The sequence below is a fragment of the Lycium barbarum genome, chromosome 11, assembly GCF_019175385.1.
Source record: "Lycium barbarum isolate Lr01 chromosome 11, ASM1917538v2, whole genome shotgun sequence".
Classification (NCBI taxonomy): Eukaryota; Viridiplantae; Streptophyta; class Magnoliopsida; order Solanales; family Solanaceae; genus Lycium; species Lycium barbarum.
This window is the reverse complement of record NC_083347.1, coordinates 100467048-100529400: the sequence shown is the minus strand read 5'-3', so window position 1 is coordinate 100529400 and position 62353 is coordinate 100467048. Positions and strand designations below refer to the sequence as shown.

At 36.5% G+C, this 62353-nt stretch overlaps 2 protein-coding genes, 1 long non-coding RNA gene and 1 pseudogene across 4 annotated transcripts; 1 reads left to right on the top strand and 3 right to left on the bottom strand.

Moving 5' to 3' along the window:
- Positions 1-4445: 4445 nt before the first annotated feature.
- LOC132620010 (uncharacterized) lies at positions 4446-6219 on the bottom strand. The gene is made up of 2 exons (XM_060334749.1): positions 4825-6219; positions 4446-4626 (listed from the first exon to the last, which is right to left on the bottom strand). The coding sequence occupies exon 1, from the start codon at positions 6217-6219 to the stop codon at positions 4828-4830; it is 1392 nt and encodes a 463-aa protein (XP_060190732.1). The 3' UTR covers positions 4446-4626; positions 4825-4827.
- A 2417-nt stretch (positions 6220-8636) lies between these two features.
- On the bottom strand, positions 8637-13743 carry LOC132617324 (flavonoid 3',5'-methyltransferase-like). Of its 2 annotated transcripts, XM_060332304.1 has the most exons (5): positions 13588-13743; positions 12380-12465; positions 11642-11786; positions 9991-10122; positions 8637-9138 (listed from the first exon to the last, which is right to left on the bottom strand). In XM_060332304.1, exons 1-5 carry the CDS (start codon positions 13639-13641, stop codon positions 8848-8850), a joined length of 708 nt encoding a protein of 235 aa, XP_060188287.1. In that variant the 5' UTR covers positions 13642-13743; the 3' UTR covers positions 8637-8847. The 2 variants fall into 2 exon arrangements, with proteins under 2 accessions (XP_060188287.1, XP_060188288.1); XM_060332305.1 differs by lacking the exons at positions 11642-11786; positions 12380-12465 and having other exon boundaries at positions 13588-13736.
- Positions 13744-14353: 610 nt separating this feature from the next.
- Positions 14354-22853, top strand: LOC132619025 (uncharacterized). Its single transcript, XR_009574466.1, has 2 exons — positions 14354-14481; positions 19181-22853. It is a non-coding gene; the product is annotated as an uncharacterized LOC132619025 (long non-coding RNA).
- Positions 22854-37690: 14837 nt separating this feature from the next.
- LOC132617325 (flavonoid 3',5'-methyltransferase-like) lies at positions 37691-39805 on the bottom strand (annotated as a pseudogene).
- Between the last annotated feature and the right edge of the window lie 22548 nt (positions 39806-62353).

Sequence of the window (62353 nt, the reverse complement as noted above, 5' to 3'; positions counted from 1 at the left end):
ATCATAAGTCTTATTAAATAAGTATGTAAGCTCCAATTATAATTTTAAAAAACAGGAAATTGTATCTATTTAATAACAATAATCTTTTACCAATTACATAATTAGCTATCATAAATTAAATTAAGAATCTAAAAAAATGATAATTTAATATGATTTTTATAATGAATACTCTTGTATTTATTGTGACTATTATTTGATAGTTTATAACACTTTTTCAATGTTATTAAAATTTATTTCAAAAATGTAAATAATTTAACATGGTTAATATATGAGCGTATAAGAAAACTAACTAGTATATCATAATTCATATTAAATAAAATATTGTTTGTAAGTTTCAAATACAATTTGGTCAAACTTATAATTATATTTAATTAAATCTGAATATTTGATTATAAAAGAGACTTAAACAACTATGTGGATGTATTTGTCTACATTAATCGGTAATTATATTGATTTTAAATTAGTATAAAAGTTATCCATGCTATGATCTAATGTTGTTTTAATAATTGTCATCAATTTAACTAAACAACATAAAATAAGAATTCAATAAAATTAAAATAAGGGAGTATATAACAAAATCAACAATACAGAGGATGAAAAAAGCTATAAAGGAATTCATATTTTAGAATAATACGGTTGATATATAAACAATAGTAAAACTAATAATATTATAAGTCTTATTAATTAAGTATTAGTTGTAAGCTCCACTTTGGAAAATAATAAATTATATCTAATTCGTAACAATAATCTGTTACCAATTACACTATGATGGTCATCGTTCTTATTAATTATCATAAATTAAATTATACAGTGAATCTAACAAATGAAAACTTAATATAATTTTTGTAATGAATAATCTTTTATTTTGACAAACAAAAAAAAGAATAATCTTTTTTTTTATTGTGACAATTATTTGGTAGTTTATACTAACACTTTTTAAATATTTTAAGATTTATTTTTAAAAAATAAATATTTAATATGGTTAATATATGAGTGTATAAGAAATCTAATTAGTATGTCATAATTAATATTAAATAAAATATTGTTTGTAATTTTCAAATACAATTATATAACTTGTAGTTATATTTAATTAAATCTGAATATCTGACTATAAAACAACTATATAACTTGTAGTTATATTTAATTAAATCTGAATATCTGACTATAAAACAGACTTAAACAACTATGTGCATGTATTTATCTACGTAGATTGGTAATTATATTCATTTTAAATTAGTATAAAAGTTATTCATGATTGATCTAATGCTATCTTAAAAATTATCAGAAATTTAACTAAACACTATAAATTAAGAATTTAATAAAATTAAAATAGGAAAATATATAACAAAATCAACAACTTCATAGAGGATGAAAAAAGCTATAAAGGAATTCAAAATTTAGAATAATATTTATGTCATGCGTATAGTCGACTTTTTCTATTTACTTAGAGTAAAGTCTATAATATTTATCATTATTTCCACTTGGTAATTTTCTTTGTTATATAAGTTAGTTTTATTATAGAATTTGTATATAAAGAAGTAATTAAAGAAAGATAAAAAAAATATACATATAATAATATGTGAAGAAAACACAAATTAATAATTTAATATGGTTGATATCTAAGTCCATAGGAAAATTAATTATAATATAATTCTTATTAAATAAGTATTAGATGAAAGTTCCAATTAATTTTTACAAAGATAATAAAATTATATCTAATTAATAACAACTAGAGTCGTTTACCAATTACATTGTGATGGTCATGTATTATCTTATTAATTTCATAAATGAAATTATATATTGAATCTAACAAAGTTATAACACTTTTTTGATATTATTATGATTTACTTTTAAAAAAGTAAATAATTTAATATGATTAATATATGAGCGTTTAAGAAAACTAACTAGTATATCGTAATTTATATGAAATAGTTGTTTTAAATTTCAAATACAATTTACATAAAATTGTAAAATATTTAATTAAATTTGAATATCGGACTAAAAAATAATTTTAAAAGAAATCAAATATCAATTATTATTACTTTGCATTAGGTAATTTTCTATGTTATATACTTCCGTTACTTTATAGTAGTAGCAGCAGCGCAAATTAAAGGCCAATTGGCCGAATAGAAAACTCAAACCTAAATCCCTCCATAGCCGCATACCCTTTCCCACTTTCCCATACCCTTCTTCAACAATTGGCTTCTCTTTTCACTTGATAAAAGCATATCAATCGAAGCCCTAGATCCCAATGGCCGCTAGTTCGTGAGAATTTATGGGTTTAAGTCCCGAAAAGTGAACAATGAAAAGGATAAAAATGGAGCAAGAGAGAATCCATCGCTTTTATATTCAAAGTATGCTCATATTTTTATATTTTAAGATTTTTGGATATCAATTTACACCTATTTAACTTGAGTTTTTGAGTTCTGACTTATTCCAACAATTTTGTTAATATTGTGCCTTATTTTTTATTAGTAGTGAGTGAGATTTTGAAGATTTTAAAGTTGTAATAATGCTGGAAGGAGCCATAGCTTGTCGATTGCAACAACAAAGCGACATTATGGGAAGAAGATCTTTTTAAGAAGTTTAAAAAGTCTACAGGTTTGTTTACTTTTTTTGTTGCTTTACATTTTTTCTCTGTTAAATTTGTTAGTAATAGATTTATCTAAGACTTGTTTTGCGCTTGAATTCTATGTCCACACAAATATAATTAGTTGTTTATGTTTTTTAGTGCTAAAATAATTTATCATTATTAACAGGTAGATCTGTGGAATGAGAGCATATAAGTGACAAACTAAGACAAATGTTGATCAAGCTAAGGTGCAGTTGAAGACCGTGGAAGGAGAGAAAGGGGAAGATTATACAGCTCTGGACTCAAACAAGATGGTGTCATACAAAAATTATGTATTATGACTATTTTGAAATTGAAAAATATAATTATCAGTAACTTTTTTTTAGATCAAGTACAATTATCTGTAAGTTGAGACGTGTTTTGGAATAAAAAAATGAATTTGTTTATAAAATTCTTGTTACCAACAATGCTTGTGGAAAATTTAATTTGTAATCAAGGAATTGTTGAACATGTAGCTGGATATATATAATTGCCCTATAAAATTATTTCACTTTCCGTAGCAAATGAAGAACCATTTTAGCCATAATTTTATATATTTCATGGCTAAGAATATAGATTCTTAGCTATAATATAAAAATATTTGTGGCAAATACTTCAAATCATAGCTATGAATTTCTTGATTCGTAACTAAATATGAGTACTATTGCCACGAGACTAGACTGTACAAATAGCCACAAATTTTGCATTTACGTGGCAAATAAATTAAATATTTTGCTACAATGCAATACCTTGCGGCTACAATATGAAGATAGCTACAAATTTTATTTGTCGTGGCAAAAGAATAAAATCACTTGCTATAAGTATATTTTTTTGTGGCAGAAGCTCTTTACCGTTACAGCTACAACACAAAAAAAAATCCATAGCAATAAGTAATAGTCCTTAGCCACGGACCATGTAAAGTTTGTAGCTAATTTTTAGCTACGCTACATTTTGCTACGAATGCTACGGAACAAAAAATTGTGGCTAGAGTGTTTAGCCACGAAAATTTTTATAATTAGCTACAATGTACTTCGTAGCTATAGATACACAATGTTGTAGTGTGTTATCTTCTTGTATTTTCAGTTTTCTAAGGTTTGTTGCAGATTCTCAATTTTGTTAGTTTTTTTTTCTTTTTTTGTGCTTAATATGTTTGGCATGTGCTTTTTAATGTGGTCCCGAAATGGGTGGATATGGTTAAATAAGGTTTGCTTTTGGAGTTATGTTTTAGTGGTTTTGGGATTGGTTTCTGCTTTTGTAGGCCTGGGGTTGGTGGTCATCACTAAGCTTCGTCCATTATCTGCTACTATTGCAATATTCTTGTATTTTCAGTTTTTCTAAGGTTTGTTGCGGATTGTTAGGTCTGAATTGTTGCACGTTTATTGTTTTGAAAATCTGGGGTTTTGCACAAAGTTAATCTATGTTGAATTTTGTGTAGTTATCTCAGTTACTCTAATCCCAACTTCTACCTTTTTGCGATTTTCAGTGAATTTAAGCCTTACAATGTCCGAACTTAGTTGTAATTCAACGAAGAATTGTCACTGTGGTGAAATTGCTCGTTGCTTCACTTCGAAAACAACTTCAAATCCTGGTAGGATATTCTATAAGTGTCCTAAACCTAAGGTAAGTGTTATTATTGAATTATTTGTCCAGTCTCAGTTTGTTGTTTCATTAAAGCTTTTATCATTTTTTCATATTTTTATTGGCTTGAACAGGGTGAAACTTGTGGTTTTTGGGAGTGGAAAGATAATTTTCCGGACAATGCTTTGTTGGAAATAATTGATTTGAAAGGTAAATTGGAAGTGGTTACGGTGAACATGGACAATTTAATGAAACAACTGCTTCATCCGTTCAAGTTGGTCTCCAAATTCCTCAGCATAGGAGGACCATGCACCCCACCACAGAAGCTTCTTCAACTCACCTTTACTCCACCTTTTGCACTAATTTGCCTCAATGTGCTTTACACAAAATCTCCGATGTGCTTCAGGCAGTACATTCTTTACTGCATCAAGCAGTCCCTACGTATAAGAAACAAACAATGCTCAATATTTACACAGATTTAAAAAAAAAAACAGATTTAAAAAATAGATAAAAAACAGATTGAAAAACAGATTTAAAAAACATATTTAAAAAAAAAACAGATTTAAAAAACGTATTTACAAAACAGATTTTAAAAATAGATTTACAAAACAGATTTAAAAAATAGTGTAGTTTACCTTCTACATGTCTGATATGAAGGTTATTCCTTTGCCATTATGGAGTTCAAGTGAGTGTTGCAACTGCTGTAAGAACCAGCTCCAAGTCCTCTTGGTCTCTTTATCAACCACTGCCCATGCTAGAGGGTAAAATTGGTTCATACTATCTTGACCAATAGCAACCAGTACTTGACCCTTGGCTTTTCCTTTAAGGAATGTACCATCTAACCCAATAAATGGTCTTAACCCTTCCTTAAAACCCATTTTCAATGCCTTGAAACAAATATACATTCTTAGAAATTTCCTTTTACCTTGAGCTAGTGCCTCCTTGGACAAATTAATCACAACATCACTTCCTGGATTTGATTCTCTCAATTCATTTGCATAGGCCTCCAGTTTTTTGTAATTATCTGTAAAACTACCTTCCAGAGTTTCCAGGACCTCTCTTTTGGCTCTTTTACATTTTCCTTCACTTACATTTAAATCAAAAACTCTATGTAAGTCAGCCCTCATATCTTTTATCTTGTATTTTGGGTCATCTTGTAACTTTCCCTTGAAATATTGAGCTATGATACTAGAGTTGATCAGTGGGTTATCATACACTACACCACAATTACTATGAGGAATTAAAGTCTTAACAGTCACCCCAACACTAGTATCATCATCAGATATGTGGCATATAAATGGGCATCCTACAGCATCACATGAATATCTAACCCTATGCGTATCACTTTTTCCAACGACTAACTCTTTCTTGTTTGCTAGTGCGTAAAGTCTACAAAAATTCCTTGCTTCTGGTATGTCCTTGAAGGTCATACCCTTAACTAACTCCCTAAAATCATTCAAATTTTCAGTGATAGCCCTTCTCTTGTGGGTAGCAAGTCTCTCTAATTCCTCACTATCATATTCTGGACAATCAAATGCCATACCATTATCATCCTCAGTGTCACTACAATCTGTCCCAACTTCAGTAACAAAATTAGGTACTAAGAAAAGTGAGTCATCATTTTGTAGAACATTTGGAACATGAGCATCTGTCCCAGCTTCATTAACAAAATTAGGTACTAAGAAAAATGATTTATCACTTTGTAGAATATTTGGAACATGCACAACTATTTCACATTCATCAGTAGCAAAGAAATGAATGACATGGTATTCTTCGGAGACAAATGATAATAATTTCCTAATACCTTCGTCACCTTCTAATTCAAAGTACTTTTCAGATGGTCTAGCAACAATTAATTGTTGGACACCTACAAATCCTAACTGGAAAGTGTACTCATTTACAATGTCAATATAAGATAAGAGATCAAGATCATACTCTCTCCAATAGTGAACCCATTTCTTTTCATACAATACATGTGGTTCTCGAATCCAATCACCACCATGATGGAAGAATAAGTTGACTTTTATCATCTTAATAAGCTGCAATTAATTAGTAAGTAAAAGTTAATGTAAATGAGTAGACAAAATACCATTTAGCAAAACAGAAAAGTAAATTAGTAATTTAGTTAAAATAAGGGACCACAAACTGAAACCAAGACACAATAGTATAAAAATGAAAAAAAGATTTCAACTACTTCGAGGACCACATATCTAAGATCTAACAATAGGGGACCCTTCATAAATGTAAAACTAATTACCAAAACAGAAAAGCAAACACTAAATGAGTTAAAATAAGGGAAAACTAGCTAATAGGGGACCCCTCAATAAATGTAGAACCATGTAGCTAGTTAATATAAATAAATGAACCTTCCATAAATGTTAAACAATAAAAAATATTAAGAGACAATAAGACTACAAGACACCACACAACCAAACATATATCAAATGAAATTGTTTATCACACTAACCAGTATAAAATTCTGGAGAAAGTATAAAAAACATGAAATTGTTTATCCCAAAACACACATGGCATTGTTTATTGACTATATTCCCCAATATTGACAGAATTTTGTTTTTCATAAATCAGCCCATAAACTAATAAACAACAGAACCAAACGAAGCAATACAAAATTCTACAAACCAAACCCTAAAGAATATTTTAAAAAAAATAAAAATCCTAAAACAGTACCACCTTTCATTATACCACCAACCCCACATTAATATCAAGACCAGACAAGAACCCTAAAACCACTAAAAACAAAACCCCAAAAGAAAACAATAATTATAACATGTGAGTCCACCAGAGAGGCATAAAGTAACTATGTGAGTCCACCATTTTCACTAAAAAGCAAGTAAGACCAAACTTTATGTTTGTAATAACTGTCAGGACACCTTTCCAGAACAAAATAAAGCTAAAAAAAACATAGGAACTCTAACCCAACATAGAAGAACTATGCTTATAAGATTCTATTGCACTTTCCGTATAACCCAACAAAGGGAAACACCTGGAAACACATCAAAGACAAAAAAATAACTAAGACAAAAAGGAATCTAACGAAAAAGTTGAAATCGGAATATATTAATCAACAAAAAATCCAAGAAATGGACCCGAATTTAAAATGGAAAAGGAAACAATAACAATAGCATCAGTTGAACGCATATATGTACAATCACTACCTTTTTGAGCCTTTAAATGGACTAAATTCGGAACATGAAAAACCTAGGGTTTCTAATAGAGAAGTCAGGGGTTGAAGACGATAGAGATAGAGAGAGGTGGTGGGTTTTTTTTTTAGAGAGAGAGAGAGCAGCGTTACATATGTTATACGGGTTTGGTTTAGGCTTATTTGGTAGGATATGTTATTAACGGATGGGTTAATAAATTAATTGGGTCGGGTGTTGTGTTTGTTTTGATCCGGATGAAAAAAAAAGATGGAAAATAAGTTAGCCACTGAAAGAGTGACACGTGACACGCGACACGCCGTTATACTAAGGGCATATTTGGCCCAAAGTATAACGGTAAGGGTATAATTGGCCCTAAAGTATAACGAAGGGCATGGATGAAATATTTTTCAAAGTTCAAGCGTAATTTTGGCCCTTTTCCGTTTTATATATTGCAAACGCGCACATGATATGGCAGGTCTTTCAGCTAGTGGACAAAAGTAAAGTAAGAAATGCTTTTGAGCATTTATGGGAATTGAAGAAACGAAAATTAGAAACTTATCAAAAAATTAGAAGGAGCCCCCTACAACGAAATAGGTACAAGGAAAAAGCAATAGACCGGACCAGTCTATAAAAACGAAACAATCCCTTTATAACCGTATAACCGGTCATTTATAATATCAAATAAATCATTTTCATGGGGGCACTGCTTGTTGAGACGTCTGCAAAGGTTAAGGCGACACCAATTGAAAGCTGTGCTAATTCAACGTGAGGTAGCTAAAATAGGACGGACATGAGAAAGGCAAGAATCTTCAAATGCTTCCAAACAAGATCGAAATAAAATATTATATATTGCAAGCGCATGCGTGATATAGCTGGTCTTGTAGCTAATAGACTTAATTAAAGCAAGCAATGCTCTTGAGCATTTATCGGAATTAAAGAAACGAAAATTACAAACATATTAAAAAATCAGAGGGAGGCCCCCAACAATGAAAAGACACATGCAAAGAGCAATAGATCGGGCCAACCTAAAAGAACGAAACGATTCCTCTATAACCAGTCATCAATAGCATCAAATAAATCATTTTTATGGGGGAGCTAGACGCGCCTGCAAGGGGTAAGTCCATCACCAATTGAAAGCTAAGCTAATTCAACACGAGGATCGATAGCTAAAAACGTTTAGCTACCGACTAGGAAGGGGATCGGAATATTAAAAATGTTTCGTAGCCTGGTACAATAAACTGTGAGGGACGAGGAAAACAAGAAATTTCAACTGCTTACAAACAAGATAGAAATAAATTTTTATAAATTGCAAACACGCGCATGATACAGGTCTTTCAGCTAATAGACGAAATTAAAGCAAGCAATGCTTTTGAGCATTTATGGGAATTGAAGAAACTGAAATTAAAAACTTAACAAGAAATTAGAGGGAGGTCCGTAATCCCCCTATGACCAGTCATCCATAATATCAAATAAATCATTTTTCACAGCAGAGAGCTGCTAGTAGAGACGCCTGCAAAGGGTAAGGCCATCGCCAATTGAAAGCTGAGCTATTTCAACGCGAGGATCGGTAGGTAAAAAGCTGTTGACCTTCATAATAAATTCCCTTAATGCTCTTAGACCTTCCGGCATGGGATCATCCTCTGAAAGTGCAACTGTCCCATGCCATAGTGTGTTGTCATACCCTATCACTCCTCCAATTTTCACCAATTTTAACACTTTTTCATGGTACTTTAGATAATTCTCCTTATCAGCATCGATGAACACGAAATCAAACGTCCCTTCTTTTTCCTGTGTTCAATCAAATAATACTTATTCACTACTAAAAAAAAAATAAGAATTAGTGACGGACAAACTTCGTTGTTAAACAACAAAATTCGTCGCTAATCCTATTTAGTGATAGATTAGCAACGGATTATCATAAAATTCTATTAGCCTCGAGCAATTTGACGAAGTTCATAGCTAATTTCAGTTTTTTTTTTTTTTTTTTTTTTTTTTGTAGTCAACATTAATATAAATTAACACAAAAAAATATTCAAAGTAGGGAATATTTTGTATTTAGAGAGGTGGAATTTAGTGGCCAGTTTGTCGCAATTATTAGTTAGTAATTTGTTGCTTGTAGTTTCTTTGTAACTACTCCTACCGCTTTGTTGTTTATGGCGGTATTTGATTGAGTCTGAAATATTTTGACGGAAAGAAGAAAAGATTTATGACACATATAATAAATTACTCTTACAAAACTTGTGTGATCTTGAAATTGATCATGATATTTTTATGGTTATAGGAGCATGCCATTGAGGGAAAAAATGAAAAGTTAATTTATTATTATCGAGTTTCTAAATATGGAAAAGTTTCATTCTATGTGGAAGAGACTAAACAAGAAAGACTGTCATATAAAGCGACAAATGATAATATTAATTACTTTATGAGTTTAAGGTATTCAATTGTAGCAAGTAAGTCTGTCTTTTTTACAAGGTTACAAATTACACGTTTAAAAGAGATTTACCTATTTATATCTTCTGAATGACCTAATAGTATAATATTTTTTTACACTGATGGTATACACAACTTAAACTCTATCTCTTTCCGCTCCCAATATCAAGGGAAAAAAAAAGGACTAATTAAGGGGAATGAAAACCATACCTCAGAGAGAAGTTTCTCAAGAAAGGGCAAGGCCTCTGATTGAATAAAATCAATCTTATGTTCTACACCAGCCTTCTTAATGAATGGTAATCCAACCTCATATGCTTCTCTGTCCGGGTCAATTGCTATTATCTGTAATTGATGGATCAATATAATAAAACAACAACATTAACGTGGAGGCAGGGGCGGATCCACCCTTTAGGCTGGGGTGGCATGACACCCCCTCGATTAATAATTTTTTTATATACTTATGTTGTAATTCGCTTAAATTAGATTAAATATTTGATCCTGCCACCCCCAGTCGTAAATTAGACAAAGGTGCCACGGCTGGTAAACATAAGTTTGAATCAATCTTGAATATTTTCCGACTCCCGTTTTTCTTTGGGCTTTTTAGTTCCTTTGTACCAATAATTTCCTTTTCGGCCCTCCCAATTTTCTATTTATCTTTTTATTATTTATATTGTCTTTTCTCTTTTCTATTATTTTATCTATGATCTCTAGCAAGAACACACAAATAAAAACATCAAAGTTCCTTAAATTAAGCATTTCTCTTAATCTCAAATCTATAAGTATTTAAATCGAAAAACTTGGGTCTCAATGGGAATTTTGGATTAAGATCAAAATTCATTTTTTTTTTTTTATAGTTTCTTTTGTTTATTACTCCCTCCTCCATGTTTACTTGTCTATATTTGACTTGGGACACTCTTAATAAACAATAAATAAAATGAGAAATGAATTGCAGTACTTAGTAATAAGGGTAAAATAGGTATAAAATGGTAAATTATGTCTTGGTTTTCAAACTATGTACGTAACTTATAAGTAAAAGTGGACATGTATTTTTAGTATAATGGACAAATAAAAATGGACGGAGGGAGTGTATTATAAAGATTTATGCTATTCTATAATTGTTAAATTCAATTTAAATCACTTTACTACTTAAATTGTGATGGAAATTTCGTAAGCATTGCTTAGAAAAAACATGAAATTTATGATATATTTTTGAGAAATTGTAGTTTATCTAATTCTACATTTACTTATGGGGTGTATTTACCTATTGAAGAGTTTTTCTATTATTTTTCTTATTTTGATTGGTGTAATGTTATTTTACTTGTGCAAATTCATTTTTTAATATACATAAGAGATGCAAGTCCCTTGGTGAAAATGTTGATTTTACTTCTGTTGTTAATGGGTGTTAATGAGTGTGATTCCTTGTTTAAGATGCTAATTATGTTCGTTTCTTGATTATTGAGATGTAATTTTCATATTTGCTAATAAAAAAAAAGAGCCTATTAAGTTGACCTGAATAAACTAAGAAGAGATGGACCCGATCCAAATATACGTTCCTAACAAGATGTACATTGAAAAAAATTGTGACACCCGCCACCTTCAAATCCTAGATCCGCCTCTGGTGGAGGGACTAAATATTAATTACTTAGATGGTGATGTATATATGATGGTGGTATTTATTTTTGGACCGACAACAAATGTATATGTGCTGTATACTAAGTATAATTATACATATAATGTAAATATTATATACACAAAATATACAATTAATATACATATTCATATATAATCACTGTATATTTTAGCTAGCACCCGTAATTAACTTTGACCGACGGGCCAAAAAAAAATAAAAAAAAATACTTACTTTGCCATCTTCTGGCAAAGCAAGAGCAGTAGCCAGTAGAGAGTAGCCAGTGAAAACTCCAATCTCTATTGTCTTCTTTGCATTCATGATCTTTAGGAACATCGACAGGAATTGGGCTTCATCTTGTGGAAGACCCATAAAGCTCCTGCATTTATTTATATATAAAATAAGTTGTGTTTCTCCACAAAATGCAAATTAATATATTCTTATTAAAGGAGTATGAAATAGTACTAAACTATTTATATCTTAACACAGGAATAATTTGAAGACGTACCAGATTTTGATTTTCAATCACGGAGTATGATTCATGCAATTTAAGCTATTTTATGCAGGAGTTAGTATTTTTATTGCTTGTCTTTTCTTTTTTATTCATTTTATCTGTTTTTAAAAGTAAAAATTATAAATTCACACTTTTCCTATGCATGCATATCAAGCATTTCATCCTACTCAGTAAAATAAATGCCACATAAGCTTAGTCAACGGTCAGAGGGGCTTAAAATATTACTAATTTTGAATGAGCTTAGGTGCATGGATTAAATCCCGCAAAGTAAGGAAGACAAAATGTTAAAACAGAATAAGTACAATGTTTAAATATCAATTAGGCTATTCGGCTTATGGAATAATACTAAACATTTAATATCTTAACACAAAAGTAATTTGATGTTTCATATTTTGAGTTTCAATTATCATTCATGCAATTTAAGCTTTTATACTTGTCGAATGGGTATAGCGACTTACGCTACTTTATACTTGTCGAATGAGGCCTTCGAAAGTTCTTTGAGTAACTCATGTTCTCTTGGATAAACTGTGGTTTCTAAAATGTACTGCAATAAAATATAAGAGAATTAGTCACAGTGTAAAAGTTAAATTTTTTATTTAAAACGTTAAAAGGTCATTTAAAAAGTAATTAAAGGTAAATTACCGATGAGAGCAGCATTTGTAATTTGAACTATAGCAGGTTAAATTGCAAGGATAATAGTGTAAAATTTTCATCACACTCTTAGTGGATATAAGTTAAAAACTTGATATATAATCTTTGTGCAAAAAATTAAATCCTTGATTATGTATTTATATAACTCGCAGTTCGTTACGGCATTACGGCCTGCCTAGCTAATGAAATAAATAACGATCAAATTTATATTCAAATGAAATAAAGAGTAGAGAGTTCACATTTAATGTTCAAGGAATAAGTAAGTAATAGTTCTTTGTTACACATGCATTCTGCTGTTAGGCTTTGGCACAGAGTACATATATACATCAATTAAGTTATAAGACAATATTGATGTTGACAAATACGATGGTTTAAATTGCAATCTCTAGCCGTAACGATGTAGTTGAAGAACAAACCTGAAAGAAAAAGACGGAGGAGATTCATTATACTTTTTGGCAGATTATTTGTTGAGCAATAGTAGGGCGAGAGTTAATGAAGATAGATGCATGAAGTAGTGGCGGAGCTACGAGTAGCTTTTGCGAGTGAATAACTTAATGGTCATTCAATTATAGCAAATTCTTCTCTAAAGTCACTAATGTTTCTTTTGTATCAATGAAGTCATTCAAATTATGTTAGTTTATCCACAAAGTCAAAAAAAAAAAAAATTAAAAAAAAAAATTAAAGGGATAATAACATAACCTCCCCTCTAGTTTAACTTTATAGCATTTACTTTCTATGCGGTTATACTCACCTCTTTTATTCCATTTTTAAATAATTCATTAACCTGATTAATATTAATATAAAAATATGTTATTTAACTGATTCATCCTTTTTGTATAGATACGTATAAATATTAAATTTCAAATTCAATAACTAAAATGACCATTAAATATGTATAAATATTATTACAAATTCAATAACTAAAATGAGCTATTGATTCAATGACAAATTCAGAACCCATAAATTTCAAATTTTAAATTTGTGTTTGGTATGAAGCAAGCATGAAAATAGTTACCTTCTTGAGGGCTTCACTTCGAAGAATGGTGGCATGGGGGGTTTTGCCTGTCATAGCTTTAGCAATTAAGGAAAAGTATCTTAGCCTTCTTTTTTTGAAAGTGAAAAAATAAACTTAGTGTTAGGAGGTTGGTCTATACATGGGTTGCAGATTGACCGTATTTATAGGGACGTGTAATTCCCGTTGGTTGAGCTAACTATGCAAAGAGTATATATGATACCTCACGAGCCAACCCACAGTCCAAATTAAAGTGATACAAACCATACCAACCAGTCAACCACACCATAAGGGACCTATTACTATACTCTTTTTGTCCCTACAAGTACCATTCACATTTTGAAAGTCAAACTTTTAATTTAATTATGAATTCAGATTAAATATTTATAGAACTTTTTACATGATTTTTTAAATATGTAAATTTTATTTTTTTAAAAATAAATATTCTATGTCCGAATTCATGAAAAGGGTTGCCTGGTGCATAAGCGGGTTCGAGCTGTGAAAGTCGCCATTAATACTTTGGTAGATAGTCTATATCATACCCCTTGGAGTGCAGTCCTTCTCTGGACCCTACTTTGTGTACCGGACTGCCCTGTTCATGAATTCAGACATAGAACATTTATTTATTTTTGAAATAAAATTTACATATCTGAAAAATCATGTAAAAAGTACTTCTTTTTTTTAAAAAAAATAATTGACCACCTGAAATGGTGGCTTTATTTATTAATAGAATAAGCTGTACAGAAGACCAAAAGAAAATGCAAAAAGAAAATTAAGAAAAACAAAAGCCCAGATCTAGACACGTCACTCCCCGAACTAAGTAAACAAATCCCGACGAACAAATCTTGTCCGACCAAGCTCCGATGACTTGAAGGGCATCGAGATTTCTTAGCTCTGGTAAGATCTTCTTTCTCTCCGATAGTAGATCTGTCTTTATTCTTTATGAGTCTTGCCATTAGAAGCTGAAAAGTTTCTATATCGCCTCCATGATTTTATCTCCAATCTAGTTGCCTTTATGTGTTGGTTGTTGATTTCCACAGTACGATCTAGCTTAACACTGATTAGATCTCGTAGGCTTTTGAGTAAGTATTACTCAAGATCATGATTGATGTCAATTATATGCCCTTCAAAGCTCTCACCAGAGACTTGGCTAACTAATCAATAGGAGTATACTCCAAACTCAAGATGAATAAATATCACAAAAAACTTACTGATTTCTAACTTTATAGAAGCTTTAGGATGATATACACATAGGTCTTCAACTCACATTAATCTTCAGTAGACCATAACTAGGATAACAATTAATCTGTTTCTCTGGTATTGATAGATCTTCAACAGAATGAGCTGAGCTAATTCCACACATTGCTGAAATGTCAATACCAAAGTCACATTTAAATTATTGCACTTCGTAATATCTCACTTCCTTGCATCTCTAATTCTCAGATTGGGAGTTTGATGTTTGTCCAAGTTGAGTATTTTCCTTCCTGCACTAGACAGTTCAGAAAATACATGAAACTTTAAGGTACCTGCAAAATCAAAAGTCATATTAGTTATAAAATCGACAAATGTGTTACCCTCTCTGTACACATATTGAATCACCACATTAAATCCCTCCATCATTCTCCTTATTCCCTCAACCTGTGAGACAATACACCAAGGCAACACCCACACCCCTCCAATCACATTTTTAAGTAATAGAGAGTCAGTCTCCAAAATTAGAGGATGTAACTTCTTATCAATGCAGTACTTCAACCCCTCCATGATAGCCCTTGCTTCTGCTACAACATTAGTAGTTTCCCCAATTTCCTCACTCTGAGCATAGATGAGATTACCTTCCCAATCTCTAATAAAAAAACCATAAGAACTAGCACCAGGGTTACCTCTTGATGCCCTATCAGTGCTACACTTAAACCACCTATCAGGAGGTAATTTCCAATACACCACCTTGGTCATAATCCTAGGATTATAATTTTCTAGAAAAGCAGCTAGTTCAGACTATAGGAAAGGAACATTATTCAACCAAAGATATCTCATCTTTGTAAGAGAGAATAAATGGTTATTCACTTCATGCACAACTCTTTTAAAACTGACTCTGCCTCTATGTTTAATAGTATTTCTTCTCTTCCATAATTCCCAAGTGACCATAGCAGGAATTGCTTGAACAATTGGTTTTAGCTTTTCACCACACTTAGCCTTTCAACACCGTTTGATTACTTGTTGCATTTGAACCATGTTCATCTGTAAGCCTGCTGCCTGTAGGAAGACTTTCCAAACTCCTAGTGCAAAATTGCTACTCAAAAACAAATGCTGCATTGTTTCTATGTGAGGAGTGTCACAACAATAGCATCTAGAAACAATAAGGATCCTAATCCTTCTTAGATTATCATCAGTAGGAATTATATGCTTCCATAACCTCTAAATGAAAAAAGAAATCTTAAAAGGAACTCTCTTGAGCCACAGATACTCATAATCTTCATGTACTTCTCCTCTATGTCTCAACATATCCCAAGCACTGTTAACAATAAACTTGTCTGTACTATTTGGCATCCACCATGGTTTGTCCAATGTCCATTGTAAATTTTCTATATGTATCTCTTCTCTAATGTGCTCAACTATCTCAGATGGAAATGTTTGTTGCAATACCTGGCACTTCCAATTCCCATCCTCTACTAATTCAGCAACCTCTATCAGATTCTCATTGATACACCAATTGGAAGGAACCACATGATATAAGGCCCCCAACTTTGTCCAATTTTCATGCCACACATTTGTGGTCCCTGCTTTAACTATCCACCATATTTCATTTTCAACCTCATCTCTAACTTCCAGCATCTTTTTCCAAACTTGAGACCCTTCTTTCCACTGTACCAAATAGACATCTCTTTCTTACAATATTATTCCACATATAATTAGCCCACAGTGTATTTGTAGTTCTAAACCTCCACCAAAATTTTGCATTTAATGCATTTGAAACATCAAAAAGAGATTTACAACTCAGTCCACCTTCTTGGATTGGAAGACACACTTCCTTCTATGCAATCCAGTGTCTACTCCTTCCCTCAGGTTTGTTACTCCAAAAATATCTGGTAAAAATCTTATGGAGTTCATTGAATACGCATTTAGGGGGCACCAGTACTGATAATAAGCGTACTGGCATGGTTTGTAATACACTTCTTATCAGGACTGCTTTACCACCAAAAGAAAGAATTTTGTCTTTCCATGAGTGCAGTTTATCTTTAACTTTCTTAATCAAATCTGAGTAGTACTCCTTTCTTTTCCTAGCATGGAAAATAGGACATCCAAGATAAGTTAAAGGAAATTGGCCCCTTGAGAAACTTGTAATTTCTCCCACTGACTGAATGATCTTATTGCCCACCTTAGCTTACATGTAATAGGAACTCTTCTCTTTGTTTATGAGCTAGCCAGAAGTTACCTCATAATTCCTCAACACTGTCATGATTTTATGAAGTGATTCTGGATGAGCTGATGCAAAGATAATTGTATCATCAGCATATGCCAAATGGTTGAGAGGACTGGACTATTTTGGCATACCATACCCAATATACCCGTGGTCCTCAAATAACAAATTAAGAGCTCTAGACAAAACCTCAGCTGCAATTAAGAATAAAGTTGGAGATAAAGGATCCCCCTGCTTAACCCCTCTAGAGGACTTAAAGAATCCAGATGCTTGCCCATTTAGTAATATGGAGTACCAATTATTGGAGATTAATCCCCAGATGAGATTAATAAAATGTTCTGCAAACTCCATTCTCCTGAGAACATGTAACAAATATTTCCAAGACACTCTATCATAGGCCTTAGCCATATCCAACTTTATACCATATTAGCAGGTTTCCCCCTAATTCTGTTATCCGAGACAAATCTCTTGAGTAAGAAGAATGCTTTCAAAAATACTTTTACCTTTCACAAACCTAGATTGATTAGGAGAGATCAAACTGTGAACCATTTTTCCATTCTTCCATGAACTACTCTTGAGATTACCTTATTTATGAAATTTGATAGACTGAAAGGCCTCATATCTGAGAATGTTTGAATAGGATATTTTTTAGGAATAAGCACCAAATTAGTATGAGTGACTGATTTAGGGAGTTCTGTACCACCAAAAAATGATAGTATCACCTCATGAACATTATCACCAATAATCTCCTAGCATTGCTGATAAAACAATCCTGTAAAACCATCAAACCCACTAGCACTATCCCCACTAAGTGCAAAAACAACTTGTTTGACTTCCTCCTTAGAAGGATATGAACACAACTCCAAGTTTTGATCACGGGAAATCATAGAAGGGACATACTTTAGCATATCAAAATCAGTTTGGACATCCTCTTGAGTAAATTGATTTTGAAAAAACCTTATAGCTTCAACTGATATCTGCTCCATGTTATCCAACCAGTTCCTACTGCCATCATTAATCCCTTTGATCATTAAATTCCTTCTTTTTCCATTAACGTAGTTATGGAAAAAAGCAGTGTTTCTGTCTCCTTCAGTGTACCATGAAAATCCAGCCTTCTGTTTCCAATATTGTTCCTTTATATTTAGATACTGTTTCATTTCAGCTTGAGCCCTTTGAAGAATAATTCTATTCACAATACTAGGATCCTCTTCAAAAAGAGCTCCTTTCACCTTCACTACCTCCTCTCTTATTGCTAGCTATTGAAAAAAGTAGTATAAATCACAATAATTGATAATTCAAATACTTGTAAGGCATATGATAAACTCACGATCAAAGAAAAACTTGTTTGACTCTCGAATCCGAAAAGTGGCCCATTAATTGGACGAAGAAAATTGTACTATTGGTGGTCATCCTGGAATGAAATTGCATCCTCGACACTAGCACTAAATATTATGGGAGGAGGAGTAAGAAATAACATGGTGTTAGGCTTAAATTAATATAAAGAGTTAATTTCATAGAATCCTCACCGGTTTCACTTCTTAGCACTAAATTTTCTAATCATGATTTATGATATTTATATGTTTATTCTCTTATTTTATAATGCTCCTTATGCCGAGGGCTACCGGAAACAGTCTCTTTACCTCCCAAAAGTAGAGGTAAGGTCTGCGTACGCTCTACCCTCCCCACCCCACTACGTGAGATTTCACTGGATATGTTGTTGTACTCTTTTATTTTAATAATTTTTAATATATTTCTTTTAGATCATTTATCATTAATATAAAATTTGTACTTTGGTACTAAACCTTATTAATGTTGAACTTTTCTAATAATTTAATTTTATGAATATTTTAGTAAACAATCTTTTTAAGAATAAAAAAGCTTCCATTGGGGGAAAAAGTCCTTCACAACAACAATTTCAACCCGCCCTACGTAACAATTTTTTCAGTTTTCAACCAGCTAAATTTTCCTTTTATTTTTCCCCCAATTTGAAACTTTTAATTGTTTTTGTTTTTAAGTTTTATTTATAGTTGTCATTGCTAATTTAAGTTTTTCTGAGGTCTATCCTTGTACTTCGATTATCGTATTATCTTTTAAATCTTTATTCCGATCCCGTTAACCCCCAAATGTTGACTTTAAGTTTTCAATTTACTAGTTTTTGTTTTCTTCTCTGAAACCCAGCTGGTTTTCTTGGGAGTTGAGACCCGTGCCATTCTTCTCCACAAGTCATAATCACATGATGAACCTACGGGAAGTGTTATTTAGGAAAAAAAAGGTTCTAATTAATACTCGAAACGACCGGACAAGTCATTTACAATATATTAAATATAGGTAACGAATTTGTATATTGTAAAGAAAATATTATTTATTTTGCATACCTGCTTCTTAGTGATGAATTTTATCTAAATATTTACTATTCATTATTTTTTTTTACGGAAAAGGGCCAAATATACCCTTGTACAATAGTACAAGGGCCAAATATACCCCTCGTTATACTTTGGGTTAAAATATACCCCTACCGTTATACTATGGGTTCAAATATATCCCTCCGCCGTTAAAGTTGTCCAAGGTGGACAACTAGTCTTACATAGCACATACATCCACGTGGCATGCCACTTCATCACTCCTAGCCCATTTTATTCCTCCTCTCTTCCATCACTAAAATTACCTTCCCCTCCATCACCATTGTCGCCACCAATAATCAATTCAAACATTTTGTTCTTAAGTCTTGCGCTAGTTAGAATACGTTGCTATGCTGGGATGAAGGGAGTATCTTCGTAAAACATGGATCATTGCAAGTATTGCTCTCCTTTTGCAAGAACTCTTGTATGCACAGACAGAGTTCTGGAGAAGTCCATTGTTAGCTTAGGTGGCAAAATCATTTTTTACCAAAATAAATAAAATACAAAATACATAAATTAAACGGAAAGGCTCAAATATGTCATCGAACTATCAGAGAAGACTCATTCATGCTACTCGTTAATAGTTGGGCTCAAAAATGCCACCGCCTTTACTGTTTTGGGTCATATATGCCATTACTCATTAACAGACCTCTACTACTATCAGATTTTGCCACGTGGCACTATCTAAACCTTTCATTTTATGAGTGACATATATGAGTCATTTCGTAGTTCAGCAGCATATTTGAGTCCAATTCCTATATAAACCTCAATATTTTCTCAAATATGCCACTGAACTACGAATGACTCATATATGTCATTCATAAAATGAAGGGTTTAGATAATGCTACGTGGCAAAATCTGATAGTAGTAGAGTTCTGTTAGTGAGTAATGACATATATCACCCAAAATGGTAATGACGATGGTATTTTTGAGCCCAACTATTAACGAGTGGCATGAATGAGCCTTTTCTGATAGGTCGATGACATATTTGAGCCTTTTCCGTAAATTAAAAGCTATTTGCATCTCTCTGTCTGTGTCCCACTATCTAATCTTACTTCCTTTGAATTGTCAAATTTTTCCCAGATAAGGGCTTCGATTTTATTTGTTTTTGCATTTTGCTTTCTTCGATTCAATTGCATTTAATCAATACACCTCCAACGCCGGCCCAAGGGTGAAGCGCCTAAAGCAATTGCTTTAGGCCTCCCCTAATTGAGGTCCCCAATTTTCTGTTACTGTTAGTATTTCATTAGTATTGTACTCATATAAAATTTTAAATTATTGTTATTGAAAAGATATTAAATTTATGCTTATTTTTAGAAAATGTGATAGATATTGTTTAGATAAATACTTGAATTTCATAATAAACATATAATATGTGGGGAAAAAATTGATGATGATACTGATATAAAAAAAAAAAATTAAGTCTCTTGTAGTATTTTATGGAGTTGATTATTTCTTATGAAGAGTGAATCGAGTCATTTCTTTCAATTCAAAATAAACTTGAACTATTTTAATTGCATGAAATTATTTTAACATTATTTCGTAGTACAAAAATTTTCAGACCCCACTTGTGAGATTACACTGAGTATGTAGTTGTTGTAGCATAGTATGAAATTGGGACTATTAGATAATTAGAATAAACAGAAAAAATTACTTTAACTATGGATACTTTTTATAAAGACGTGAAGCCTCGGTGATTAGAGTTACTAAATATCTTTGTCTTTGGGATCTAACAGGTAACTAAGTGAATGGTCGACCTACCCACAAGATGATAAGTACACCATTGTTACAAAACAAAAGAAAAAAAATGATTAAATAAATATATACTAATTTTTATTTAATTATATTTAAGGCCTCTTTTTCAAGATTTGGCTTTAGGCATAGGTTCCGTTGAGCCGCCACTGTACACCTCCCAAATTACATAAAGGAGGAGCATAATTAAGTATGGGCAGCGGAGATGCTAGTGCTACAGCAAGAGACGCCGGCGATTTAAACAAGGAGAATAACAATCGGCGTCGGTGCGGCAGAGGTGTTACGACTTATGATCAATGCCCGATGTTTGAGCGGCTCGAAATTCTCTGTGCAGGTTAGCCTCGATTCGTCCGTCGGATCCTTCAAGTCTATTCTTGCACAGCATGCCAACATTATTGGCGGTAATGGTGGCATCAATGGGGGTGAAGGGGAAGGAAATTTTAGCGGAGGAAGAGGTGAGGAGTAAAATGAGTTAGGGGTGATGAGGTGGCATGCCACGTGGCATCCACCTCATAATATGTCAGTGCATTGGTTGTCCACCTTAAACAACTTTAACGGTGGAAGGATATATTTAAACCCATAGTATAACGGCAGGAGTATATTAAAATATAACGAGGGGTATACCAAAGGGGTGAACACTCCTTATGGTGTTAGTTTGTGGAGATCCACAAAAGTATTATGGCCTTTCTTGAAGAATCATACAACAGTAAAGGTAAACAATGGAGATAAAACATCCCTTTGGGAGGATAAATGGTTGGGCAATAGAAGTTTGAAGGAAATTTTTCCTAACATTTATGGGCTGGCTGCACATCAACAAAAGACTGTAGCTGAAACATGGACTCCTCAAGGATGGAACACTCAGTTTAGGAGGAATTTTAATGATTGGGAAATTGACACACTGACTGAATTCTTTGGAAAGATGGAAGAGTTCAAAGGCACTGTGGATGGAGTAGATAAATTATGGTGGAAAGAAGACAGTAAAGGCAGATTTAAAGTGAATTCAACACAAATTTTTGAAACAAGCTAATCAACAGGTGCAACATTGGCCTTGGAAGCATATATGGAAAGTGAAAATACCATACAAAGTAGCATGTTTCGCTTGGTTATTGGCAAGGAAAGCTGTTTGGACTCAGGAAAACCTTAAAAAGAGGAAGTTCTCTCTTTGTTCCAGATGCTATCTATGTGGTGAAAAGGCTGAAACAGTCAGCCATCTATTTTTACAATGCAAAATAATAGACCAGCTTTGGAGAATTTTTGTTAACCATAGGGGCTTGGCTTGGGTAATGCCAAACAAGATTACTCAAGTACTATATAGCTGGGAGGAGGCAGGAGTAGAAGCTGCAGACAGAGATAGATGGAGGATTGTTCCTGCCTGTATCTGGTGGACAATTTGAAAAGAAAGGAATTCAAGGTGTTTTGAGGATAGCAGCAATGAAGCTAAGTTCAAAAGATCAAACTTAATTGCATTAGACTTTTTTGTTTCTGAAGTTCAAAGCTGCATACAGATATAGATGGAGAATTGTTTCTGCCTGTATCTGGTGGACAATTTGGAAATAAAAGAATTCAAGGTGTTTTGAGGACAGCAGCAATGAAGTTCAAAAGATTAAACTTAATTGCATTAGACTTTTTTGTTTCTAGTGTAAGCAGATTTATCCAGAAGATATTGAATCCACTGTAGATATTCTAGGATCTTGTTAGAATGTTGGATCAGTGTTTTCCTTTTGCCTGATGTAAATATGGTTTTCAGCACAACCCATGTGCTGGTTTAGTCTATACTTACAACTGTTACCTTCTCAAAAAAAAATATATATATATATAATAAAAATAAAAATAAAAATATATATATATATATATATATATATATATTTCAATAGTACCTGGGTATATTTGGCCCTTTTCCGTTTGATTTATAGCCATGTGTGAATCCTTACATATAAAATTAGTAGTGAAAAATAAAAATTGTTACATATTCGAAGCGAACAAACGTCAACAGATGTGTGATGCACTTTACAAAAACAAATCAGCGAACGGTGCTTAACTTGAGATGTTTGGAAAATTCAAAATTAATTATTTAAGAACTAACTAACAATTACTCCCTCCGTCCCATGATAAGTGTTACTTTAGCTAAAAACACACATATTAAGAAACTAATAATGCAATGTGAAGTTTACTAAATTATCCCTATATAATAAAAATAATTTACTTTTCCTCTAGATTAGAGCATGCACAAGTAGTGAACCTTTTGATATTGGTAATCCAACAATACCAAGTTACTATGTGGCTTTTCTAATCATCATTTAGATGTTACTTTAACTTGTCTTTTTGTCTAAGGGTAAAATTGAAAAAAAAACTAATCAATTTATGTCTTGGTTTCCTAAGGTGACACTTATTATGGGATAATTTTTTTGGCTAAGGTGACATTTATTATGGGCGGAGGGAGTAACTAATTAGATAAACAACAACAACAACATATTCAATGTAGTCCCAAATTAACTAACTAGACAATTAACTATAAACTAATAAAAATGTATGAATTAACCCAAAAAAAAAAAAAACGGAAAATAAAAGAAAATGAAAAAAAAATCGGCAGTTTGAGAAGCGCAGGTTAAAACATTTTTAAAAACTAAAGGATGGTTAACCGTTGGGGCCATTTTGGCAAAGTCCCTCATATAGCGTATATAATTTAGGGAAAAGGACACAAATGGCCGTTGGGCCATAAATAATTCCATGCGCTGGTCCATCTATTACCAAATTAAAAAATTAGCCCATAAACTATTTTCATCCGGTAGCCAAAATCTGTTGCAAGACTTTTGTGGCGACTTTTGATTTAAAAAGTCGCCACTAAAGGCTGGCCGATCCAACAGCCCAAGTGCTTTTTTAAAAAAAGTCAGATTTTTTGTGGCGACTAAAAGTCGGCCACTAAAGGCCTCCTATAGGAAAATCCGGCTTTTTAGTGGCAATTTAAAAAGTCTCCACTAAAGGATAAATATCCCAAACATGTATAATATGTGTATATTTAGTAAGAAATATCCCAAAAAACTCTGAGGCGATTTTTGTATATAATATGTACATTTGTGTATAAAAATATGTATCAGTACCTATCTGTAATGTATAAAAACTGTATAAAATATGAATCACTAAGGTATGTGTCACGACCCAACCCCGTGGGCCGCGACTGGTACCCTAACTGGGTACCCGTACATACCTACCTGGCCGAATCTCATATCATACAGATTTTTTTTTTCTTTTTAAACAGATGTTACAGAAGTAGGCCGATACAGATACGACACGCGCGCAACATATATATATGTATATACCTGAACATGCAGACATTTACAGATAAGCCGATAAGGCTAACATACAGACAAAACCCGTAACCCACACATCTATCTACAGGCCTCTACAGACATACAGAATCATATGACGGGACAGGGCCCCGCCGTACCCAGAATTTCCATACATACAGAACATACGGAAGAACAGAAGATATATACCAAAAGTATATGCTCCGGATCGAAGGAGCTCTTCAAACAGCAGAGTCAGAAACCTACGCTGGCGGCGTATCACCTGGTGCGTCTGTACCTGCGGGCATGTAGCGCAGCCCCCGAAGAACCGAGGGTCAGTACAAAAATGTACCGAGTATGTAAAGCAGAAATATATCAAACAAAATCATGATCTGGACCGGAAACACAAAAATATAATAGACAGGCTCATAAGCCGGACAGACAGAGTCATAGTCCCGACAGACGGACAGAATCATGGTCCAGACAGACAAAATCAGAATCCCTACGGACATACAGAATCGGAATCCATACGGACATACGGAATCATAACCAGTCGGACAGATAATCCGGACGGACAGACAGAATCATAACCAGTCGGACAGATGGTCCGGACGGACAGACAGAATCATAACCAGTCGGACAGATGATCCGGACGGACAGACAGAATCGTAACCCGTCGGACAGATGGTCCGGACGGACAGACAGAATCATAACCAGTCGGACAGATGATCCGGACGGACAGACAAAATCGTAACCCGTCGGTCAGATAATCCAGACGGACAGACAGAAGCGTAAATCATACAGACAGACAGAATCACACATAGGGTACAGGAACGTGGTCGCCACTCCTGCCATTGGCACCACAATACGTCAGATATCAGAAATTCTTCTCCGATCTCCGTCACACATCATAACATAACCACGGTACCCGGGGGCGGACAGATAACACAGCACCCCGAGCCCGGACACATCATACTTCGTAATATATCCTCGGTAATCGGGGACGGACATATACCACAGTACCCCGAAACCGGACACATCATACTTTGGAATTCACATATGGGGCTCGGCGGCCCATCCGCACGGTATACATACCGGCCCGGGATCCGGTGAAAGGAATCATAGCACATGCACGAACTGATTAATGAAAAACTACATACGTACAGATCGTCGTACAGATTCAACGGAACAGAAATAGGCCAACTGGCAGATCGAATCAAAGTATTCAGATAGTTTTCAAACTACGCACCTACACGTCACTTGGGGAGGCACGACAGATCATAACCCGAACTAGATTTTCAGATATCAAAACCATATTGTGAGATTTACATAAAAACAGTCATATTATGTTCAAAATGATAGTTCAGATGTTGCCTGTGAAAAACGGACGGAAATGAGGCAATTTAGATCATTCACGGGGTATCGGGGCTCCGTGGGCCCACCTCGGACCAACTCGAGGCAAGATACATAAATTACTGATAAAAGACCTTATGAGGTCATCCATAATCATTCGAAAGTATTCCGACTCCGTTTAGGAAGGTTTCGTACAAAAGCATACTTTAAAGATATTTTATAAGGACATAGTTTCAATCTTACTGAAGGAATTGGAGCAGATTTCCATATCGAATTCCGAGGAACGGAGTCGTATTTAAGGCTCGCGGCCGAGCCTATTATGTTCAGAACATGCCTAAGAATGAAGGGAAATACTTTACATACCTTAGCTGCGTCTTACGCTTGTCCAAATTCAATTCCCGTTTCGCTCAAAATCTACAAATGGTCACATTTACCAATTGTCAATAGTAAGACTTTTAGCATTCTTTAATTCACTATTTGTCTACAGAAATTTGGGCAGCATCTCCCCTGCTCATATGCCTAGCCCGAATTTTTAATTCAGCAGTCAACAACACAACAACAATACCAACATCAATAATATCCTTTTTTCATATCAACATATTCCATAAAACAGCCCACACGCTGTTTTCCAACTTTTATAAGTAATTAACTCAGTATACAATTATTTAATCGCGTCTTCTTCGTAAATAAACTAGTATTAACACAAATAGGAAGAGATTCATACCTTTCTCCTTTTAATATTGTTGTATCTTCCCTTTTTCACCTTATTTTTATGCCACAACACACCGCCATACGATTCTGCAGTGAAAATTATACGCTATCCGGACTGAAATTGGGAAATTATACCTGGTTTGGGCTAAAATTTGGTGGTGGAAAGTTGGAGAGTTTTCTGGGATTTTTGGGGTGGTGTTCGTGGTTTTAGACTGAAAATGAGGGGGTCTCCCCCTCTTTATAATTGTTTTGGAAGCTGCCAGAAGCAGCTAGAAAAGTGCTCATCGCGATCGCGCTGCCTTCTGGCGCGATCGCGTAGAGTTAAAATTTTTGACTGGATGTTCGTTCAGTAAAACGGTCATAACTCTTGATCCCGATATCGTATGAGGGCCCACGACCTATGGATGGAAAGATAATTCAATTATCTACAACTTTTATTTCTGGGCGTTTTCCCAAATTCCAAACTTATAATGCCGTGTTTGCCCCTAGAAGTCAGATCATCCGAAAATGCTTCCTTAAACTGTCCTTTTGGAGGGCTTCCACTTTGATTTGACCCAAGGGTCCTTCTTGAGTTGTGTTTAACTTCACATACGTGATTCATATAATTTGTCACATGTCCCAAAAAAAATCTTGACGTGTGGGCCCCACCTCAGCTTACAAATAATTCGACGTTCGAAAATGCAGGATATAACAGTATGTATTATTTTTGTATATAATATGTATCATTTGTGTATATAATGTGTATTAAAGAATAGAAAATTGTATCATTTTTGTATATAATATGTATCATTTTTATATAGAACGTGTATATATAATTCCAGCATGTGTATATAAACTGTATCAGTCTTGTATAGAAAGTGTATCATACGAATAAAAAATGTATCATGGAAACCGCATCATTGTGGTATATAATATGTATCACTATTGTATATGTAAAAAAAAAATATCATATCATTATTGTATAATATGTATATAATAAATGTATACTTAATGTATCATTTATGTATAATAAATGCATAATTAATTTCAGCATATGTATATAAACTGTATCATTCTTGTATATAAAGTGTATATATATAATTCCAGTATACGTATATAAACTGTACCATTCTTAGATATACTACTAAATATACACATATTATACATATTTTGGGAAATTTCTTACTAAATATATACATATTATATATGTTTTGGGATATTTAACCTTTAGTGGCGACTTTTTTAATTGCCACAAAAAGTCTTAACTTTTTTTTTTTTTAAAGCGTTGGGCTGCTGGGCCGGCCGGCCATTTTTTGGCATTATTTTGGGCCGAGCGGATTCCTGGGGGTGTTAGGCCCAAATATTGGCCAAATGTGACATTACTTTGGGCCATTGGACACACAGTGTCTTTTTCCCTATAATTTATGTGCTATCGGTACAAACGTTCTAATTAGTTTTTAGTCTTTACTTCGGTCTATTTGGGCTTAAAACACCTCAATAGGTCAGAACTCATACTATATAGTTATACAATAAATTTATTTTAGAACTTATTTCATAAATTTGAGAACTTTCGAATATACAATTTGAGTCCATTAATTCTTTTATATTTAACATTTTCATCTTTTTAAACTTGAAAAGAACATTTTCATTTCAAGTTAAGTTTCAAATTATTTCTTATTGATGATAATGCATTTCGAAAAAAGAAATAGTCATAAAATCTGAAAGTTTTTCTCTTATTTCAGCAAGCACATTAAAATATTTTTAGTTCAAGTTAAATTTCAGATTTGGTTACTATAATTGCATGTTGAAAGTACAGCTATAGCAAATCGCTCATTGATTAGCTGTGCATCTGCAACTATAAAAATTACTTCTTCTCCTTAAGAATGAACATCACATTGTTCAAGAGAATAAAGGTGATGTTATAGTACTTTTTCCTTCACGCAACTATAAATTATATAGTTTACATTCCTCACTATATTTTTTGAAATTTTTTATATGTTTATTATAATTGATTAAATTTATAGATTTGTAAATTTTGCTTATTTTAAATTTATCTACTTGATTTCACACCGCCGTTCATACTTGCAGGCAAGGAAATGGTGACAAGAAGACATATTCATATTAAAGGCACATACCAATAATATAAGTTTAAAGCTTCATATATCTATCACATAGGGCTTTGATAAATTATATTATTTGGAGATGATTCATTCACGAAGCACTAGGTGAGTTATCTGCATCCTCTGGTGGGAAATATGATGAGGATGAAGCTCCATTCTCTAGCCGCTCCAAACGGTTATTCATATTAAATTAATTAGCAACATTTAACCATGCTTCAAACTTCTAAGCAATGAGACTAGATAGAAAAGTTGATGGGATTCCATTGACAAATTTAGTGTAGACGATGTAATCAAGTTTGAAACTTGGCTAAATGCTAATAATTTTAACATGAATAATTATTTGGAGGTATCAAAAAATTATTTGGAGGTATCAAAAAATGAAGCTTCATTCTCATCACAGTCCCCATTAGAGAAAGTAAATAACTCACCTAGTGGTTTATGAATAAATCATATCAAAATAATATTATTTATCGAACCCTTATGGGACAATATTTAAACACGAAGCTTTAAACTTTTATTATTGATATGTACTTTTATTTTTTGTTCTATTTTGGCTAAACCCATCGCTGGCCCCTTGTGGTCGTCCAGATTTTTCACTTAGACACCTAAATTCAGAGGCTTTCTTATTGAGCACTTACACTACCCGAAATTTGTTCCAATTAGACATTTTCGTTGAATCAACCAAATTTACAAAGTGTGTGCAATATACTCGCTGCTGACATGGCAAATGACGAATAAACGAGGATATGTGTCTTTTTTAGTTTTAAAAAAAACTATTTTAAAATATTTAATAACAAAATAAAAGTAACTCTCAAAGAAAAAACTTGATTTACACCCAATCAGAAAAAGACACATTATTAACAAAAAAGAAAAAGAAAAAAAGGACACATTGAAAATTATGAAATGAATAGGTGTTCTTCCCCATCTTCATGTGTGTTCTTGTTCCAACACGATTTTAATCCAAATTTTCAAGAGAGGCTCCTCCAAATTTATTATAACTTCAGCTAAAGATTCCCCACAAAGACTCAAAGACAACCCCAACATTAATTTCTCAAAAATTTCATCAAATCAATTAACTCATTTTAAACTTTCAAGCTTTCTGAAGACTCCATTAATGGCATAACCATAGTCACCACCTCTTTCTTTTTCAATTTCTGTCTCAACAACCACCGCCATATAATTTTGAGAGAGTTTCTCATTAACATGAGTTTGGGTGTAAATTTAGTTGTTTTTTTTTTTAAATCTTGGGCAAAAGTGCAAATATACCCCTCAACTTTGCGATTTAAAGCAGATATACCTCGTTACAAAAGTGGTGTATATATATCCATGCCGTTACAAAATGATGCAAATATACCCTCGTCGTTATAAAATGATGCAAATATACCCTTTTTGCTGACGGGAGTTCTTTTAAAAAATTATTTAGGTTATGTTTTAATCAAAAAAATGTCACGTGACTTTAAAAAAAGTCTACCTATTTTTTTTAGTAGAGATATTTTTCTAAAGCCATGGTAACTGTTTTTTTAGTGTGTCGGGTATGGTTCGTTTAAAAAATTATCTCTGTGACTTTAAAAAAAAAAAGTCTACCCATTCTTTTAAATGACGTGACATTTTTTTTAATTAAAAAATAACCTAAATGATTTTTTTAAAAAAACCCCGTCAACAAAAAGGGTATATTTGCACCATTTTATAACGACAGGGTACATTTGCACTATTTTGTAACGGCAAGGGCATGTATACACCACTTTTGTAACGAGGGATATATCTGCTCTAAATCACAAAGTTGAGGGGTATATTTGCACCTTTGCCCAACAATCTTTTTGGGAATATTATTTTTCTTTTGTTTGTTAAATATATTTATCTAAAAAAAATAAATCATCTTTCTTGTCCCGTAAACGCTTAGGGAGAGAGAGGGTGGTGGCGGTCTTCATTTTTTCCGGTGAACAAGATAGCAATGGTGGAAGGTTTGTTCAATGGAGAAGAAAGAGAAAAGGAATAAAGAAGAAGAAAGAAATAAAAAGAATAAAAAAAAAGAAAAAAATCTGTTTTTTGGGCTCTTCACGCGCCAGTTTGGTGTGGAAATCACTCAAGTTGCCAAGTCAGCGAAAAGTGTCTAAATAGCACAGTCGAGCCCTACATCAGGTGTCTAAATGAAATAAGGTTTAGTTGAGGTGTTCAAGTGAAAAATCTTGATGATCATAAGGGACTGTCGATGGATTTGGCCTTCTTTTTTTATGTTTCAATGATGGTGCGTACTACATGTATTTTACAACAGTTTTTATTAATGATATATTATTTGTATTAGTATAGGTTATCTCCTACTTGTTGGGTCTTTTAATATTTTCTTATAAAGGACAAGATATATGTATGAATAAAAATGACTCAAATGCAAAATGATATAAATTTATGATCCAATTCTGTCATATAGATTCACTATTTAAAAAATCTTTTTTATAAATGATATAACTAGAATGGTAACGATTTAAATTATTCTTATCGTAGACAAAATTTTATATTTACAAAGAACTCTCACAATTTCTTGTCCCCCAACCTTGCTATTAGATAAAACATTTGGCTTATTTCTTCCTTCTAATCCTCTTTGAACGCATTATAAATTTATATTTTTAAACCAATTCTCAGCCTGCCCATGTTTTTTTTTTTACCTTATTTCTGTTAACCATTCTTGAAAATATTTTGTTCATCAGTGTCCATGGAAAGTGTTATAAGATAGAAATATACCCAATCGTCTTGATTGGTTACTATGCAGCAATTACTAATACATCTGTGTTAATAGGAACATAGGCATTGTGTTAACTTGAATAGGCGAGTAAAAAATGAAAATATTCTTACGAGTAATGACTATGTAAATTCGTAAACTACTTAATCAATTTAAGTGAAAAACTCAACAGGATTTTGAGCTGACCGTATGTAACAACCAGGCCGATCGTTTTGAGAACCAATGCTCTATTTTGCGCGTCGTTTATTCCAGAAGCTCCATAATAATTATTTTAGCTTGCTTGAAAAAATTGAAGTCAAACGGATATCATTTGGTTCACTTTGTGAGAAGGTTTCATTTTGGAAATTCCGGTATTTATTTTTTTTCGATTAATTGTTCATTTTGGGAAACGTGTTCTGATTGGCGACTTGGGGGTCGTTTGGTTCGAAGACAAGCTATACATGGATTAATAATACATGGATTAGTAATGTAGGGATTAGTAATACATGGATTAGTAATACAAGAATTATTTTTATTGGGTGTTTGGTTCATTACACTAAAATTGGACACAAAAGATACCATTTGAATATTTATTTATTTTTAAAACTTAAAAAATAATTTGTTACAATTATACCCTTAGATGCTTGACCTTTATAGGATTTTTGGAACAAAACAAGGCCAATTTTGTCATTTTAGTTTTTTATCCATGGATAAGCTATCCATGGATAAGTTATCCCATGGTAGTGGTGGGATAAGATAATACACCCTTTGGTGTATTAAATAATCCATGTATTAGTTATACATGCCCCAAATTGTCAACCAACAACAACAACAACAATAACAACAACAACTCAGTGAAATCCCACATCGTGGGGTCTCGGGAGGGTAGAGATAATTACATTCCTACATGTTTATATGATTACTCATTGGATTAGGTGAAGTATGACTAAAGGGTTAAGATTGAGAAATGTTGGCTTTATTGTTCCATTAAGTGTGTTTTCAATCTTTATATATTTTGTTGACACCTAATTTTTGTCCTCCCATAATTTATTTTAATCATCCAAAGTCCTTGAATATTAAACGGAGTGAAAAATGTATTTTTTAGAAGCCAAAATAATTTTATAAAATTATTTAGATAATACTTTACCATTCTCACTTGGTGAAATAATCTCTATAAATATTATAAGTCATATTGAAATTAATTTACATATTATTAGAACCATATTGGTATTTTCCAGAAAAATTAAATCAATTTAGTAAGTATTTCACTTCTTTTAATTCAAGGAAATTGGTTATTTAAAATAGATACTCAATTTTGCCACTTAACTTTAAATTTTTGGACAAATAGGTCATTATGGTTAAAATAGGATTACAATTGAAATAATCAATTGAATAATCTAATTTTTACTTTAATTAAAATGGCCAAATTTATGGTTTATTTTAATTAGGGCCATATTTGCAAAGTAGAGAATTAATTAGCAAATTAATTTAAAAGTGGTCTTAATTGCAAAAAATGTGTTTAATTAGCGGACATTCCTTTAAATGTGGCTATTTGTTTAAAATAAGGCCCCTCCCAATATATATGTATACATGGATATACACATAGGCTCAGTTTTTTTTTTTTTTTTTTTTAAATGGCTAAGTCTAGTCCATTAAGGACCGACCCGGCCCAATAGCTTAAAAATATAAAGGACCAAGCTCAGCCAAACGAACCCCTAAAGGGGTTGTTTACGTTTCTCTTGTGGAGGGTTTTAAACCCTAACGCCGCCTGGAGGTGGCTTCCTCTCTCCTACGTGGTTCGCCATTTTTGGCAAGTTTTCAGAGTGCCACAGGCATGGCACAGTCGTGGTGTGGTCTTTTTGAGGAAAAGCATTTAATGCTTCTTCCTCTTTCATCCAAAACTGTCACGACCCAATTTCACTAAGTCGTGCAGGCACCTACCTTTCCCACCTTGGTAGGCGAACCCTTAACTCAACATTTACAAATAATAGAAAATAGCAAAAGAAGTAAAATAGTGGAAGTCGCACAATTATAATATAAATAAAAAATGTGGAAGTAAATGAAATCCGCCCCAGTAGCTGGTCTGGTCATACAAGAACATCTAACTAAGATCTACAAGTCTGGAATATCAATAATACATCAAGTCCGAATATGTCTCGGAATAGGGAATAAGACATAAATAACAAGAATCTTCAAGGCAGTGGACGTCTCGTGCTCACCCTGTAGACTTTAAGCAACTCTCGAGGTGACTATCAGCCACGAGGAACAGAAGTAGGTCCAACCTAGAACTCTGCACTCATAAAAGAATGCAACAAATGCAGGTCAGTACAAAACCACAGTACTGGTAGGTATCATAGGCCGACTAAGTATAGCTAACATAATCCAGACTATGCTGATATTGATTATTTCTTCGTGTACCTTCGCGGCTTCCTCGTGAATAATATGGATCATAACGTTCTCTTCTATGCGTTCGATCTCCATTGCTTTTTTCTGGAATTGCTTCTACTTGGTGTATCCCTAGTTTATGATGATGATTTCCTTATGATTGGATTGATGATATCTTTCTCTATTCGAAGTTTTGAACAGCATTGATAATATATATTGTCCCATGTCTTCGCCGGCTACTCAATTAAGTGTTTGGCCAGATCCTTTGTTGCCGGCGTTCCATCGGGATGTAATGCATGTCGGAATGCAATCCCAGCCCATTTGTCTTCAATTTGCGGCAAGGTGTTGCGGTGTTTCTGGAAGCGACGAACAAATTCTTGTATAATTTCATCCCTCCTTTGTTTGATGTTGAATATATCTTCCATTCTTTTCTCTGCTTTCCTTGCTTCAGTGTATGCCTTCTCCGCTAAGGATTTAAGCAAATTTTGGGGCAAGCTTGCATACCAATCTAGCGCTCCTCCTGTCAACACTTGACCAAGCCGTTTAATCATGACAGACCGAGTCATCTTTGGCCCAAGATCACAGGCCCGAATACCGGATGTATAGGCAGTGATGTGATCTTGAGGGTTGGTAGTTTCGTCATATTTTTTGATTTTTGGTAATTTGAAACTTTCTGGAACATGTTCCAAATCTGCAGAACCTTTCCATGGATGATGTATGTAGTCACTATCATCCTCTGTTTTGATAGCTGGTGGTGCCCCATGTATTCTATTGATTCTTTCCTCATACTCTTTGAATTTTTTCATATGCTCCTCGAACCGCTGCAATATTGGAACCGGTATGATTGGGTTGATATCAGCATCGCCATGACCCGTTGCCTCTGCTGTTACACCGAGATCATCGGCATTGGTTGGCTCTCCGTTTAAGTTTCTTTGTTCAAGGGGTACTCAGAGGTGGTCGCAAGGGATTTTATCGTATTTCAACCATCATTTGTTTCATCACCTCTGCCATCTCTCCTTTCAAGAACTCCAACAAATCTCTTATTGGTATTGAAGCTTGATTTGGGTCCGCCATTGATGTGTTTCCTGTTGTCCCGTTAGCAGTACCTCTTCATTGATGTTTCTGTTTCCATCAATGGGTGGTGTAGGTGTAGTTCCTGTCATATCTGAGTGCAAAAACAGAAGAAAATACCAAAGTAATAACGCTTGCGTAAACAGAGATCTAACTACAAAGCCAACTGTAGAATTCCCACGGACGGCGCCAAACTGTTTGAGTCAAAATTCGTATTTTACCCAAATAGTTGAATTTGTTCTAAGGTTAACCACAATTGGTAGTAATTTGATACATATGTTAGAATTAAGACATGCAAGTTATTTAAAGGTTAATAAAGAATAAGTAAATAAAAGGAAAAGGTAAACTTATGCTAATTGCAGATGAACAACAATGATGGATTTCTCCGTTCCCCAGAATGAATAGGAACTTGAGGACAAAAGAATAATAATAATGATAATAAGCAGAGAATAATCAATAATTGTCTATTTTTCAGTCAGTATTGGTCGTCCAGATATACAAGTGAAAGTCTTATTTATAGGTATCTGGTCCTTATTTGGTGTTCTTCCCGTTGTATGGGTGTAGCGGCAATAATTAATTGCTGAATTAATGATTTTCATTTAATTCCTTGATTTTGGCCGTTAGAAACCGTTTTGCTGTTACCATATTAATTCTATTTAATGCGCAATCAAGATGGTCTTGTGTGTTGTTTCCGTTGATGCTCTCTTCGTTGGCCACATCATTGGTATCAGCTACCTTTCCGCAAATGCTTTGCTTGACATTACCATCTGATTTCTCTACGTCATTATATAAATTGACACGTGTCGACTACATGTTGATCCACGTGTTAGGTGCGATTTTTTACCCATACAGTTCCTATTGTTACCTAATTCGGTAAAAAATGCACTTTCCTAATACTCATATTGTTTCTTTTCTTTTTAAACACATTTTTTCCTAATAAAAATATTATTTTAAAGAACTCTTTTCTTATTTTTTTTCGTTTTAATATCCCTATAACTAATAAAAAACGAGAAGTAATCTTTTTTTCTTCTTAATCTCATTGTATCAATTAAAATAGAATAATCAAATATACTTTTTTAACTGATAATTAAAAGTCATATGTATAAGATCATAGTAACCCTATCATTAATTTTCATTTAGATAACGATAAAATTATTTTCCTAATAAAATAAAAAATAATTTATTTCTTAATATTTTCCTAGTTGAAGATAAGCATTTGCTAATATACTCATCGACTTTAAAGTTAAGATACAACATTCACAACGCCATAAAACACAAAAAATTATTACATTGCTTCAACTCACAAAATATCTTTAAAATATCGTTTGTGGAGTTATTGTTGACACTTTTTCCATTTTAACTTTAAAATCAAGGATTATATTAGCAAATGCTTATCCTACTTCAATTTGAAAAGAGTAAAAAAATAAAAATATTTTCTACTTTGTTAGGAAAACAAATTTTATCGTTATTTAAATGAAAATTAATGATGAGGTTACTATGATCTTATATATATGACCTATATTATCAGTTAAAAAGTGCATGAGATTATTCTATTTTAATTGAGAAAACAAGATTAAGAAGAAAAAAAAGATTACTTCCCATCTTTTTATTCGTTAAAGGATTTTAAAAGAAAAGAATTTAAAACAATATTTTATTAGGAAAATAATATGTTAAAAAAATAATATACTTATTAGGAAAGTACATTTGTGACCCAATTAGGTAACAATATGAGCAATTTTGGACCAAACTATTAACCGCAGGGCCATTTTTTGACAAATTATTAACGGAGGGATTTTTGTTAAATTTCACATAGTTTAAAGGCATTTTGGATCCCTTTCCGTTTAATTTATGTTTGGATTAGAAAACGGCTTGATCTTTTTGCTTCAATTTTGAAAAATGGGTTCTGATTTGATTTTTTTCCCCAAGTTACTGCAACTGTCACAACGTACGTTTACTCGACTAATATTTCTTTATAATTTACACAACCAATTATATTAAATTTTTCAGGAAAGAAAATAGTAGAAACATTCCATAACTTGGTAATTGGTATGATAAACGAAGACGGACGTGAGGAAAATAAGAAGTTTCAAATGCTTACAAACAAGATAGAAATAAAATTTTATATATTGCAAACGCGCACATGATATGGCAGGTCTTTCAGCTAGTAGACAAAATTAAAGTAAGAAATGCTTTTGAGCATTTATGGGAATTGAAGAAACGAAAATTAGAAACTTATCAAAAAATTAGAAGGAGCCCCCTACAACGAAATAGGTACAAGGAAAAAGCAATAGACCGGATCAGTCTATAAAAACGAAACAATCCCTCTATAACCAGTCATTCATAATATCAAATAAATCATTTTCATGGGGGCACTGCTTGTTGAGACATCTGCAAAGGTTAAGGCGACACCAATTGAAAGCTGTGCTAATTCAACGTGAGGCAGCTAAAATAGGACGGACATGAGAAAGGCAAGCAGCTTCAAATGCTTCCAAACAAGATTGAAATAAATATTATATATTGCAAGCGCATGCGTGATATAGCTGGTCTTGTAGCTAATAGACTTAATTAAAGCAAGCAATGCTCTTGAGCATTTATCGGAATTAAAGAAACGAAAATTACAAACATATTAAAAATTCAGAGGGAACAATGAAAAGGCACATGAAAAGAGCAATATATCGGGCCAACCTAAAAGAACGAAATGATTCCTCTATAACCAGTCATCAATAGCATCAAATAAATCATTTTTATGGGGGAGCTAGACGCGCCTGCAAGGGGTAAGTCCATCACCAATTGAAAGCTAAGCTAATTCAACATGAGGATCGATAGCTAAAAACGTTTAGCTACCGACTAGGAAGAGGATCGGAATATTAAAAATGTTTCGTAGCTGTGCGGGACAAGTGGAAAACAAGAAATTTCAAATGTTTACAAACAAGATAGAAATAAATTTTTATATATTGCAAACACGCGCATGATATAGGTCTTTCAGCTAATAGACGAAATTAAAGCAAGCAATGCTTTTGAGCATTTATGGGAATTGAAGAAACTGAACTTAAAAACTTAACAAGAAATTAGAGGGAGGTCCATAATCCCCCTATGACCAGTCATCCATAATATCAAATAAATCATTTTTCACAGCAGAGAGCTGCTAGTAGAGACGCCTGCAAAGGGTAAGGCCATCACCAATTGAAAGCTGAGCTATTTCAATGCGAGGATCTGTAGGTAAAAAGCTGTTGACCTTCATAACAGATCCCCTCAATGCTCTTAGACCTTCCGGCATGGGATCATCCTCTGAAAGTGCAACTGTCCCATGCCATAGTGTGTTGTCATACCCTATCACTCCTCCCATTTTCACCAATTTTAACACTTTTTCATGGTACTTTAGATAATTCTCCTTATCAGCATCGATGAATGCGAAATCAAACGTCCCTTCTTTTTCCTGTGTTCGATCAAATAATACTTATTCACTACTAAAAAATAAGAATTAGTGACGGACAAATTTCGTAGTTAAACAACAAAATTCATCGCTAATCCTATTTGGTGATGGATTAGCGACGGATTATCATAAAATGCTGCTAGCCACGAGCAATTTGACGAAGTTCATAGCTAATTCAAGTTTTTTTTTTTTTTTTTTTTAAGTCAACATTAATTTAAATTAACACAAAAAAATATTCAAAGTAGGGAATATTTTTTATTTAGAGAGGTCAAATTTAGTGGCCAGTTTGTCGTAATTATTAGTTAGCAATTTGTTGCTTGTAGTTTCTTTGCAACTACTCCTACCACTTAGTTGTATATGGCGGTATTTGATTGAGTCCGAAATATTTAGACGGAAAGAAGAAAAGATTTATGACACATATAATAAAGTACTCTTACAAAACTTGTGTGATCTTGAAATATATCATGAAATTTTATGGTTATAGGAGCATGCCATTAAGGGAAAAATGAAAAGTTAATTTACTGTTATCGAGTTTCTAAATATGGAAAAGTTTCATTCTCTGTGGAAGAGACTAAACAAGAAAGACTGTCATATAAAGCGACAAATGATAATATTAATTACTTTATGAGTTAAAGGTATTCAATTTTAGCAGGTAAGTCTGTCTTTTTTACAAGGTTACAAATTCCACGTTTAAAGGAGACTTACCTATTGATATCTTCTGAATGACCAGATAGTATAATATTTTTTTTTACACTGATGGTATACACAACTTAAACTCTAGTCCCTTCATCTCTTCCCGCTCCCAATATCAATGAAAAGAAAAAGGACTAATTAAGGGGAATGAAAACCATACCTCAGAGAGAAGTTTCTCAAGAACGGGCAAGGCCTCTGATTGAATAAAATCAATCTTATGTTCCACACCAGCCTTCTTAATGAATGGTAATCCAACCTCATATGCTTCTCTGTCCGGGTCAATTGCTATTATCTGTAATTGATGGATCAATATAATAAAACAAAAGTGGAGGGACGAAATTTAATTACTTAGATGGTGATGATATATATGATGGTGATATTTAAACTTAGGGATAGTTACATTTTTGGACCGACAACAAATATATATGTGTTGTCTACTAAGTATAATTATACATATAATATAAATATTATATACACAAAATATACAATTAATATACATATTCATTGTATATTTTAGTTAGCACACGTAATTAACTTTGGCCGACGGACCAAAAATGACAAAAAAAAATATTTACTTTGCCATCTTCTGGCAAAGAAAGAGCAGTAGCCAGTGAAAACTCCAATCTCCATTGTCTTCTTTGCATTCATGATCTTTAGGTACATCGACAAGAATTGGGCTTCATCTTGTGGAAGACCCATAAAGCTTCTGCATTTATTTATATGTAAAATAAGTTGTGTTTCTCCACAAAAATGCAAATTAATATATTCTTATTAAAGGAGTATGAAATAGTACTAAACCATTTATATCTTAACACAAGAATAATTTGAAGACGTACCAGATTTTGATTTTCAATCACGGAGTGTGATTCATGCAATTTAAGCTACTTTATGCAGGAGTTAGTATTTTTATTGCTTGTCTTTTTATTTATTTATTTATTTATTTATTTATTTTATCTGTTTTTAAAAGTAAAAATTATAAATTCACGCTTTTCCTATGCATGCATGTCAAGCATTTCATCCTACTAAGTAAAATAAATGCCACATAAGCTTAGTCAACGGTCAGGGCTTAAAATATTAATAAATTTTGACTGAGCTTATGCGCATGGATTAAACCCCGCAAAGTAAGGAAGACAAAATGTTAAAACAGAATTGTTTACCCCGAATTTGGATAATCAATTGAATTTGTTGGTGAGGTATAGGATATGTGGTTATATTTTGAATCTCTTTGATTGAGAAAAGAAATATATGAATAGACTATTGAGAAGCAGCCAACAATCGGTGGTCTACTATATACTTGTATGTTTTCCAGTATATGAGTGTTACTTAATTGAGGCAATGTAAGAGATGAACACCACAAATGTAGATCGAAAATCAGATATTGAGAGAGAGATTTCGTGTATTTATTGCTATTACAAAGTGTTCTTGATATGAAAGAGCCAACCCTCCAAGAGGAGGACAATGCATCTTATTTATAGTAGTGCCCTATGGGCTTCATACAACTTGGATAATAAAATAACAATAAAAAAGCTCTGAGTTGGGTTAGGTTGGATTAGGTAGACCGTACGGTCTGACACCCGTACGATTGGCAGTTAGACATAGCAGGACGTCATTGACGCGTGGCAACCGCGCAACGGACCTCCCGGACCACTGGCCACGATCAAACGGACACACGGCCTCGAACAACCGGTCATGAAAGAACCGGATCAAATAATGCCCTTCCTTTGCTCCGGTCCAAGCGTTTCCCCAGTTCAGAACGAAAGTCTTCATGCACGTTTTTGTCCCCTGCTTCCTTTGGTTCCTTGTGTCCCCGGTTTAACGCATATTCGGTTTTTACCGTATACAGATAGTCCCCCCACATCCTGGATCGTAGATTTGCCGGAGTGACGGGGAGTGGATGAATCACTAAACCGGTGACTCAATTTATCCGTCGTTATCTTTTCGTTTTTGGCGGGAACAGTTGTGCTACGTTCTTCTGCCATCGGCCACGTGTCTCGTCCCGGATGGTCTGCCCTGACAACCGCCGCACGCACGTCATTTCAAGTCATTCCTCATTAATTATGGGGCACGTGGCGCTCCCCGGTTGGTTGGGGAATCGTAACTGTCACATCCCTTACCTATATAAGGCCCTTTTACCTTTTCATTCTAACACTTTCAACACCTTTCAACTCTTTAACCCTTTTCCTCTTTGCTTTCGATTTTTCACTTCATTTCTTTGTCTTCATCACATCTGTTCACCCTCTATACCAAGTTTGTTGTTGATTCATCGCTTACTCTACGCGAAAGGAAGCAACTTTGCTCTTACACTAATCTGCTATTGTTTATTGTTGCTTCTCGTTTTCTGACTTCTCCTATATTGTCTGTTCCCTTAGTCCCCTTTGTTTTCTTTAACTCCTCTTTCGAATCCACTAAACTTCTCCCTTTCATATTTTCAAATGTCTGAAACCACTTCCCATGATATTCCCTCAGTTTCATCCCAAGGGATCGAGCCTGCGTCTCTGGCTAAAGCAAAGAGCTCCTTCGAGCCCACAGCCTCGGACATTATACCGGCCAAACCCAACTTCAACAAAGATCTCGTGGTTGAAAAACCTTCTTCGGTGTCCGATAGGGGGTACGACGTGAGGCGATACCCCTCATCCATTACTGAGGAGAAGCTCGACATAGTCCGGGCTGACTGCGGGTGGGACACCCGTCCGGTTCAGGTTTTTGCCCCCGGGCCAAGTGAGTCAGTCACTGACCACCAGGAAGGTTTTTTGTATGTGTATACTTATTCCTTCACTCTCAAGCTCGATCCTCCGGTAAATCCGGTCATCCTGGACATGTGCCAGACTTACGACGTGACCTTGGTACAAATTGGTCCGATCGTTTGGAGGGTCGTAGCATGCCTCCGGTTGTTGGCCAACAATGCCGGGAAGGAGCTCACGCTGGCCCACCTGATATGCTTATACTCCCTGAGGCTGTTCCGGGGTGGCGTAATAAAACTCGCCAAGCGTAGCCGGAATCCATTTTTCTCAAAAATGGACGGAGACAGAGACAGGGGCTGGCTGGAGCGATATGTCCGAGTGAGAACCGAGGACATCATTCCGGCCGATTACATGCCCTTCCCGGAGAAGTGGAACAACAAGCGTAAGTCTGAATCCTTAAGTAATTGCTCTTGCATGTTTCGTCGAATTTTGATCCCACTTTCTCACCTTTTTTCTTATTTATATCAGCCAATGGATACATTTCTCCGGTCGTCCGGAACCTGAGCGAGTGGGTCACTACACTCCTTAGCCAACATATCCACGACGACCGGACGAGGGGACACCTGTCACGCGGCCGATGGGTAGCCCAGAACCACGGTAATACCGTGCCCTTACCCGTGTTCACTGCATCTTTTACTACCTGTATTCATTGTGTCTTTGATTTTCAGGTTTGCCCAAGGGCTCGGTGGATCCCAGACCGGAGACGTCAGCCGAACCCACAACGTCGGCACCCGAGTTTGACTCAGCGGGTGCATCTCGTACCCTTGCTGCTGCTGCTGCCGCCAAGAAGAAAAGGCCCTTGGATAGAGGGCAAAAGTCGAAGAAGAGGGCGAGGAGCGTCACTCGGACCTTACGGGATGGAACAGAGCCCTACATTATTGTTCGGAGAGTAGATGCCGGTGCTCCCATGGCTCCGATCCCGGAGGAGGCTGTCGCCGTTCCACCCCTTCCTTCTGCTGGCGAAAGACTTTTGGTGCCGGTTTCACACACAGGTGCGGAAGAAATTCTTTCCCTGGCTCCTTTAAGTTCGATTGATTTCGTCGACATTTCAGGTGAAACTTCTTCCGAGGAAACTCCCCTGCAAAGGACAAGAAAGCCCGGGGATGCGGCTGCTGCTGAAGCCGGTCAAAGGACTGAGCCGGTCCCGAAGATTGAAGTCCCCATTGGCATTCACCTGACGCCCGAGCATGAGCCTGCTGCAACCACGGAGCCCCCGAACTTTGCTGAAGATACTGAGGCCGCTCCAAGTTCCTCTACTCCGGCTCTGAGGTCTGACGAATTTGAGGATATGTTTTTAGGCACTCCTCCTGATACCGGCGAAGCTGCAGGATTCAGGCATCTCCCGATCCCTCGGGCCACGAGGTCGGCCAGCCGGACCTCTGAATCTGGGGCCAGGGACGGCTTGGTGCGTATCTTTCCGGCCCCAAGCATGGAGCCGAGGAGAACAAAGTCGGTTATGGTCATTGTCCCCGAGGACTGCAGCTTTCTTTCTCACCCGGTAGGTGTGGAGAGCTATCTGCGGCCTCTTGTCTCGGATTCGGACAAGCGGAAGATGACCGGGGTCTCTTGGCAGTGCCTCATTAATGAGGGTATGCATGCGGGCAACCGGGTAAGATATTTTAGCCGTCCTTGCATAACTTCACTGAGAATTTTAGCCTTGTTTTGTTCAAGTTTTTAACTTGCTCCATTCGCAGAGTGTGGTGCTCGTCAACGAAGCCTTCATCCGCGCCCAGCAAGAGATGGACGATCTTAGGGGCCAACTGGATGCCCAAGGCTGGGAAACGGAGAAATATCTGCACCTTCTGCAGGAGAAGGAGGAGGAGTTGAACCGAGCAGTCGCTCTTCCCAATCTCCGACCCGGGCTTAATGTGGTGAAGGACGAAAACCGTCAGTTAAAGAGTGAGCTGGCCGCGATGGCCGAATACAATTGGAGTCTCGAAGCTGACAAGATCGACCTTATCCAAGACAACGCTCAAATTTCCTCGAGGCTCGGTGAGCTCGAAACCACCTTCTCCCAACTCCGGGAGGAGCTGCATTTGGTGAAGTCGGATGCTGCGAGCTTGGCCAAGAGGAATCGGCTGCTCGAATCTGAGAGTGCCCGAAATCAAGAGCGTGCAAGGGTGTTCGAGGAGAAGGCAGAGATGAGGGCCCGGAGGTGTGACGATCTGAAAAACGAGCTTAAGGAGACGGCTAATGCAAATGACACTCTCCAGGCCGAGCTTCAATCGGCCATCCATATGCAGAATGTTGTTGGAGAGGCTCGGGATGCTCTGGAGGCAAGGTTAGCCAAGGCTGAGGCCGATTTGGAAGAAGCTCTGAAGAGCGTGGAAGCCGCCGAGGCTCAAGCCACTATTGTTGCTGAGTACGAGAAATGGAAATCTCGGAGGATCACTCTTGAGCAAGCCGAGCACGGCTTTACTGATCTTCCGGCCCTTATTGCCGAGGCTAAGAGGGTCGAGGGAGAGGCTATGGATGCTCTCGGTTCTGACTCCGATGACTCTGAGCGGACAGTGTCCGAACGTTCTGGTGCCAGCCATTTCGGGTAGATTAGGGCCTGTACATGGCTTTTATCTTTTTTTTTTTTTTTTGCCTTTGTAGGACTTTGGTTTTTTGATGAAAAAACACCCCTTGTATAAATGAAAAATGCATCTCTCTTGTTTCTTCGTTTGAATGTTCGCTATTATTTTTGCCCGAATTGTTGGTCCGTTTTAACGACAAGATGACTCGTAGTCATTAGTTCACTTGTGCCCGTAGGACTTACCTAATGCTTTGTGAATTCAGACGCCTTCGAATCACGATAGGCATTTCCTTAGGGCTGGTATTTTTCGGCAATATTTTGGGGCCGGTATTCTTTCGGGCACCCGAATCTCAGTCTTGGCTGAATTTTGACGTAACAGTCCCCGGTTGGGGAGGTTAGAAAATTTCAGCTCGGATCGTTGTGACCTCGTTGCCTCAGTCGAATTTTTTAACGATTTTGGCTCGGTTTGCTATGACCTTGTCGCCTTTGTCGAATGTTTTAACGATTTTGGCTCGGTTCGCTATGACCTTGTCGCCTTTGTTGAATTTTGACCATAGTGCCCGGTATAGGGTGTGTGAATGAAGTGGTGCCGAAATACGGTGGTTATCACCGGGGTAAAGTCTTTTAACAGGAAGATAATCGAGATATTGCTATCCGAACTTTCGATAATTTTGCATTGCAAAGTGTTTGTATACATGAGAATTTTGTTTCCTTCTGCTTTTGCCGTAGCAAGTACTAAATGGACACGATTCATTTTGATCGTTTGGTCCTTACACCGAAACCTATAGCAGAAGGTCCGGCCTTGCTTTTGCCGTAGCAAGCACTCGGTGGACACGATTCATTTTGATCGTTTGGTCCTTACATCGGAACCTAACATTTTTGGCCCGATTTTGTTTGTTGAGGGCGGCCTCCGGAGTGGGTGTGATAGTCCCTTAGCTCTTAGCCGAGCTGCCAGATCGGGTGAGTGCTATTAAGTCCCCATTCGTTGGGTGTGACCCCGAGAATCCAGGCGTTCGTCCTTTATCTTTGTCAAGTAACATGTTGTACTTGTTGCCTCATTAAAAACCTTGTCGGAAAACCCATTTTGGGACAAAACCGTACTAAGGAAAAGAGTGCAACACGTGTTTTTAGATTTAGATTCTTTTCTTTACCTGGTACTCGGTTTCCTGCAAAAAGGAAGGGTCAAAATAGAGAAACATGGGGTATTTTTACCTCAGCAGTAGTATCTTTTCAGATGAGCCACATTCCAGTTATTGCGCAGCTGTTGCCCATCCATGGACTCCAGCTGGTATGATCCTTTACCCGTTATCTCGGTTATCTTGTAAGGTCCTTCCCAGTTCGGACCCAGTTTTCCTTCGTTGGGATTCTTGGTGTTCAAGGTAACTTTTCGGAGCACCAAGTCCCCAACTTGGAAATGACGAAAATTGGCTCTCCAATTGTAGTACCTTTCCATCCTCTGTTTCTGGGCTGCAATACGGACCAACGGGTTTTCGCGAAGCTCGTCCGTGAGGTCGAGTCTTATTTCCATGGCCTCCTCGTTTGACTCCTCGGTCGTATATCGGAATCGGAGGGTCGGTTCACCAACTTCCATGGGGATAAGGGCTTCAGCCCCGTAGACCAACGAGAAAGGAGTCTCCCTGGTGCTCGATTTTGATGTGGTTCTGTAAGCCCACAATACCTCCGGTAATATTTCTCTCCAATGATGCTTTGATGCTTCAAGTCTTTTCCTCAGGTTTTGGATTATTGTATTGTTCGTGGATTCCGCCTGCCCGTTTGCACACGGGTGATACGGAGTTGATACAATTTTCTTGATCTTCATCCCTTCGAGGAATTTGTTGACTTTGCCGCCTACGAACTGGGGCCCGTTATCACAAGTTATCTCGGCGGGGATGCCGAAGCGACAGATGATGTGATCCCATATGAAGTCAATGGCCTCCTTTTCTCTGATTTTTTCAAAGGCCTGCGCTTCAACCCATTTGGAGAAATAATCAGTCATAAACAAAATAAAACGGGCTTTACCTGGTGCCCATGGTAATGGACTGACGATGTCCACCCCCCACTTCATAAAAGGCCAGGGTGACACCACCGAATGCAACAACTCCCCGGGCTGATGAATCATCGGAGCATGCCTCTGGCACCCGTCGCATTTACGGACAAAATTCTTTGAGTCTTCCTCCATCCGGTTCCAATAATAACCGGCCCTGATAATCTTTCGGACCAGAGCATCGGCACCGGAGTGATTGCCGCAGGTTCCTTCGTGCACCTTTCTCATCACATACTCTGTCTCTCCGGGACCCAAACACTTGGCCAGGGGTCTGAAGAAAGACCGCCGATACAATTGGCCGTCTACCAAGCAAAAACGCGCCGCTTTGGTCCTTAATGACCGTGATTCTTTTGGGTCATTCGGGAGCATCCCATCACGCAAGTAGTCGGTATACTTGTTGCGCCAATCCCAAGTTAAACCCATTGTGTTTATTTCGGCGTGTCTGTTTTCTATTGCCGTGTTTAACAAGTGCATCGCTGCCCCGGGGTTGATTTCCTCCCCTTCGACCGAGGATCCCAAATTTGCTAATGCATCGGCCTCGCTGTTCTGCTCCCTCGGTATGTGCTGCATGGTCCATTCTTTAAATCGATGTAGTATCACCTGGGTTTTTTCAAGGTACCTCTGCATCCGTTCGTCCTTGACCTCGAAGACGCCGTTTACCTGGTTTACGACCAAAAGCGAATCGCACTTTGGCTCGATTATTTCGGCCCCCATACTTCGGGCCAATTCCAAACCTGCAATCATAGCCTCATACTCGGCTTCATTGTTAGTCAATTTAGCAGTTCTAATGGACTGTCGAATGGCATCCCCGGTCGGGGTTCTAAGGACGATTCCTAGCCCGGAACCTTTGAGGTTCGAGGCCCCGTCCGTATGTAGAGACCAAATGCCCGAGGCCTTTCCCGAGGTCAGCAGAAGCTCTTTTTCGACCTCGGGGACCATGGCCGGGGTAAAATCTGCCACGAAGTCGACCAAGATCTGGGACTTGATGGCCGTTCAAGGTTTGTACTCGATATCGTACCCGCTAATTTCTACAGCCCATTTAGTTAATCTACCCGATAATTCTGGTTTATGCATGATGTTTTTTAGAGGGTAAGTAGTTACTACACATATCGGATGGCATTGAAAGTAGGGCTTGAGCTTTCTGGAAGCGCTTACCAATGCTAATGCCAAATTTTCCAAATGGGGATAACGGGTCTCCGCATCCCCCAAAGTTCTACTCACGTAATAGATAGGGAATTGTGTGCCTGATTCTTCACGGACCAAAACGCCACTTACCGCTACTTCGGAGACAGCAAGGTAGAGAAAAAGGGGCTCGTCCGCCTTCGGTGTGTGCAACAGCGGGGGGCTAGACAAGTACCTCTTCAATTCATGTAAAGCTTTTTGGCACTCCGGTGTCCAAGCGAAGTCGTTCTTCTTCCTTAGTAAGGAGAATAAACGATGACTCTTGTCCGAAGACCTTGATATGAAGCGAATCAATGCCGCTATCCTTCCGGTGAGCCTCTGTACTCCTTTGACGTTATTCACTACTTCGATATCCTCGATGGCCTTGATTTTGTCCGGGTTGATTTCAATATCCCGGTTTGACACCATAAAACCCAAAAATTTACCGGACCGGACGCCAAAGGCGCATTTTTCTGGGTGAAGCTTCATGTTATACTTGCGGAGCACATCGAAGGTTTCCTGCAAATGCTTTAAATGGTCCTCTGTTTTTCCAGGGACTTAACAACCATATCGTCAACATAAACTTCTATTGTTTTTCCTATTTGGTCTTCGAACATCCCATTTGCCAGGCGTTGGTAAGTTGCACCGGCAGTTTTTAGGCCAAAAGGCATTACATTATAACAGTAAGTCCCATACCGGGTGATGAAGGACGTTTTCTCTTGATCCTCCGGGTGCATCCGAATTTGGTTATACCCGGAGTAAGCATCGAGAAAACTTAACATCTCATGCCCGGCCGTCGCATCGATCATTCTGTCGATATGAGGCAATGGAAATGAATCCTTCGGGCATGCTTTGTTTAAATCCTTGTAATCAACACACATTCGAAATTTATTACCTTTGTTGGGCACCACTACCACGTTAGCAAGCCAATCCGGGTACTTTACCTCCCGGATAAAACCTATTTTCAAAAGCCTTGTTACCTCGTCTTTTATGAAGGCGTGTTTTGCTTCCGCCATGGGCCTTCTCTTCTGCTTTACCGGGGGAAACTTTCCGTCCAAGCTGAGCTTGTGAGTTGCTACTTCCGGTGATATACCTGTCATATCTATATGGGACCATGCGAAGCAATCTGCGTTAGCTCGCAGAAATTCAATTAGCTTGTTCCTGAGCTCCGGGGTAAGCCCCGTGCCCAGGTATACCTTTCTGTCCGGTAGGTACTCGAAAAGGATGATCTGCTCCAGCTCCTCCATAATTGACTTGGTTGCATCCGAGTCATCCGGCATGACAAACAATCTGGGTACCTCGAAATCATCCTCTTCATGCCCCGGATCCGACCCGGTATGCTTTGATTGCTATTTGGTGTCCTCTCCTCCTGTTACATCTTCTTCCTTCTGAACCGATTCTTTGGGCCAAGGTGTTGCTTCCTCAACTGCGAACATCTCCCTTGCAGCGGACTGTTCACCTCGGATGGTTTTTATCCCTTCCGGGGTGGGGAATTTCAGCAGCTGATGCAGTGTTGAGGGCACGACCCTCATGCTATGTATCCAGGGTCTGCCCAGTAATGCGTTATACTTCATGTCCCCTTCGATCACATAGAACACCGTTTTCTGAATGGTGCCATCGACGCTCACGGGCAATGAGATCTCCCCCTTTGTGGTTTCGCTCGCCATGTTGAACCCGCTGAGTACCCGAGCTACAGGTACGATCTGATCGAGCATCCCTAGCTGTTCGACCACTCTCCACCGGATGATGTTGGCCTAGCTACCTGGGTCAATCAAAATACATCGGTATTATATTCATCCAGGTGCAACAAAAATGTATCGTGATCTCAAGATGATGTATTGGTGGGATGGCATGAAGAGAGACATAGCAGAATTCGTAGCAAAATGTTCAAATTGCCAACAGGTAAAAGCTGAACATCAGAAGCCAGGGGGCTTGTTACAGGCAATAGAAATCCCTACTTGGAAATGGGAAGTGATAAACATGGATTTCATCTTGGGATTACCCCGTTCCCGTGGCAGGTATGACTCTATATGGTTGATCGTGGATAGGCTGATGAAAGCAGCCCATTTTCTTCCAGTCAAGACCACGTACTCAGCAGAAGACTATGCAAGGTTGTATCTCAAAGAAATTGTGCGACTCCATGGAATCCCATTATCTATCATCACAGACAGAGGGGCACAGTTTACAGCCAAATTTTGGAAATCCTTTCAAGAAGGTCTAGGCACTCAAGTGAAGCTTTGCACAGCATTTCATCCACAGACTGACGGACAAGCCGAGCGTACTATTCAGACCTTGGAGGATATGTTATGAGCATGTGTGCTAGATTTTAGTGGAATTTGGGACGATCATTTGCCGCTAATTGAATTTGCATATAACAACAGCTATCATTCCAGTATACAAATGGATCCATATGAAGCTTTATATGGAAGGAATGTAGATCTCCAATCAGATGGTTCAAAATAGGAGAAGCACAACTAGTGGGCCCTGAATTGATCCAACAAGCAATAGAAAAAGTCAAGGTGATCCAAGATCGGTTTTTGACAGCTCAAAGTCGCCAAAAGTCCTATGCGGACAATCGCCGACGAGACTTGAAATTTCAAGCCGGTAATTGGGTGTTCTTGAAATTGTCGCTAATGAAAGGGGTGATGAGATTTGGTAAGAAAGGGAAACTATGTCCCAGATACATTGGACCCTACAAAATCATCCGCAAGGTGGGTAATCATCCGCAAGGTGGGTCAGGTAGCCTATGAATTGGATTTGCCTTCGGAGCTTGAATCAGTCCATCCAGTCTTCCTCGTTTCGATGCTCCGCAAGTGTGTTGGAGACCCCACCAAGATTGTCCCGATAGCTGATGTGCAAATAACAGAAAAGCTAACCTATGAAGAAGTACCTATTGCCATCCTAGATAGGCAAGTGCGCAAGCTTCGAAATAAAGAGGTAGCGTCAGTCAAGGTATTGTGGCGAAACAACAACCGGGAAGAAATTACTTGGGAAGCGAAGAGGGCATGAAATCCAAGTACCCACACTTATTCCAACCCCCGGGAGAGATCCAAGACGAAACGCCGACGATATGAGGTATGTACGCTCCATTTTTATGCTTTTGGTCGTGTGTGGCCACGGATATGTTGATATTGTGATGTATCCCTATGAGGCGATGATATTATGGGTTGTTGTGACAGGTTGGTAGTGTCAAATTACAGGGGAAACTCTGGCGGAATTTTCGTAGAATCCCGGGTGTTTAACATTCGAGGACGAATGTTCCAAAAAGGGGGGAAGAGTGTTACACCTCGGAAATTTTTCGTGGGCCAGCCATGAATAGACCAACGAAGGGCATGAGTGTGCGATGTTTTACTAAGTAGGGAATGACTATTTATGAACTTTGGAATTAAGAAAGTTGCAGAATTTCATTTCAGCCAGTGGTCGTAAAATGGAATTCGGCCCGTAAAGTGATTTACGGACCGTAAAGTGCCATCGTCCTTCAACATTTCAAAAATTTCAAATTTCTGTCAAATGCTTCGAATGGTAAAAAACGACTTGGAATACGGACCGTAAATTGAAATATGGCCCGTAAACTGAGTCGTAAACCGCCATGATCTTCAGCCAACCTTTCTGTTTTAGATATGCTTAAATACGGCCGTGGGGGACGGACCGTAAATCAGTATAAGGCTTGTAAAGTGGGGTTTACGACCACTGTGCATTTCGACCGCTGTTCATAAAAATCAGATTTGAGCTATTAAAAAGGAGGGACCCAAGTTCATTTTCTCATTTCATGTTCACGAAATTTCTCCCTAGAAATCTCTAGAACACTCCAAACACTTCAACCACAAGAATACAAAGGAAATAAATGATCATCAACACCAAATCTATGAAACAAAGTGTATGAAACCTAATTGGAAGTCATCTCCTTCAAGAAATTCCAAAAGAGGTGAAGAAGGGTTTTGGTGCTAAAGGAGTGATTCCACTCTAGGCTTGTTCCACCATCATCTAAGGTATGTTTCATGACTTTATCATGTTATTTAAGGTATTGGAAAGCTAAGATGCTTGAAATGTAGAAGAACATAGAAAATGGGCCATTACTGAGTGAATAGTGTCACAATTGAATGATAGTTGAATGGAATCATGAACGTTGATATGTTGTGATGATGAATACGTTATAAGTGGCGTATATACCATGGAATAGGTGTGAAGTAAGCAAAATTATGATGATGAGCTAAAACCATTAAATGTGGAGAAATTGGAGAAAAATGGGGGATTTTGCTAAATATAGATAAGTGATGAATGTTGATACGATACTGTGAGTGTTGTTGTAAATGTTTGGGAGTTGAAATAGAACATGAGGAAAGTAGTAGAAACAAAGGAAACTCTGCCCAATTTTCTCAAGAAATAACGATGCGTTCTTATGGTCGATTGACTAACTATAATGTGTATTCTCTCGTGAAGGTAGCAACGTGATATTGAAGGAGAACAAGTGAACGATCGCTTAACTAAGCGACAAAGGTATGTGAGGATAATCCTTTTCTTTATATGGCATGAATCCCATGATATGATTCTTCTTCCTCTCCATGATTCTCCTATATTTCGGAAAGCCAAGAGCTTACGATCATGAATAGCTATATGAGTCAAGAGATATGATATGACGTTCCTATAAAGTAAATGACGTCGTCCATTTTATACACTCACCTTACATACTAATCCATTCAAGGTGAGGCAGAATGTTCAGGAACGCCCATAATGGAATTGAGGGTTCACGACCTTACGTCACCACGATAAAATACACTTGTTCTAGAGTCCCTATGCATGCACAATTGTGAGCATATTTTGATAAGCATGTTATTATAAGTATTTCATAATGAGCATGTCATAATCATATTACACCGGGCCTAGTTGGCCGGGCAGTCACCGCGAAAGAGGTGCTTATGATTATTCTTTTGGTACATATGTATATTTTGGGCATGACGGAGTCTTGTTCCGTCTACATGTATAGTATGTCAGTAGGGGCTCGTAGATGCGTAGTGTGGGTTAGATGGTCTCGCGAGAGGCTTTTATGTATATGTATCTATTATTTTGATGGCCGAGAGGCTTATGTATACAAAAGTATTTTTATTTTCCCAAATGAAAAGATGATTTTCATATGTCCTAAGCATGAATTGATAAAAGAGCATTAAATGGGTAAGGTGAATAGCAGAACGAGTGGTGCTCGGTGGCTAGCCCCGGGTACCCGTCACGGCCCCCAGTCGGGTCGTGACAATATATTTTAGTATATGAGGAGTTTTAAGGCAAAGTAGAAGACTAAATTGAAGTTCAGGAAGTCTAGTTTCCAACATAACAAACGGTGCATTGATCGGACATCGGAATCAAACGTTATGTGCGTTTTAAGATGGGTTATCAGAGCAGGGAATTAATCCTGCGCGAACGTGCAAGGGGGAACCCTACAACTCAGCATGAGCACGCCACAATGCAGCGCTCTCGCGCTGAGCAAATTTTAAGTCGGTCCAGGCAGACCCTGGAACCTTATAAAAGGGGTCTTACCCCCTCATTTCCTCATCCAAACACCCAAAACCTCTCCAGATTTCTGGAAATTTCCCCCAATTTCCAATCATCAAATTTTCACGCAAACTAAGTCTAATTTTCGAATTCTGGTTCGGACAACGTATAGGTTCGATAATAAAATCGTATTGCGGTGAGTCTTGGCTTGAATCTGAGGTGGATATCAAAGATATCGCAGTTCTAGTGGGAGAAAGGTGTGAATTCCTCCTTATTGGTATTGATTTAAGTTTAGTTACTGAGATAGAACTATTAAATGATCGTATAATAATTCTGTTGGTGGAAATATTGGACAAATATGGTGTGGGATGTTTTATGGAGTATTTTGGTATTGGTTATATTGTTGTTGATGTTTGTATTGTTGTTGTTGTTGTTGGTTGCTGGATGGTGATTTCGGGATAGGCATATAAACAGGGGAGATGCTGCCCGAATTTCGGCAGATTTTAAATGGATTTAATTGAAGGCTTAAGATTGGCATAGGATATTGAGCCTAACAAAAGTAGTAATGGTTTGTATGTAGATTCACGAGCTTAGAAGGATAAATGTTGAGTGACTAAGAAAACTGAAAGGTATGTTAAGGCTAGTCCCTTTCTTTCAAAAGGCATGATTCCTACGTTACGATTCCATACATGTCTTCCATAACATCCTTGTTCCCGAAAAGCTAAAAGTTCATGATTCTCAAGGTTTTGATGATATTAAAGACCAGATGTTTTCTATGATGCCCATGATGACAATGATGACTTCATTCCTGTGAATCTATATATGTTTTCCATGATGTCCTTTTTCCAAAAGCTAAAGATTTATGATTCTTATAAAGCTTCTTATGATACCAAAGATGAAATGTTTTCTATGATGAACATAATGATGATGATTAATTCTGGAAATTCCAAAGCTTATGATTTTAATGCCATTATGAGACTATGGAGCTTATTTCAGGATTACTTTGATCTCATTCATTGTTATTGATCTCACCTTATCATAATTGTTCCTTCAGGGTGAGATAAAATGATGATGATCGTTCCATAACATAATCGGGGGTTTCCGATTATTTGGGCTCTCATGCATGCTACTTATATTATATATGTATATGGTGTATATATATATATATATATATATATATATATATATATATATATATATATGATCAGTTCGTATATTATGATATCATCCCGGACGCGGGATATATGTGTATGGATCAGGCCGTTCGTTCCTCGACACTATTATATGATATATGGATCAGGCCGTTCGTTCCGCGGCAACATAATATATTTTTGGATCGGGCCGTTCATTCCGCGGCATTATTATGTTGTGTATATATATGTTATATCCCATATTTTCACATATTGGGACGTTTTAAACTAAACGTGACAAGTTAAAGACAAGACTATTTTAAGATACGGAGTAGAGATTTTTACTTCCGGTTTCGTTTCAAGTCATAATTCAACTACAATTTCGTTTGGCATTGATATATTAATGAAAAGTGGGATTAAACTAACCATTAGTGGGATTGGGAACCAAAACAAAATCTGCCCATATTTTTTTCCATGTGTAGCCTAGATTAGTGCCATGGTCAAAGGTTATTGACCCAAGATTAGTGTGGTACACATGTCCAAGTCTTGTAGGGAATACACATAATGAAAAATCAGATTTACTCCACAACTCACTACACCATTTCAACACTTACAAGTTAAGAACACATAGAGAGAGAAAAGGAAACTCTTGACCTAGAGTTAGTCGAAAGTGAGGTCCAAATTTGTTCCAAAAAAAATCAGTTTTCTTCCTCAAATCAACTCCTCATTTAGTGTACAAGAATATGTAGTAGTTGTTGAAACGAAACCAAGAAGTGAAGCACCTCAATAGTGTTGAAAATTCGTCCAAAGTGAAGAACAAGATTGTAAGGTAAGAATGCTTATTGTTCTTGTGTTTCATGACGATTTGAATGTATAGTTCATGCATGATTGTTGTTGGATTGTTGTTGTAGTTGAAGTAGAGAGTTAGCCATGAGTATTGGTGAAGTCATGGTTGATTTCATTTTGCTTGTATTGTTGATGAATTGAATATGTATCAACATAAGTAAATGAACAAAGGTTGTAGAAGTTTGTTTGTGATGTGGCATGTTGGATATTGGACTGTTTTTCTAAAAATTAAAGTGAGCCATGGGTTGAAGACTCTAATGAAATCATGTCTAATCTTCTTGTACATGTATTGGAAATGGATTGAATGTGTTGTAGTTTGGATAAAAGGATGAAAATCATGAAGTTGTTGGACTAGTGTTAAAGCCGTGTAAAGGGACTGTTTTAGGGGAGATTATGGACTGTTTTGTGCCACATTTTGATTGTTGTTGTTGTTATGGACATTGTGGTGTATTGTATGCATGTTAAATATGTGAATTAAGGTGCTAAAGAAATGAATTATGTTGAAGCATACAAGCAGTCCAAAACAGTGGACTGTTTTAGTGCTAGAGGTGAAATTGTATGTGTTGAGTGTTGATTCTTGTTATGAACGTTTAGTGGAAGTGAAGCATAATGATTCAAGTTGAAATTGATATGAATTGTGGGCTGTTGTAAGAATGGAAATGATGCTAAAACAGTTCCAAGAATCATGAAAGTAATGTCATTAAACATGTTGTTGTCGTTGTAAGGTTTTTGTGTCGACAAGGTAGTTGTTTGCGTACGAATTTGGTGATATATTTATCGTGTGACTGCTGGTCGTATTATACTGAAATTATATGAAATGAAGACATGAAATAATGTGTAAGAATCATATGTGGTTTGCTTGGTATGTTCGTAAACGTTTGCAAGAATTCCGGGCACCTTTATGTTGTTGGTTAGGGACTGTTTTAGGCGTGTTGTTGATTAGGGACTGTTTTGGACGTGTTGTGGTTAGGAACTATTTTGGACATGTTGTATTCTTTAAATTGGAAATACTAATGATAGTTAAGAATATATATTGTATTTACGTTGTTTGGATTGTTGTAAAGTTGTTACACAAAAACGTTAAGGCTACGGATTATTAGGAGTAACTTGAGAATGTAGTAGTCGTATGTGAATCGTTATGGAATGTTGTGAATGTGGGCTATTTGGAATGTTATGTGGGCTGTCCGGATTGGTATTGGACATATGATTATTGATGTTGGGGTGGTTGTATGTAGTTGATTTGAATGCGAACGAAACGTTGTCTAAATGTTTGAAAGGGATTGTTGACGTTAAAGTACGTATTGAATTCCCTCGTAGACTAATTGTAGCTCTTGATATCTTGATATAGGATAAGTGTTTTTGGGCAGCAAGTACAAGTTATAATATGACTAAACACTAAAGGTATGTAAAGCCTATTCCTTCTTTCTTTTGGCATGTCCTAGACGTAAGTATGAAACGATATGAACCTTGGGGTAAATTCTATTCTCTAGTTCCATGTATGACTTATGATTCTATATTTTATTAAGGTTGTTGTCATGTGCCTACAATATGAGTGACTAATGAATAATGCATGAAAGTTCCTATTCTTAAAGAATTGCACAACTAGAGACATACTTGACTTTTAAAAGCTACATCATGTTAAAGTGATACATGTACATGAAATCTGAAACGTTTCTTGTAATAGTTTGTTATGAGACTTAAAATGAACTGAATATGAATATTATTTTGACACTTTAGAGCTGGTTAGTTGCTTATCCATTGAGTCTAAAAAGATGAATTGCATATATATGGTTGCTCATTATTCTGCTCGTGCTTACCGCTATATCCTTCACTGAGTCCCGGGCCAGGACACGTTTTCATGCGCATGTTTACTACATTATTCACCGAGTCCCTCATTAAAGGGCCGGGACACGTTATATATATATATGATGATATGATGATATGATAATGTGATGATATTATGATATGGAGATGGCGGCCAAGAGGGCATATATTCCTTATTACCGAGTCCCTCATTAAAGGGCCGGGACACGTACATGTTTATGTTTATGATTCTATGATTATAATTACCGAGTCCCTCATTAAAGGGCCGGGACACGATATATATGTTATATACAGAATGATTATGCAGCTTTGATTACAAAACTCTATAATGACATTGATATGAGAATTATATAGATGGAATATGTTCAAAGGCAAGTTTTATGAAAATTCTGGTTGTTGCATTGAGTCCTACATACCTTGTCTCAATATAATTCTATTATTATGTTTCAAGCTTTACATGCTCAGTACAGATTCCGTACTGACCCCCTTTCTTCGGGGGGCTGCGTTCATGCCCGCAGGTACAGACGCTCGTTTTGGAGATCCGCCGGCTTAGGATACCTATTCAGCTATTTTGGACTGCTCCTTTGTTCCGGAGCCTAGCTTGTGGTATAATTTCGTTTGTTGTATATATAAGTGTTTATTCGGGTACGGCGGGGCCCTGTCCCGCCATATGATACGGTCATTACTCTTAGAGGTCTGTGGACATCGGTGTGGGTCTGTTTGTAGTTGTTGATGCGTTTTACGTCTATGACTTATGTTTGGGGCGTACCCATTCGTAATGGCAGCCTTGTCGGCTTGCATATGTATGTATGTTTGTTATTTTGTATATCGTGGCAGCCTTGTCGGCTTGCGTAGGAATATATATATATATATATATATATATATATATATATATATATGTTGTTGTTTAAAAAGTGCAACTCCTTAGGAGACAGGTGCCTAAGACAAACAAAACTTGACAGCTTAAAAATAATGTCCTATTTTTTTTTTTATGTACAAATGAGATCATGACATGCTAATTGCAAATGACTACAGTTAATAGATAATATGAGTTTCCAACTCGGGCACTAGTCACGGCCTACGGGGTTGGGTCGTGACAATATATGTATGACAAATGTTTTTCTAAGAAAAAGTCAAGCATGCATGATATTAGCCTTCCGAGGCAATTCGACGAATAGGTTATCTCTTTATCTCATTTTATACTTTATGTCTCTGGTTATTCCTCTATTCATGCCTTACATGCTCAGTACATTATTCGTATTGACGTCCTTTCTTGTGGACGCTGCTGCGTTCATGCCCGCAGGTATAGGCAGACAAGACGAGGGCCCTCCACAGTAGGCTGCCTTCAGGTACTAGTTTTGCTTGGCGGGCTCCAGTTCTTCCTGGGGCATTGAGGAGTCTGGGTTTGTATATGTATTTTATTATTAAGGGTATGTCGGGGGCCCTGTCCCGACTTCTGTACTTCAGTCATGTTCATAGAGGCTTTGCAGGCAGATTCCTGTATATAGCTTAGTTACGTTTTGTTAAATGGAGATGTTGATGTCATAAGCTTATGGTACTTATACGTATGCATGATACCATATTCATAGTTGGAATTTTTGGCCCTATTTTTCTGTATGAGACATAGAGGATGCGAGTTATAAGTTGGTTCGCTCGGTTTCCGTAAGATGCCGGGTGCCAGTCATGCTTCACCAAGGTTGGGGTGTGACAGTCTGGATTTGGATTCAAGGTGATTATTGAAGATATTACTGCTCTATCAAGGATAAGGTATGAATCTCTCCTTATTAATATTAATTTCGATTTATTTGCGGAGATAAAGATTAAATAGTAGTATTACAAGTTGGTTAGTTGAGAATTTTGGAAAACATCGTGTGGGATATTTTAGGGAATATATTGGTATGGATAACGGTGTTGATGATGTTAGTATTGCTGTTTTTGTTTTTGTTGTTGATATTATGATTTCAGGCTAGGCATATAAACAGGGTAGATGCTGCCCGAATTTCGGCAGATTCTAAAAGGATTTCATTTGAAGGCTTAAGACAAGAATATGATGATAAGCCTAATAATAGTATGACTGATTTTATATGTAGATTGCGAGATCGGAAGTAGGTTGGAAAGTCGAGAAGTGAACTTCCAGGTATGTTAAGGTTGTTCCTTCTTTTCTTGGCATGATTCCATATATAGTAAGAGCGTAATGAACCCTGTGACCAGAGATTTGTCTAAGTAGAGCTTGCCATGTTGTTGCCTGACTTCTGAGTGTTCAGTTATTCTTTCTGAGGGGCCATATTCCCTTCCTATGTCCTAAAGTTCGTAGAGAGACAGAAGAGACATGTTATAGAGTCAGATTTTTGATATACATATATTTAAGTTTTATTTAGCCTGGCCACTTGGTCAGTGAGATAGAATGCTGATCGACGGGTCATGGAGTTGTTGCCTAGCCTGCGAGTCACGAAGTTGAGCATACCTAACCTACGGGTCATGGAGTTGATTATACCTGGCCTATGAGCCATGGAGTTATCTATACCTGACCTACGGGTCATGGAGTTGATTATACCTGGCCTATGAGCCATGGAGTTATCTATACCTGACCTACGGGTTATGGAGTTGATTGTACCTGGCCTATGAGCCATGGAGTTATCCATGCCTGACCCTCGGGTGGCAGAGTGATATCTATAGAGTTATGTTATCTTGCCTCAGATGAAAGGCAACCCAGGTAGAGTACCTCTAGATGCTTGCTTGAAATATCCAAAGTATAGCTTGTTATTTCATTTCAGTTGTTATCTTGCCTTACATATTCAGTACATTATTCGTATTGACGTCCCTTTATGGTATGCTACTTTGACATGTATGGGTATAACGGGGCCATGTCCTGTCCTTTCTACAGCTCGTGTTTCCTAGAGGTCTGTGGACAGTTGTACGTTTTTGGGGATGTTATGTAGCCTTGTCGGCTCTTATTTTATTGTACAACATACATAGCAGCCTCGTCGGCTTGCTCAGTTGTGTATTTATGTTTTGGGTGTGTGTGCCCAGTTCAGACGAGATGGTCAGTATATATATATATCTAGACTATAGCCTTGCTGGCTTGTTTGTGTTGTTTGTGTGCAGGTAGGCCTTATTGGTTTAAGTTGAGGGTTACTCCCAGAGTTTCAGATTTAGAGTGGTTCGCTCGGGCATAGGTTGGCATCGAGTGCCGGTCACGTCACTCCAGATATGGAGCATGACAAACTTGGTATCAGAGCAGTTCTGTCCTAGTGTTGTCTACAGACTGTGTCCAGTAGAGTCTTGTTTATGGGTGTGAAGCCCGCCACACTTATAAACAGGAGGCTGCAGGGCATTTAGGAATGATTGACCTTTCTTTCTCATCTTAGACCATGTCATAGAGCTAAATTATAGGATTTGATGTCCCTGATTCTAGCCCTAAATATTTTGATTATGGATAAGCAGTTGATTATGCCGTTATGAGGCAATTGATGAGAATTGTAGTTGATACTTCGAAAGGTATGTTTCCTGCCTTATTAATATTGATAGACTTTGATGTAAGAACTTGAACTTGAACTTGAGGCATCGGATGTGTTTTCCGGGTTGTGTGCAGGAATGAGACAGTAAGAAGTATAGAGGAAACTCTGCCAAAAATTTTACAAATTGAATAGTTTGAATGTCTATGCTATAGAGAAAGAATGAAGGGGAAATATGGCAATCGGATGTTTGGTAAGTCATGATTGAATGAACAATTATGAGATGCTTTCAAGGAGAAGTTTTAGAACGATTTGAATTTAATTTAAGGGAAGAACCGTGGAGGGGGAAAATGATTAGTAATTAAAGGAACTAGAATGAGTTGCATTCGAGATTTCGGAGAATTGAGATTTATTGAAGATATAGGGAAAGTTGACATTAAGAACTCAAATGCGGTATTACAATTTATAGATTGGTGAGTAAGAGATAATGAGGAGATATTGTTATGGGAAAGGAAGTTAACGAGTAGCGGAAAGTTTTACTCTAGAAGTTTATACATATACATAAGATTAGGACGGGTTGATGACAAGTACCCAGACTCGTCTTATCAGACTTTCCTATATGATGTGGGTTTACATTGGGAATTAGAAGTCACCAGTCATTCAATTTCAAGGGGATTCTGAGTATTTGATAGTTGGTACTATTCTGAGAATCATTATGGCCAAGTTACTTCGGGTATTAATGACGACCTTGAACTCAAGAATGAGAAATGGTTAGGTAAGTTGGATTGCAATTATGATTGTCTTCTGGATTGCATATATAACTTCTAAATGTGATGTTGCTGGGCCGACGAAAGAAGTAGAGAGTGTATCAACCTTGTGAATATGTGGTGTGTTTCTATCTAATCCTTATAAGAAGGCTTTACCTCATAATTTTTTCAGACGGGTGTTGTGAAGGTTAGTTGACGATAGAGAAATTAGGTGTGATGTCAATTTATGGGTAAGGAGAGAAGAGAGTAGGTGTACAATTGAAGATAAAATGTCACAAGGATCGATTCGGTTGCTATAGGAAAGTAAAGGATGTGAGGTTGATTATCTTAGACAAAGCGACAGGGTACAAGTACGAGTAAAGATTTTTAAGTAAAGTTATATCGCCAGGACTTATAGTTAGGACATAGAAAGATATGCTAGGAAGACCTACAGATTTAGACATACGAAAAAAAGAATATGAGAAACCAGAATAGCCGAGGAAAATTAGGAGCATATGAGCTTTACAATTAGGATTTCGAAAGGATCGCGAGTATGAGTCTGACTAGCTGTGCGAAAAGAAAAGGGTGTTGAAAAGCGATAAAAAGATAAGTCACGAGTGGCTACATCGAGTAGTATGTATACCCTTATGATTGATGTTACGACATGTTAAAAGTATTGATTGTGTTGTATGTCAAAATTGAGGTAGCAAGTGCTACAGTGAGAATAAAGATTGGGTTTTCTCGGGAATTAAAGTCAGATAGCGGTAACGCGACCAAATATATAAGCACGAGCATTAGGAAAAAGAAGGTTATGATGTCATGAAGGGGAGAGAAACTTGGACAAGGAAAACGTATACCATTGAGGGTCAGGTAATATATATTTGAGGAAAGGGCTAGGATAAAAGCAGTAAAGCAGACGATAGGATCAAATTTAAATAAATCAACGGGAGTTAGAGTAGTGTTGTACATGACAAAGGGTGTACGTGAGGACCCCGGAACTAACCTATACGTCTTCATAACCAGAACCAAGAAGGTTGGAAATAATGGACACAGGTGCATCCTTGAGAAGAAATAAACAGGTCTTATGAGAGCGACGAAGAAATTTTAAACTCCTGAGATTTAACCAAGAGAATGGATGAGAACCCATGATTGGTCCGCCTATTTAAGGGAAGAAAGTACCTCAAGAAGAGATTTTCAGCGTCAGAAGGGATTCGCACTCGTAACGAAACACTCCAAAGTTTCCTAACCTAAGAGTAAAGGATGACTAGTGGAAGCAGGCATTTTACAAGTAAAAGAAACTATGAGGACTAAAGGAAGGAGAAGGTTAATGAGTCAGTAGGCTTACCTAAGGGAAAACAAATTGAAATTATAAGACAATGGTCATGTGAAAGATGCAAATATGCGATCATGAAGGAAACCGAGAAAATTTGAGATATATATATATATATGTGTGTGTGTGTGTGTGTGAACAAGTTGTACTATCATAAAGGAAGAGGAAGACTCTGCGAA

Bases quoted from the DNA above. Each gene is read 5' to 3' on its own strand.
- LOC132620010 (XM_060334749.1), bottom strand. From the start codon at position 6,219: ATGATAAAAGTCAACTTATTCTTCCATCATGGTGGTGATTGGATTCGA.
- LOC132617324 (XM_060332304.1), bottom strand. From the start codon at position 13,641: ATGACAGGCAAAACCCCCCATGCCACCATTCTTCGAAGTGAAGCCCTC. The intron at 12,466-13,587 runs GTAACTATTTTC...ATTTTATTGCAG, and splicing joins GAAGTGAAGCCCTCAAGAAG to TACATTTTAGAAACCACAGT. The intron at 9,139-9,990 runs GTATGGTTTTCA...GATTGAACACAG, and splicing joins TTGAGAAACTTCTCTCTGAG to GAAAAAGAAGGGACGTTTGA.